The sequence below is a fragment of the Bos indicus x Bos taurus genome, chromosome 7, assembly GCF_003369695.1.
Source record: "Bos indicus x Bos taurus breed Angus x Brahman F1 hybrid chromosome 7, Bos_hybrid_MaternalHap_v2.0, whole genome shotgun sequence".
NCBI classification, from domain to species: Eukaryota; Metazoa; Chordata; class Mammalia; order Artiodactyla; family Bovidae; genus Bos; species Bos indicus x Bos taurus.
The window spans coordinates 72,452,989-72,513,936 of NC_040082.1; the positions used below are offsets into that span (position 1 = coordinate 72,452,989).

The 60,948-nt window shown below is 52.5% G+C and overlaps 3 protein-coding genes across 7 annotated transcripts; 1 reads left to right on the forward strand and 2 right to left on the reverse strand.

Annotated features, from left to right (window-relative positions):
• Nucleotides 1-19,089: 19,089 nt before the first annotated feature.
• TSPAN17 (tetraspanin 17) lies at nucleotides 19,090-29,619 on the reverse strand. 5 transcript variants are annotated; one of them, XR_003511872.1, is made up of 9 exons: nucleotides 29,380-29,613; nucleotides 26,064-26,114; nucleotides 25,826-25,972; nucleotides 24,653-24,823; nucleotides 22,446-22,571; nucleotides 21,828-21,884; nucleotides 21,207-21,323; nucleotides 20,857-21,118; nucleotides 19,090-20,608 (listed from the first exon to the last, which is right to left on the reverse strand). XR_003511872.1 is itself a non-coding variant. In XM_027546905.1 (9 exons), exons 1-9 carry the CDS (start codon nucleotides 29,464-29,466, stop codon nucleotides 20,277-20,279), a joined length of 1,122 nt encoding a protein of 373 aa, XP_027402706.1. In that variant the 5' UTR covers nucleotides 29,467-29,613; the 3' UTR covers nucleotides 19,090-20,276. The 5 variants fall into 5 exon arrangements, 4 of the variants coding, with proteins under 4 accessions (XP_027402706.1, XP_027402703.1, XP_027402704.1 ...); XM_027546905.1 differs by having other exon boundaries at nucleotides 19,090-20,587; nucleotides 21,055-21,118; nucleotides 21,837-21,884; XM_027546902.1 differs by having other exon boundaries at nucleotides 21,057-21,118.
• Nucleotides 29,620-30,790: 1,171 nt separating this feature from the next.
• EIF4E1B (eukaryotic translation initiation factor 4E family member 1B) lies at nucleotides 30,791-34,367 on the reverse strand. Its single transcript, XM_027548842.1, has 7 exons — nucleotides 34,304-34,367; nucleotides 34,079-34,227; nucleotides 33,683-33,778; nucleotides 33,012-33,075; nucleotides 32,195-32,308; nucleotides 31,912-32,051; nucleotides 30,791-31,556 (listed from the first exon to the last, which is right to left on the reverse strand). The coding sequence occupies exons 1-7, from the start codon at nucleotides 34,352-34,354 to the stop codon at nucleotides 31,442-31,444; spliced, it is 729 nt and encodes a 242-aa protein (XP_027404643.1). The 5' UTR covers nucleotides 34,355-34,367; the 3' UTR covers nucleotides 30,791-31,441.
• A 10,849-nt stretch (nucleotides 34,368-45,216) lies between these two features.
• SNCB (synuclein beta) lies at nucleotides 45,217-54,180 on the forward strand. The gene is made up of 6 exons (XM_027546906.1): nucleotides 45,217-45,510; nucleotides 46,146-46,275; nucleotides 49,016-49,057; nucleotides 49,269-49,387; nucleotides 53,113-53,202; nucleotides 53,533-54,180. The coding sequence occupies exons 2-6, from the start codon at nucleotides 46,155-46,157 to the stop codon at nucleotides 53,563-53,565; spliced, it is 405 nt and encodes a 134-aa protein (XP_027402707.1). The 5' UTR covers nucleotides 45,217-45,510; nucleotides 46,146-46,154; the 3' UTR covers nucleotides 53,566-54,180.
• The last annotated feature ends 6,768 nt before the right edge of the window (nucleotides 54,181-60,948 follow it).

The window sequence follows — 60,948 nt, forward strand, 5'->3', positions numbered from 1 at the left end:
GTTTATACTCAGTTGTTCCGGGGTTCTCCCTCCCCCATCTCCCAGTCCCTAGATTCTAGCAAATGTGGGTGGTTTCTCAACCTAGGTGGGAGGTGGCAGATGGGTCATAGGTTAGCGTCTGCCCTGCTGACACCCCCAAGACATATGCGGGGACATCTGGCTCTTGGCTGTCATCTCCCTTCAGTGCTGGCTGCCAATGAGGTGTCTGTGTCCCCATCTGGTCCTTGCTTGTAAAGGCCAAGATGGTTTTGGCAGTGGCCTTTCCTTGTCATGACTAGGAAGCCCCTCCGAGCCCTCCTGGGGGACTTGGCTGCTGCCCGGGTTTCTCCCGGGCTGGGAAGCTCACTGGGCTGTCTCAGGGCCCTCGCTGTGGGCCACCGCTCACCTCCTGTGTACGGTCAGCACACCTTGTCAGGGTGCAGGGGACCTGGGGGTGTCACCCAGCCAGGAAACAAGGCTCAGGTGCCCCTGCAGTCAACTCCGCTAAAAGGCTGATCCTCTGCAGCTGCCCCCACTCAGGGATTCCCTCCTCTCCCCACTCAGCAGAGCCCAGCTCACTCATTTCATTCTATACATCCTCTTTCTTTCCCAGCCAGACAGAATTTTTAACCTCATCTATCTGTGGCGAAGGCCAAAAATGCACCGGGCAGAGACAGTGTTCTGAATTTACTGTTTATGATGGTACCTGGGCCTTTGGGAGCTCAAGAGCTAAGATTTAGCTCCTTCTGTTTCTCTCTCCCTCTCTGCAGAGCCTGTAGCCTGCAGGTGGGGGCTGGCTGCTCTGGGTGGTGGGGAGTGTGACACGGTGACAAGGGAATTGCTGGCATCACCAGCCCACACGGGGGAAAACATCCAGCGTCACCCACCCAGGCTGGCAGGGGTGAAGCCACAACCCTGGGGGAGACAAGGCCGTCTCTGGTGTGACACTCTGCAAAAGTGAGGGCAACTGCAGAGGTGGGGCCTTCCTTGTGGGGCAGGCCTATCAGGGCAGCCAGACACTTGGTGAGGAGCACCTGGCAGGGGCCGGGAAAGCTGCCCTGCCTGCCACCTAGAGGCAAGTGGACCAGAAATGCGAGAGTACCAGCCGCAGTTGGTGACCAAGGCCCAGGGGCTGCTATGGGAGCTGGAGGAACCCATAGGGCTGGGCCTGGCCCACGGCTCGTGACTTCTCTGCGTGTATACCTTTGTTAAATCCCGCTGTAACAAAGCTGTGCACAGGGGATGCAAAGAAAAAGGTTATTCACAGAGGAGCCAGGACATAAAAGGGGGAGCACTTGCCGTGGACCCCTGAGGAGTGAGTGGGAATCAGAGGGAGAGACCCCCAGGGAGAGAGGGAAATTGAAGAAGCAGTGGTGTAGGTTTAAGTCATGGGAGCAGGAGCTCTTTGTAGGACCTCCAACTTCAGTGGAAGGATTGCAGACTCCAGATACTGGGCCCGTTTGTTTGGTCACATCTGGGAACATTTCCTGGCCCTGGAGGGTTCCTGGACTCTGAACCCTTTGAAAGTTCTGATGACCTCAGTTAAGGATGTTTCAGTTCCAAGGCACTAAAGCCCTACTGTGATGGTCAGTTGCAAGAGGAAACACACTGACTCATAATTAAAAGTTAAGAGATGGCGAGCTGGCCACTTGAAGCCTCTGTGAAAGTTAATTTTACACCGACTTGACTGGGCAATCAAACATTACTCTGAATGTCCAGTGTCCATCAACTGATAAATGGGTAAACCAAATATGCTCTATCTATGCAATTAAATATTAATCAGCCATAAAAAGAATGAAGTTCTGACACATGTTATCCCATGGATGAGCCATTATGCTAAGTGAATTAAGTCAGACACAAAAAGCCACATAGTGTATGGTTCCATTCATGTGAAATGTCCAGAATAGGAAGATCTATAGAGACGGATAGTAGATTAGATGTTGCCTAGGGTTGGGGGGACAAGGGGATAATAGCTAATAGCTAGACAGCATATTAAAAAGCAAAGTCATTATTTTGCTCACAAAGGTCCGTACAATCAAAGCTATGGTTTTTCCAGTAGTCATGTATGGATGTGAGAGTTGGACCATAAAGAAGGCTGAGCACCAAAGAAAAGATGGTTTTAAACTGTGGTGTTGGAAAAGACTCTTGAGAGTCCCTTGGACTGCAAGGAGATCCAACCAGTCCATCCTAAAGGAAATCAGTCCTGAATATTCATTGGAAGAACGGATGCTGAAGCTGAAGCTCCGATACTTTGGTCACCTGATGAGAAGAGCCAACTCATTGGAAAAGACCCTGATGCTGGGCACGATTGAAGGAAGGAGGAGAAAGGGAAGACAGAGGATGAGATGGTTGGATGACATCACTGATTCAATGGACGTGAGTTTGAGCACGCTCTGGGAGATGGTGAGGGACAGGGAAGCCTGGCGTGCTGCAGTCCATGAGGCTGCAAAGAGTCAGACACAACTGAGTGACAGAACAACAGCTAATAGCTTTTGGAGATGATGAAAATTGATTGTGATGATAGTCGCATGTATCTGTGAATATACTAAAAACCATGGAATGGTATACTTTTAAATCGGTAAAGTATATGATGTGTGAATTATATGTCAATAAAGCTGTTTTTTGCGGTTGTTGTTTTTTTAAGAAACTCTTTCTTGTGATCTTTGCAATCTGGAATCTGTGTTTTTCTCCCAGGATAGAGAGCCTAGTCTTCATGGGACCATCACTCCCATTACTCTAACTGCCCCTCCCACATCCCTGAGTGTGGGGCCCCAAATGCTGGCCCATGCATGGGACCCGAGTTAAGTCTCCTACACTCCCCTGGACCCTCATGTCCATACAGGGGAGCCAGGGCCTCTGGAGGACCCCCTCCATGTCTGTGCTGCCCCCACCCACCCTGTGTTGGTACCATCCACAAACTCCAGCTTTGCTTTAGCTGTCTTCTTTGGCCCTGCCGGCCAAACAGCACTCTCTGATCCCCACCCTTACACACCCTCCAGCTCTTGCTTGTGGCCCCACTGTCTTGTCCAGGATCATGCCTGATGGCCCTTTGCTTGCCTTCCTGGACTCCCCCTCCCATCTTGTGGGGTCACGCCTGGAGCTCTGGGGTCAGCCTCCCCACTTCCACCCTGATGCCCTGTCCACCCAGCTCTTTGCTGCTCCCCTCTCTGCCACCACCTCCAGCCCAGGATGTGACCCTCTGTGCACTTTCACTCACGGTCACAGGGGCGGTGACTGCCAGCAGTGGGGGCTGCTGGGCGCAGTTGGCTGGAGCCCGCAGTGGGGACCCTTTGGGCAGCGATCCATCGGTGTCTCCTCCACCTGCACGGGCCTCCCCTTCCAGTGAGTTCTCTGCTCACCTGCCTCAGCAAACTGGCCCAGGTGCCAGGAGCCTTGCAGTGTGGTTTCATAATTGTGAAAACCTGGAAACCGCCCAAGTGTTCGTCAAGGGGACGCTGCAGGGCTCAAAGGCAGGCTAGTCATGGAAAGGAGAACCACCTGCCAGTCCAGGAAGGATCCAGACCCACGTGGGTCTACTCACACGGAGCTTGAAAACATATTGAGTGCAAAACACAAGAAGCTGCTTATGCAGTATGATACCACTTAAGAAAGGGAAAAAAAAATCCACAGAGGACTGCTACCTCTTTTAAGGCATCTTGGTATATTTGTAAAATCAAGAGGAGAAAAATCCTTCGTAGATGCCTCTGGGGAAGGGGAGAAAGGGGCGGGGCTGGGACAGTGGATTTTACCAGGGATGTTCTAATTTTTTTCAAAAGGAGAATAGATCCTTGTATGACACATGTAATTTATCATATCTGAAGAGAGACAAAGAATTCCAACAGCTGAGCCACATGCCCCCCTGGGCCAGCCTCGCTCCTGGCTCCCCACCCACCCCTGCCCCTTGGACTTTCCTGTATCCTCACCCTTCTTGCTGGACCCAGAGCTGAAGGCTGTTAGATCTTCCATTTAAAACTCCTCATCCACACCGCCCGCACTGGGGAGTTTCTTATTCCCTTTCAGATGTAACTGTCTGTCACCAATAATAGTCTTTTTCGATTTCATTTCCTTCAGCTCCTGCCAGCCACTCGAGAGCCGCCTTCCCATCCCCACTGTGGCCGCCCCCCCTCACTCAGCCCCAAGTCAGAGGGAAAAAAAATACATTTTTGCCTTTACCATGATGTATGCGATCCCATAAAATAGTGAAACAGATATGAAAGGTTGAGAGAAGGTAGATAAATGGCTCCTATTATTCTACCAATCAAATGAAATACCTCTCCACGTCCTCATTTGAATGATAATAAAACTCGGAGAGGCTGCTGGTTCGCTGTTGTCATCGCTGGCAGCAGCTCGAGCCACAGAGCCACAGGCCAAGGTAACCTTGGGGTGTCCTCTGCAACCAGCAGGGGACTGCAGCCCCCATCCCCTCCCCTCGCCCCTAACCCGGGGTTTCCCCTACTCCCAGCCCCTCCTGCTTCCCATGCCCTGCCCCACCCCCCAGCAGCTCATCCCCCCAGCTCCCAGCTCCCTTCGAAGGCCAGAAGGCAGAACTAGCCCCAGAATAAAACAGTAGGGTCCCCCAGGGCACGCGCTCCCTTGCTGCCACAGCCTTTCACCGCCCCTCAGCCTTCCCACCCAGACCTCCTGGGAGAGGTCCTGACCTCCTGTCTAGTCTGCACACCGGTCCCGAGCAATCCTGTGGCGCTTGCCACATGCCTCAGTGATGATGTCTTGTTCTGTCTCTAGTCTGGGGGACATCTGTCACCACTGCTGGGCTCAATCCTGATGGCAGGGCCACGTGGGACTGGCTTTGCAGTGCCCTCTTGACCTAGACACGTGCACAGAGTTTCATTCATTCCACCTGCATTTACCAAACATGCCTGGAGCCCTCCCGGGTTCAGATGGGAAGCCCTGCCCCAGAGTCTACCTCCCCTTCTGAGCCTAGACACACCAAAGCCTTATGTGCTGATGGGTCAGTTTCCCTGGCTACTTGTGGGGCCTCCTGTGAGTCCTTGCCTGACAACCAGGGACACTGGGGGCTTTTGCCTTCCCTGTGTTTCCCACACTTCTTGTGAGCAGCACATGAGGAACCTCCACCACAGGCTGTCCTGGTGGCTGTCAATCATGAGAACTTGGACGCTGGTGGGTACAAGCCTGTGAGGCTCGGCAGGCCCCTCCCTGTGATGCTGACTCTTCAGCAGAACTTTTCATTCTGAAAGCTTCCCTCGAGCCTGTACTTGAAGGTCTCAGTCCTGAGATCCTGGGTGTTGCTCTGACTCCTGTCCTTTCCTTCCAAATCCCTGTGCCAAGGTCAGTTTCTGGTCCACAGATTCACAGAAGTCTGGACAATGCCCCAAGGTGACCTCCAGGGCACTGAGACTTAGTCCATCACCTCTCCCAAATGTGACATCTCATTGTCTGTCCACTCTTAGGGCAGGGGTCTGTCTGAGTCGTCTCCTCACGTTGTCTCCCCAGCACCATGGACAGCGCCTGTCCATATCAATGACCAAGAATGAACCGATGGCAGGGATGCCCTTTGCAGAGATAAGGACAATGCACCCCAGAGGGAGAGCAACAAGTCAGGACCCAAGTTTGTGTCTTTTCTCCCCAAGCCTGGGACCCCTCCCTCTTCTGGTTTCTCCCAAATACCAGATATTCCCTCTCCTGGGTTTCCTCAAGCCAAGGGGAATCCAACCCCGCACTGAAGCCATGGGCCCACAAAGGGGAGGGAAGAGCAAGCGTGGTATGCAGGGCTAACTGATTGCAAGAATCAGGAAGCTCCAGGGTTGCCCTGGGAGGTTGCCAGACAGCTTCCTGAAGCCACAGCAGCGCGGAGCCCGCTCAGGCCACCTCTCAGTCCCTGTGTCAGGCCTCTCTCTGCTCGGGTTTCAAAGCCCTGGCAGAGACAGGCAGATGATCCTCCTATGGCCAAGGTAAGGCTCTGATGGACAGTCCGCACTGGGCTACTTGTGTTGAAGGAGAAGCCCCAAGAGGAAAAGAGAGCTGTTATTCCCCAACAAGAGGAGTGAACTCAGGCAACCTAAGTCCCACAGCCCATAAGCCAGGCTGCCCTGTAAACGGACAGCATTTACTCCACTTTCTGGGCTTCCTCTCTTCTTTTGGAAAACATGGCTAGTCAGTTTAAACTGAATCTGCAATTCAACATGTTCCAGGCAGCCTCTCTACCACCACCATCTCAATCATCAGAGCTTACCTTAAAAGGTGCCAGTGACGTGCCTGGGGACACGCATGCGACAGGGTCCTGGGCTGCTGCACCCAATGGAAAGTGCGTCAGAGACGGCAGGGGTGGGTGCTTCTCCATCAGCCCCAGAAACAACCCACGTCAGCTTCAGACGATCGTAACTGCCATCTCTCCACGGTGGTAAGTGCACACATTCTAAATGCTACCATTCCCTCTAACAGTGGCAACGGGAAACCAAGGGAAGGAATGTCTCCACAAGGCTATTTTTTTTTTCCTCAAGAACCACGAAAGTGCTAATTTTCCCTTTACAAATGTGACATAGAATCTTGACTACAAAGCTACTCAATGATCTTATCCTACCATCCACACAACTGTACATTCCTTCTCAGCAAGATCAGGAGCCAACGATGCGGTCCCTGTGTACACAGAGATTCTTTACAGGACGGAAGTCCACAGACTGACGTATTATTGCTGCAGTCTCCAAAGAGGAGACAAAACCGGTCAATTCCTGTGAATCCTTGTTGCCCGAAGAAGATCCAAGACTGGCAGGTGACCCCCGGAGGCGGGGCCCAGCCCTCCCGAGACCTGTCAGGACCACCTACTTCATCGGGAAGCCCGGGGGGCCGAGGCCCGGTCAGCAGCAGCTCCGCTTTGGCTCCGAAGGCTGTCTGCGGAGTTTGAAGCCCTTTCCGCCAGAAGGTAGGCTAGCGTCAGTGGATGGAATTCTTCGACTAATTTCTATAAAGAGTTCATTTATGTTTATCGTGTTCTTTGCACTTGTCTCTACAAAGACTGCATGGATGGAGTCGGCGTAGTCCTTGGCATCTCTCTCCAGACTGAATTTCTGGTTTCTGCCTGGCTTAGCCTCCCAAGGGCTGTTTCGGGACCCACCCAGTTGTTCAGAATCCCCACAGGGTTAAGGTCACAGACTTGGAGATCGAGGGCTCCTTGGAGGGGACTGACACTGTACGTTCTGTACCAAGGAACCCAAGACCTGTGGAGAGACAGTGACAGAGCCCAGATCCTTCCCACTCCAGCACGGGGCCAACCCTGACTAAGGACCCTCCACGCTCCACCAGGGATGAGGCAGCATGTATGAGGGCAGGAGAGGTGAGCTGTGTGACCCATGGCAGGCCACTGAGATCTGAGTTCCCATCTCCTCATGTATAAAAGGAGGCTGCTTCTCAGGATTTTTGTCAGGATTAGACAAATATGAAGTTTATGTGCTCCTATGAAAATACTTGGAATGCAAGTAAAAACACAAGTCCACACAAACACTCGTACATGAAAGTTCCTAGCAGATTTATTGATAATTGCCAAAAACTGGACACAATTCAGATGCCCCATCAACTGACAAGTGAGTGTCCGCAGGATGGAATACTACTCAGCAGTAAAAGGGCCCAGCCTCGTATGGGCATGGCAACACTGATGCATCTCAGGAATATTATGTTAAGAGGCAGAGCCAGACTCTGAAGGCAGGCGGCTACCCTGTGATCTCATACACAGAGGATCATCCTCCTATAAAGTCACTGCAGACACTGAATTTGTGAATCTGAACCATCGCTCCTCGGGGAATACGCACAGGGTTAGGTTCCAGCAAGCCTTTGGTCACATCTGTGTCAGCCAATCAATACAGAACTTTGTTGTGTGTGTGTTTCTGTTTAAAGAAAGACACTTTAATATATATGTAGTTGAGTCATTAACATTGAACTCACAGCCAGCGGCGCTAACTCCTGTCTGAGCAAAGCTGTTCTAATTCGAGTATTCTCTGCGCCGGGCACATCACAGCCTTCTCACACTGAGGAATGTTAGACAGCACTTCGGCACTACACTCTGTGTGTGTTAGTCACTCAGTGCTGTCTGACTCTTTGTGACCCCATGGACTGTAGCTGCCAGTCTCCTCTGTCCATGGGATTCTCCAGGCAAGAATATTGGAGCGGGTTGCCAGTTCTTCTCCAGGGGAATCTTCCTGACCCAGGGATCAAACCTGGGTCTCCTACATTGCAGGTAGCTTCTTTACCACCTGAACCACCAGGGAAGCCCTACACTTTGGGTTCATTTTAAACAGCAAAACCACCACTGACCAAAAAAAAAAAGATTAAATGCAAAAAATGCAGCACTAGAAAGACTGCAAAGAGAAAACTTGTTTACAATAGGAACTGAAGCAAAAAGGAGAGCCTTGCCTTGTTCAGTCTCAGCTGGGGAATTAAATTTTTTACTGCTCTTAATGTGTCCACAAAATGACCACAAAAGCACTGTGAGAGTTAATTTCAAGGTTACAAAGAAATTTTAGCAAATAGGTGAGTTCTCAAACATGGGATCTGCAAATACTGAGGACTGATTGCGTAAGAAAAAATCTAAGCTGCAAGGCAGTGATTGGACTGGAGGTGGGGGAGGGTGTGAGCAGAGACTAGCCAGGAAGGACCACGGGGCACCTTCTGGTGATGGCAATGTTCTTTATCTTGATCGTGGTGGAGGTTACACAGGGAAATATATTTGTAAAACTCATTGAAATATACACTAAAAATGGGTACATTCTATTGTTTGTAAATTATACCTCCAGGAAGTTGAGTTTACAAAAATGATTTAGAAAAGGGATATCAGATTGTTTTTCCATGCCTCTTGGGATCTCAGCGGCCAGCCCCCTTGAAAGAGTCAGCACAGAATAAAGAAAGAGGCAGGGAGTGCTGACTCAGGCTCCATTTGGAAGCTGTTTGCACTGCCCTCCCAGCCCTGGCCCTGTATGAGAGAGAGCATGTATGACTCAGAACTTCAGCTTCTCTAACTCAGACACTCTCATTTCCACTAGGTCTATCAGAACTTGTTTGGTCGCAGGTAGACAGAAACTCAACTCAAATCAGCTTAGAAAAAGAAAGTGGGGCGGAGAGGGCGGTGAGTGGGACATAGAAAACAAACTTCAGTTACCAAAGAGGAGAAGGAGGAGGGGGATGGATGATGAATTTGGGTTTAACAGATATGCATATAATATATAAAGTAGATAAGCAACAAGGACAGCACAGGGAGCTATACCCAACATCTTGTAACAACCTATATGGCAAAGAATCTGAAAAAGAAGATATTAATATACATATGTGCTAAGTCGCTTCAGTCATGTCCGACTCTGTGCAACCCCATAGACGGCAGCCCACGAGGCTCCCCCGTCCCTGGGATTCTCCAGGCAAGAACACTGGAGTGGGTTGCCATTGCCTTCTCCAAAATATACATATGTAGGTACATATATATAACTGAATCACTTTGCTGTACACCTAAAACATTATAAAACAACTATACTTCAATAAAAACAGACTTATATACAAATTTTTGTAGCAGCTTTATATGAGGTAGCCCTCAAATAAAAAACTGGAAACTGGTGAATGAACAGCAAATTATAGTATATCCATACTATGAAATATTATTTAGCAATAAAGTGAATAAATTTTTGATACATGTAACAATATGGATAAATTTCAAAATAATTAGTCTAGATGAAAGAAGCCAGACCAAAAAAGTACATAGTGATTTTATTTATATGAAGTTTTCAGTTCAGTTCAGTCTCTCAGTCGTGTCCAACTCTCTGCAACCCCATGAATCGCAGCACGCCAGGCCTCCCTGTCCATCACAAACTCCCGGAGTTCACCCAGACTCACATCCATCGAGTCAGTGATGCCATCCAGCCATCTCATCCTCTGTCATCCCCTTCTCCTCCTGCCCCCAATCCCTCCCAACATCAGAGTCTTTTCCAATGAGTCAACTCTTCTCATGAGGTGGCCAAAGTACTGGAGTTTCAGCTTTAGCATCATTCCTTCCAAAGAAATCCCAGGGCTGATCTCCTTCAGAATGGACTGGTTGGATCTCCTTGCAGTCCAAGGGACTCTCAAGAGTCTTCTCCAACACCACAGTTCAAAAGCATCAATTCTTTGATGCTCAGCCTTCTTCACAGTCCAACTCTCACATCCATACATGACCACTGGAAAAACCATAGCCTTGACTATGAAGTTTTAGAATATGTAAAATCTATAATGAGGAAAGTAGATCAATGAGGTAAAAAGAGTGGCAGAGGAAAATAACTCCAAATAATCCTGAGAAAAGTTTAGGGATGATGATTTTGGGGTATTCATTGATTGATCATGATGATGATTTCATAAGTATATACTTGTTAAAATTGGTCACATTGTACACTTTAAATATGTACTTAATTGCAAGTCAATATTACCACAATAAAACTGTTTTAAAGACTGGAAAATAAAAAAGAGATGTTATTTGCTCATGTCATTGGGAAGAGCAGGAAAGCTTTGCCATCAGACATGACTAGATCTAGGGTTCAAGTTTGGTCACCAGGCTCTCCTGACTTCATTCCTCTGTGTGAGCTTCACTCTGGGACCATTGGCAGGAAGGTGGTCGCCAGTTGCCCCAGAATGCCAAAGAGAGGGAGCTTCTCTGTTATCAAACACCTGGGAGTAGGCGTCCTTTGCCCAGCCCTCCACAGCCAAGGAGGGTAGAGCACATTGATGGGTTAGGCCTGGGTCCTGTTCCTACTCCCCTTAAAGAACGTGGACTAAAGGTGGGGGAGATTTCTCTCTAAAAGATAACTCAGGTGCTGTTCCCAGAATATGGGAGAAGAGAAGGTGACCAGGCAGAGACAGTAGGTACCCAACAACCAAATTGCCTTGAGCCAGAGCTGCCTTTCCTGAACATATGGACACATCAAGAACTGAACCTGGCAGGGAATGAATGGCACGTGGGAATTAAAATCAGTATTCTAGAACCCCACAGAAAACAGTGGATTATTCTGACTATGTGTCTCAAGAAACAGCAGAGAGATTTCCTGGGGCCTATGCCTCTAATCCCACAGTTCTCACAGGCCAGAAGACACAGTCTGACTCTGCTTCCCAGCTGTTTGCCTTAAATGCAGAATCCAGGTGCCATTTACTCCTCTTGCTACAGAGATTCCACTGACTCAAGTATCTTGCCCGTGTTTTGGGGTCGACATGAATCATTTTTGAAATCTCTCTTCCTGGCACAGCAAGAGCTTGCTCGCTCGGTTCTGATCTCAGGGAAATATCATACGTCTATCTTTTTGGCAGGACCATGATGATGGACCGTGGAGAAGAGAATGGCAACCCACTCCAGTATTCTTGCCTGGAGAATCCCAAGGACAGATGAGCCTGGTGGGCTGCAGTCCATGGGGTCGCAAAGAGTCGGACATGGCTGAGTGACTGACACACACGTAACGATGGAACTTCTCGAGCATCGGTGAATTTTCTCAGACTCTTGCTATTCGCAGATCAGTTTTGCCTCCACCTTCTTCAAGAAATTTCTTTGAGGACATACTGAGTTTTCTTCAGTTTAACAAACATGTATTAAGTATCTGTTTAATTGGAAGCAAGATGAATGAGATGGTCTCTGCCCTTGTTTCTTCTTTTTTAATCTTTACACTTATTGATTTTCTTGTGTTATTGCATTGGATAGGACTCCACTATGATGTCAATACTTGGTATCCTTGTCAGATTCCTGTTACTATTGTTTCAACATTAAGTATAACTGGTAGATGCTCTTTAACAAGTTAAAGAAATTCCCTTTTATTTCTAGTTGCTAAGAAGTTGTGATTTTAAAAAACAATGATAAATCAGTGTTTAAATTTATCAGATGCTTTTTCTATATCATATTTTCTGGAATCTGTAATTAAAAAGGTATACTACACTGAGCTCTAGTAGAGGGGAGGCAGGGGATAAAGAAACATTTGAGTAGGTCCTTCAAGGATGTGACAAACTCACCAGCCTCAGTGAGGGGAATGACACTGTGCACTGGGAGGACAATCTGGCAAGGTGATGTGAGTGTGAACACACCTTCAGAGAATGGCTTCTCATCTGAGTGGTTCTTTCAAATGAGAGTCCCTCCTCTGGTTTGCAGATATCTGCCCACAGTAACAGTAACTTGGACATTCTACAGTGAAGTCTGCACATACGGCAAAAATCAAAAGAACAGTCGAGATTTTCCAAGAAAATTACTTAAACTGCCCATAAAAAACATATATGGGTTTTATGTCTAAAACTCTATAAGAATTCTGGAGTGCTCCTGCTTGCCTGCCAGGCTCACTCCAACCTCCTTCTGGGAGCTGTATTAAGCTTTACCCTTCAATGTTTATGCTCATTAATATATTTGGTTCTTTTTAAAATATTTATTTATTTGGCTGTGCTGAGTCTTAGCTGTGGCATTCAAGATCTTTGATCTTTGTTGCAGCATGCGGGATCCTTTAGCTGTGGCATGCAAACTCTCAGCTGCAGCCTGTAGGATTTCCTGGCCAGGGATCAAACCTAGTCCTCCCGCATTGGGAGCAAAGAGTCTTAGCCACTGGACCACTGGGGAAGCCCCAGTATATTTGTTAGTTGCTGGGAGGGTACTTGAAATGCATCTCAGGTCAACCAGAAGCTAGATGATGCAGGATGTCATTGCGCTGTACTCAGAGCAGAGACTGGATACCTTCCCTGAGAATGACTAGCAAGGCCTCTGTGTTTCCTCTCAGCCAGGTTGAGGTTGGCCTGACACCCCGAAAGTCTGCCCCTCCCTAATCTGTAGGCATATGACCAGAGAGTGACAGGGATCTTTCCAAGCCTGACTCTGGCCCAGCTGACCCAGGTCAGACCTTTCTCTTTGACTTTGCATGTGGCTAACACCACCTGGAAAGGGGACCCATCCACCATGACCCCACAAGCCTGGCGACTGGGCTTCTGGCCTTGACCATGATCATCCTTACCTTATTGCCACCAATTTCTCAGCTCATCTCCTCCTCACAGGCCATGCTCCAGCCACACTGGTCCCTTCTTCTTTCTCCAACACCCAAAGCTCATGTCGGCCTCAGGACCTTTGCTCTGCACATTCCCTTTCCCAGAGTACTTTTTCCTTGTCACCATTCAGGTTTCAACTCTCATGTTACCTCCCCCAGTCTCTTCCTAAAGCAGCACTCCATTCAGGCATTCCGACCACGTAACCCCGTTTATTTTCATCTGAGCATTTATCACCATTTATTACCATATTAAGTATGTATTTTCCTAGTTACTGTTCATCCCCCTGACCATAAAGAAGATCTTGACTATTTGGGTCACCTAGCAACTACCCAGTGCCTGGCTCATGGTAACCACTTAATAAATACTTGTTGACTGACTGGGCGATGGAATCCGTGGCTGGCAGATTTGGCTTTGGGGTGTCTTGGTCCCTCCTCCACACAAGACTAATTGGGGACCTGCCTTACTTGGGCCCCAGCATTCATATCCTTCCTGGGATGCCATCCCAGAACTCCAGTCCCTCCTCTGAGACTGGCCTCTGCCTCCACACAAGCAGGCAGCTGAATTCCAGAGCCCCTCTGCCCACCGGTGTGCTCATCCGGACCCAGGGTCAGATTGAGGGCTGGATGGCAGTCCGGAGGAGTAGGCAGAGGCAACCGTAGACTGCCCAGCTGACTCGAAGGCCTCCTCAGTGCATCTCCATCTCCTGCCCGCCTCTGCGCCCCGCCGGGGCCTCCTGGTGAGCGTCCCTCAGAGGCACCTCCTGTGCCATCCATCCCCATTAGCCGCTGTCCATACTGGGCTGGTGGGAGATCAATTACCAGTGCTGGCCACTGAACCGTGTTAATGAGGATGTACGCTCACTCGGCTGGTGGCGGGGATGTGTGGGAGGGGCAGAGAAGGCAGGGGCAGAGAGGGACAAGGGAGGCTACCCACTAAGGTCTTGAGCAGGGGTTCCCCTCTAAGGACCCTGGGAGATGCTTGGGCAGAGACCCCGGGGACCAAGGCTTAGCTCAAGCTGTGTGTGGGAGCATAGCAAACAGCCTGGCTGGAGATTCGGGCCTCGGGGAGTAGAGGTGACACTGATGAGAAGAGGGGCTCCTCGGGCTTGGCCTCCCATTCTTTAGAGCCTTTGCTCAGACCCTCCCCTCTACCAAGAATGCCCTCCCTGTGTCTGCCCCATAGTCCAGGGGCCAGCTCACATGACCCTGGCAATGCTCCTGGAGCACCTCTACCCTCACCGCTGACTGAAAAACCACTCCAGCCTCATGGCCCCCGGTCCCTCTGGACCTCGCTCTGTGTAATTCTGACTCTACCAGAATCTGGGCTTCCCAGGTGGCATTAGTGGTAAAGAACCCGCCAATGCAGGAGACATAAAAGACGCAGGTTTGACCCCTGGCCGGGGAAGATCCCCTGGAGAAGGGCGTGGCAACTCCCCCTCCAGTGTCCTTGCCTGGAGAATCCCACAGACAGAGGAGCCTGGAAGGCTGCAGTCCATGGGGTCTCAAAGAGTCGGACACGACTGAAACTATCGAGCACACACACATCAGATTATTCCGATTTGTGTGAAAAGACATTCAACCTCGGTCCTAAGAGTAACTCGAAGGAAAACCATGAGAGGAAATGGTTCTCTTCTATCAGATTGGCGAAGGTAGCAAAGGCGGATAAAGGCAGCGCAGGCTCTGACTACTGCAGCGGGAGGGGCAGGTCCCACCTTAGCAACCCATGGAGTGTGACCTCTTCAGAGGGTAATTGGACAATAGTTATGTAAATTCCAAATGTACCTGCCCTTTGACCTAGCCTTTCACTTCCAAGCATTCATCCTCTGACACACAAGTGCCCAAAGATAAAAGTGCTCACTGCCCAGAAATGTCCTCCTTGTCCATCAGGAGGGGTGGTGAGAGTCACTCAGGCCATACCACACAATAGGCGTCCCTGGTCTCCTGCCTGCGGAGGGAGATAAGCAGAGCGTCCATCTCCAGTATTCGGGGGAGTCAATCAGTTAATATAAATAAAGTGCTTAGAGGAGCGTCCAGCACAGAGTAAGTATAAGTTCTTGCTATTATTATGGGTTTGCTGTTGTTGAAAAGCATTGGGTGGATCTGTACATACTGCTATGTAATTATCTCCCAGAAATGCTGGTCAGTGAAAAACGCAGACAGAGGCTGCTGGCGGTGCAGGACACAGCTTAAGTTCTGCTTTGTTTCTAGAGGAGATCTGCTTTTGAATGCATAGACCGTCTCCGGAGGAGTGGTCCGGGCTGACAGTGCTGCTCTCCAGGGAGGGGCAGGAGAGCAGGAGACAGGGACAAGAAAGAGATTTGCACAGAGCCTTCCACGCAGTTTGCAGTTTCTAACCACATGCCTGCACCACCTATTCAAACAAATAAACCACCCGTAAAGACTGGTGATTCACCTGTCTGTGTCTCCCACCAGACCATGAGCCCCCTGAGGGCAAAAACTGTGTTGGAGCCGCTGCAGAATTCCTGGCCTGGCTAACATTGGCTGATGGGTGAGCCTGGCCAGTGTTGGCTGGTGGGTGAGCTGGCTGTAATTCCACATAGCCCATCTGCTGGGAACCACTCCCCCACCACCACCACAAGGTATGATTCCCAGGAGACACCAACAGATTGGGGCCTGGGGAGGGTCTGGCCTCAGCAGGAGGCAGGGCTGAAGAGCTAATTCCCAGTAGATCATTTCTGGAAGCAGGATCCAAGTGGGCAGGTGCGTGGCCAGGCCTCCAGGAGCCTAAAGCAGCAGCCTTCATCAAGGACTGCGCTCTTTCTTGGGCCACAGAGCAGGCCCCTTTGTCTGCAGGAGGCTGATATTCCCATCTGTCTGCGTGGCTGCACAGGGGACCAGGAAGGCATTACCGTGGCAACAGCCTTCACAGAGCCAAGGGGCTAGCTGTGGGCCTTTCACACCTCTGATGGGCCGAGTTCCAGGCCCTAGATCTGTGGTAATGCAGCCTGCCCAGCCAGTGCCTGGGCCAACGGGAAGAATGAGGCCCCTGGGCACAGGTAGGGACCTGCTGGGGCCACCTCTGCAATCAGACCTGACTTAGGGCCACCCTCTGCTGTTGCCCTCATCCTCCTGTTTAGCGAATGGCGGCTGCTCCAGCTGGAAACTCAGGAGGAGAGGGCCCAGCAGCCAGAGCCTCGAGGTGCAAAGCACCCCAGAGCAGTAACAGCTTGACTGTCCACTATCCATGGACAGTCAAGGAAAGGGAGGGAGAGGCAATACATGACTTATTCCTGCAGGGGACATCCCCGCAGTTGAGAAAGGTAGCAGCTTTACATGCACAAAATGTGACTCTGTGTTCAAAACACATCACGGTGGGGGTAACCTAGCAAGATGGGTACAGTATCCTGCCACTTACACACACTCACAACCATGCTGAACATTTTCTACAAATACATAATATGAGGACACAATTTTTAAAAGGCAAGTGATCCAGAGAGATCTATAGCTCACAGCTTCAATGTCACTGGAAGAGGAGTGGGGAACAGGATGGGGCACTAAGAAGACCTTAGTGTTATCCACATTTTAAGTAGTTGTTCAGTCACTCAGTCGTGTCCGACTCTTTTTGACCCTGTGGACTGCAGCACGTCAGGTTTCCCTGTGCTTCACCATCTCCCGGAGCTTGCTCAAACTCATGTCCATTGAGTCAGTGATGCCATCCAACCATCTCATTCTCTGTTGTCCCCTCTCCTCCTGCCTTCAATCTTTCCCAGCATCAGGGTCTTTTCTAATGAGTTTTAAGTAGGATGGGTTCCTAATTTACCTGTCCTATCAAAATGATTTAAAAGTAATATAAAAAGTCATTGCTCCAACTTCCTGTCTCATTGAGGCTCCCTCTGACCATCCCATTTATTGCCGAGTCCTGACCCACCCCCACACTCTCAGGGCCCCTTGCTCACTCATATTTCCTTCAACACTTACATCCTCTCCTGGGTGAGGGACTCACCACCAGGCTCATGCTCTGTGGTCTTCTCTCTTCCTGGGTGGGCTCTCCCTTCCTGGGCAGGGTCTCCCTTGGGGCGGGGAGGGGGGACACACCAGCCTGTGCGTGCAGCCAATCCAGTCCACTGCCTGTTTTTACATAGCTCCAGAGTTATATATAAAAGAATAGTTTTATGGTTTTTAATTGTTGAAAATCAAAAGAGGGATAGTATTTTGTGACACATGAAAATTATATGAAATTCAAATTTCAGTGTCCAGAATATGTTATTTGAACATGCCCTTGCTCATTTGTTTGTCTTGGCAAAAGCTGCTTTCTGCTATAAAGGCAGAGTTGAGTTATTGTACGACCTGGAAACCTAAAATATTTACCATTTGGCCCTTTGCAGACAAACACTGTTGATCCCAAGGTGCACCCACCACAGTGTCTGGCACACAGTAGGTGCTCAGTAAATCTGGCTGAATGAATAATGGAGGTATATGTATTGGAGCATGTCACTTCGATGTCCTGGAGAAAGTGACCCTCTTCCCAGCCCTGCCTAGCGGACATCACCGCCTGTGGAGACCGGAAGGTGGGCTAAGGTCTCCCTGAGCGACCACTGCACTGCGAGAGGCATCTGTGGAGAAGGAGGTGTCTCTGGCTCTAAGTCCTTGGAGAAGAAAGGACAGAGGGTGACAAGGTCCGGACTTGGCACCTGCAGGGTGGGCTGCCGGGTGTCTGGAACGGGGCTTGGGTTTGCTTAGACACGCGGACCTCCCTCCAGGGACCCGCAGCAGACTCGGCTGCCTGCGTGGGCTGCACTTTGGCGCCCTCTGGTGGTTGACTGGAGTGTATCCTTCCAAAGCAAGCGCCGGCCGCCCTCTGGAAGGGAACCCTGTTCCCGGACTTCCTAGCCCATCTGACCTCCTTGTCCAGATTCAAGGTTTCATTGGTCCGGGCTCAATCTGTCCCTTCCAGTACTCCCCCTTTCTCCACAGACAAGGTAGCCTGATATCACAGGACGTCCTCCTGCTGAGTTGCTGGATAAGCTGCTGGCAGCCTCTCCTCTGGTTAGACCGGGCAGGCCAAGGGCTCCTGAGGGACTCCCAGGTTGCCAGTCAACGCCCAACCCTGTCACCACAAGTGTCCCTGATAGGGAGAGGGTGACCTTGGTCATGTCTCAGGGACCCATCTAAAGTGATGGGAACTGGGCTGCTTATAAAGCTTCCTTGTGTTTTCTACACACCAAGAGAGGTCCCATCTGGGTAAGGGCTCCTTAGTACAAGGAAAAGAACTGTTCCAAGTTCTATTTTGGGGACAGGAAATTCATCTCTCGTGAGCCTGAAATGCCATGTGGAGTGATCCTCATGTGTTCATCACCACATACATGGTACCCCACTAGCAACTGTTCCATTTGTCCCTGCCAAGAGACCGTGGGCTCCAGGAGGGCAAGGGCAAGATGCTCCAGTGACTCTGGCCTCCAGCCTGAGTGGATGGATGGATGTCCTGTAGCAGAACTGAGCTTTGGGGAACTCTGGGTCCCCAGCCAAGGTCACGCCCACCCCTTCCAGTCACTCCTGTGCATCTCATTGGTCCTATTTCCAAATACATCCTGGTCCCACCATTTCCCTCTGTCTGTGCCCTCTGACCTTCACCCACACTCCCCTCTCTAGCACACCAAGCTCCCTTATGCCAAACCCACCAGCTTCAGGGCCCCTAGGGCAACTGTTCACCTGGAGCTTCCCAGAGATGGGATCCCTTCCACCACCTCATCAGAAGGTCCCTTCTCCCAGGCCCTCTAGCTACTCCTGTCTGACCATCACTCTTAAGAAAATGCTTATTCGTGTCTCCCCCACAAGAATGGAGCCCAAGGGCTAGGGCTTCACCCTTCTTTCTCCTCTGCATCCCCAGCACGTGCACGGAAGCTTAACTCAAGCTTGGGGAATGATGCCTTGCTGCCCCTCCTATGAGCACAGGTGTCACTCGTGTGCATCAGAAAAGCAGGACAGTCTGGTGCAGACCTCCCGTGAGAGGGCTCAGAGCTGGGTGACTCCCCCCCACCCAGCCCCAGTTTCTTCATCAGGAAAAGACTCTCTACCTCACAAGGGGCGCTGTTGAGGTTTAAGGGGAAAATGAAAAGTGAAAGCTTTTGAAATTAAAAAAAAAAAAAACAAAACAAGACACGCACAATACTGTGAGTTGCATTTATTGTGGTACACACTGTCCAGCTGGCATCTGGGAGCCACAATGCTGGCTGCATACCCGATACCCTGCCCTCCCAGCAGCAGCTCTCAGCATCCCTGGATGGCAGAGCAGCCAGGACTCCAGCAGACGACTATCCCAGAGGGATCTGCAGTGTCACAGGCGCCAAAGCTGTACCTTTCATTGGGCTTGCAGCATTTAAATTTTTTTCATTAGTTAACAACTTAAAAATAGGTCTATTTCACATAAAATCCTGAATTCCTGGCTTCTCTGGATTTCTGACATTAGACCTGCATTCCCACTTTATAGCAATTAGCCACAACTAAATGACAGTCACAAAGTTCAGATGGGGATCTATGCTCTGTCAGTCCCCACCATACTCTATTGTATCTCAAGGTACATCATCAACTCAATGGCCCAAATATTTCTCTGGTCACAAAGCAATGTCTCTTTGTGTGGTCTTCAGGGACAGTAGGAAAGTCAGTTGCACTGCAAAGGCCTCACAAGTCAAAGGCCTACTTCATTCATTTATATGACCTATGTGACCTTAAGAGCATCTGAGTTGGAGATCTATGAACTACCCACAAATCCCTTTGATCCACAAAGAGCACCCCCTGGGTGGATGGGTGCACCATTTACTTGCCACACACCCCTTCATGCAGCTAAGAGGCAGAGCTGAGAGCAACAGTCAGACTTCCCAAGTCTGAACTCTTTTCAAAGATCTCAAGTTCCCTGAATCAGAAGCACTGGTAAGCAGGGTGGACACACCAGCCACTTGGCTGTACAAGAGGTTGCAGTGTTAAGTCGCCAGACCCAAGCAAAGCTGTGCTGGAGCGCCCTCTGGTGGTCATGAGGCAGCTCTGCGGGCCACCATTTGATTTCAAGTGAGACCCAGCATCAACCACCATGGGCCCCAAAGCAGGCTCCCCGCCAACCCTATGGGTGCCAAGTTTTTGACTTCCAATATTTCCTTCCCCAAACTTTCCTGATCTCCATTCCACACCTCAGCCACTCTCCTGGGCACCCATCTCAGTCTCCAGTGGGGTTGGACCCCACCCAAGTTGTGTGGCCTCTTCATTTTTCACATCCCTGTGCCTCGCTCCAGGCTTGGCCCATGGCAGCCTCCAGGTGTTTTCAGGGGAAAACCCTACAGCAGAGGGGAGGTCAACCCCAGCCTACAGGGTGAGCAGCACCGGCCAGGTGGGTCTCTCAGAGAACAGGAAGCACGCGGGAGATGATGACGTCCCAAGAGCAGTGGGGGCCGGATGGCCAATCTTCATGAGAAGCTTGGGATCTGGACTTTTACATGAAATATACCACGTTTTAAAGGTTGGTTCAAATGTATATACTACCCAGACCAAGAAAATGCACTGGCGGAGTGGGTCTGGGCCAGGGCCCAAGGTGGAGAGCTCTGCAGCTGACAGAACCTTCAGGACGCTGGGCTGAAGCCACGGGTTTTCAAGGATTTGTTTATTTGAGTAGTTTGTAGCCGTCATCATATTTGATCCTGAGAGGCAAGCAAGGGAGAGAAGATTCTTGGACCCATTTTAGAGTCTGAGACACTGAGGCTGAAGTGGGCTCCTGGAGGGATCACTAGTGAAGAGAATTCTGAGATACGTGAGACCGAGTCCCAGGCAACAGCAGTCCCCAAGCCCACCCCACCTGGCCTGCTCCCTCCTAGCTGGGCCCTTCCTAGTCCCCTGGAGAGCCAACCACCCAACAGCAGCCCAGACGGCGGCTCCCTGTGACACCCACCCTCCGTACACACAGCTCCAGGACAGGCAGCCGGACAGAGCCATGTGGCTCTCCATGGGCGCACAGTGCAGTGGCCCGCGAGCCCCATGTGGGCTTCAGGTCCAAGCAGAAACACCTCCTGCAGCCTTGCCCATTATGGGCAGAGTGGAGGGTCCCTGGGTCAGCCAGGCGAATGGCCATGGCCAGCGTGGCAGCCTCACCAGTTGGCCTTCACTGCCTTGATGTCGCTGACGAGGTTCTGGGCCAGGCAGATGCCAAAGATCTGGAAGACAGAGGGCAGGTGAGGGAGGGGCCACTGGGAGGGCAGACTGCCCGGGACAGAGTGAGGCTGTGCAGGGCCATAGTGGTACCTGGAGAAGGGCGATGCCCACGAAGACCCCTGCCACAACAATCAGGTTGTCCTGCAGCCACTTTTCAAACTGGCCCACGCAGCCTTTGGTGTGGATGAAGCCCTGCTGCTCCAGCTCCTGGGGACAAATGGGCACCAGGCTCAGCTCGGCCCACCCACAGCCACCAGGGGCCCCACCTCAGTCCAGCATACCAAGCCCAGCCAGGCCCAGGGCCTTATACCTTAGCGCCTGCCACCTGGAGCCCCACCAAAGGGCCTTCTCCTCCCTGGGGTCTCAGCACAGACGGCTTCTCCTGTGAGGCCTTCCCTGACTGCCCTGCCCCAACCCCATTACCTCCCTGCTTTTAGCTTCTTCCTAGTACTTAGGTGAAATTGTCACACTGCTGTTCATATTTCATTATCCCTGTCTTCCTGTTTTCTTTCTCTACAGGAGCCCACCACCTTGGGTTCAGCAGTATCAAGACCTCTGCGCCTCCTGGGACTCAGCACTCCCTCCCCACCACCCCACCACCCCCGCCCCAGGAATCCTTGAGGCCTTTTGGCGCCTTCTTATGAGGCGCCTTCTTATGAGGGCCCCCCTTCTTATTCTAGTGCCCCTCGTTGCCCCCAGCCCTGTCCCCACCTCTCTCACCAGTTTGAGCCGGACGTCGTAGCCACACTGAGTGTTGAGGACATCCTCCTGAGGAGAAACACGCCAGGGAGCAACTCGGTAGGGGCACCCATGAGGCCTCAGGGGAATCGGATGGAACCATGGATTCCGCCGCGGCCACCGCTCCTCAAGGGAAGCCGGCTAGGACCCCAGCGCCTCTCCCTGTTGCCAAGGCGCATGGCCCAACGCCAGCTTGAACCGCTTCCTTTTTAGGAGCCCTGCCTGCCCATGTGTTGTAAGAATGGGAAGACACCTGGCCCTCAGTGTCCCTGTGCCCTGTGACTGGAGGGATGTCACTGCAAGAAACTTCTGCTCTTAAAGAAAACCATGAACGTTTCAGAACCCCCACCCCTGCCACCCCAGCCTGGTGGGCCAAGAGAAGCAGGCCCCATCCAGCAGGCCTCAACGCCACCCACCAACACAAACTCCCCAGCCCAGCAGGGCTACTACTATACACAAGAGGGCTTCCCCGACATCAGTGGCCCCCAGAGCAGGGCTGAGGCGAGGTGGTGGGCTGGTTCCAGACTGTGCCTGCGCGCTGAGGCCCTGCCCCTCCTCACGAGGCCTCGCCCCTCACCAAGGCACACTCACCGCTGGGTCCCTGACACAGCAGGAGAAGGGCACCCCGCAGCGCTCCCGGCTGGGGTTCAAGTCAGTGCAGTTGAAGTAGATATTGAGGTTCCAGTCGTTGGGCCCTCGGGCTCCGCAGCAAGACCACTAGGGGGTGGGAGGAGAGCCCGGGTGAGCCAGGCCCACCCCAGGAGCCCCATCCTGTTTGGGGACAGGCCCAGGCTGGCTGGCAGTGGCCTGGAGACAGCCAGTCAGGTGGGAACCTCCCCACAGACAGGTCGAGCCTGGGCCCAGGGCCATCAGAGCAGCTCGAGGCTCCTGACCAGGTTGATGGAGGCTAGGGATAGTGGGAAGGGGCTCCTGAGCTTGTCCCCCTAACCCAAGAGAGGCTGAGCAAAGGGAGTGGGCGAGGATGGTGGCCCAAGGACTGTGGCTTCCTCTAGGCCACCTTGAGGGTTGGGAGTTTCAATAAACCCTGCAGAGAGGCTGAAGGCCCCTATCTGTGCCTGGTCTCCCCATACTTGTCCAACAATTTTTACGAAAGATCATCTCTTTTCCTCTTTCCAGGGCCAGGAGAGCAATCCTGCCGCCCTCATGACCATGCCCCATCCCACTTCATGGATGCTGCCGTGGGCATCTGTATCCTCATGACTGCTACCCAAGACAATGGGCTACTTCCTTAGGTGGGGCTGTGAAGCAAGCAGCTCACAATCCAGTGGGGAGACAGGCAGCCTTAACTCACTGACACAGCACAGGCTGCCAAATAGCTGGCCCTCGAGGGACCAGCTCGGTGGCAGACACAGGTAGGCCCTGTGGACTGAACAGAGGGAGTGAGGCACAGCCACACAGCTCTGCCTCCCTCCTCTCTGCTCAGCACCCCTGCTCCCGCTGGAAACCACTGGCTCCTCTCATCACATGCCTGCTCCTTCTCCTCCCCCAGGGCCAGCCCCTAGAGGCCTTCTCCTTCTCCGTGCTTCCCCATTTCAGCCTTTACCACAATTTATAATGCTACACACACACACACACACACACGTTTCTTTTGCTTGTTTATCATCTGTCTCTTCCCCCAAATCTCCATCTGCACAAAGTCAGGTCCTAGCTCTTTTTTGGAGAAGGCAATGGCAACCCATTCTAGTACTCCTGCCTGGACAACTCCATGGATGGAGAAGCCTGGTAGGCTGCAGTCCATGGGGTCGCGAAGAGTCAGACACAACTGAGTGACTTCACTTTCACTTTTTACTTTCATGCACTGGAGAAGGAAATGGCAACCCACTTCAGTGTTCTTGCCTGGAGAATCCCAGGGACGGCGGAGCCTGGTGGGCTGCCGTCTATGGGGTCGCACAGAGTTGGACACAACTGAAGCGACTTAGCAGCTCTTTTTCACCCCTGAATCCCCAGCACCTAGCTCACGACCCAGCACATAGTTGGTCCATCACGATTCTGCGTTAAATGAACAAATAAATCACATCCTAACCATCTGGCTCTTCGTTTACTTCTGCCCTGGGTTGAGAGCTCCTCAAAACAGGCACCAGCTCTGGTTCACCTCTGGATCCCAGAGCAGTTCTTGGGATGGATGGCATCAAAAGAGCATGACTGTTTAAGTGGGTGCAACTATGAGTGTGTGTGACTAAGTGTGTGAGTGGGTGAGAATGTGCAGGCAGAAGGTGTCTAGGATTTCTTGAACTGTTCACTGACTGCTTCTTCACAGGGGTTAGGTATGCAAGCTTAAAAGCAGAGCTTCTGGGCGGTGGGGCAGGTCTCAAACCTGACTAAGTTCAGAGGCCAAACAAATAATATAAATGAGAGAAGAGGGCCAACAGGTATAATAAAATAGAGTGATGGGGATGGTAGCAGAGAGCCTCTATACCAGCAAAGGGGCAGTGGCAATGTAGCCCCGGCCGATACTGTGGGCCCAGCTTAGTGGGAGAAGAAATCTGTATTTTCATGCCACATTTCTTCCTTTAAGCGTGTCCTAAGCCTGGCCTAGGAGCTGCCAGTTTGAAGCCTCCGGCCTCTGCTCCCCAACCCTGCGTCCATGCAGGGTTAGGCACATGGAGATCACCAAGGGCTGGCTTCCTTTCAGATAGGGGGACACCTGACTCTCTTCCTTGGGGCCTGCCTGGCCTGGTAGGCAAGAGAATGGTCCCAGCACACAGGGAACTTGCTCCTTCGTTCATCTGCCTGGCAGGTGCCTCCTGTATGTAACTGGAGCTGGATGCCGGACTTACGTATTCCTGAGCAAAGTCAATGAGGTTCTGGAGGTCAATGTCGTCCCGATAGGCCTTGACATTGTTGTTGATGAAGAGGTTGAGCTGGTCTCGAATCCAGTCCTTGAAGACGAAGGCCAGGATCCCTGTTGCCAGCTCCAGGAAGAAGATGAGGCCAAGGAACACAGAGAACTGGCATGGGGGGCAGACAGAGGGGGTCAGAGATACAGGGCCTGGGGTTGCCACTGAGTGGGGTTTCAACCTCCCTCATCCTGACTCAAGGCAGCCCAGAGTCTCCACCTTCTACCATATTAGTATTGATTTATGATGAAAAAAGATACCGCTGTTCTTAACTGCTCTATTGTCTTTGAGAAGCCACCGTCTACACACAACTCGTTTCTTTGGTTCAGGAGGAGCCACTTCCATATTGAGGACTAGGCACGCATCAAGAGCCCACCAATCAGAGCACTACCTCCCCTGGGGCCACAGGGATTGGTCCAGAGGCGGCCAATTAGGATTAAGGAGATGCAATTAAAGAACTGCGGCAGAATGGCTGGGAAAGGAGAGACTCACTCAGCCTCCAGCAGAGTTCCTGGGAGGGCGGCTTGAAGCCAATACCTCCGCCCGCCCCCGCGCCCGATTCCTGGACATTTTCCACCCCAAGGGGTCGGAGCCAACTCAGAGGCACAGAGCTGAGAAACAGAGAGGCTAGGCCAAGTGACACTGTGGTGGCCCCTGGATCCAAAGGCACTGGCAGCTAACACATCCCTGGGTTTTCTTAATGCCCATTTTCGCTTAGGGCCCAGGCCACTAGGTTTCGGTCACTTAAAACAGCTGCTGCTGCTGCTTAGTCACTTCAGTCATGTTCGACTCTGCAACCCTTAGGGACTGTAGCCTTCCAGGCTCCTCTGTCCATGGGATTCTCCAGGCAAGAATACTGGAGTGGGTTGCCATGCCCTCCTCCAGGGGATCTTCCCTACCCAGGGATTGAAACCAGGGCTTCTTTACCGCTGAGCCACCAGGGAAGCCCCACTTACAACAGAGGATCCTATAAATGTATTAATAATACAAATCTGGTGACCACTGTTAAAATTACACAATAATAAAACTACCATTATTAAGCATGAACTATATGTAAGAAGTGCATGGGAGGAGGTTGGGGTCCCCAGTGAATCTAGGTGGGTGGGCACTCACAAATTTGAGCAGGAAGGTGTTCTCCCGGAGGGCCCCAATGCAGCCGGCAAAGCCCAGCACGGACATGACGCCTCCAACCACCACAAACAGCCACACAGGGTCAAGGCCTCCCAGATCTGTCAGTGCCGAGATGTTGGAGAGAACGCCCTGTGCAGGGGGAGCAGAGGCAAGTAGAGGGGGACTGGCCCTCCCACCATCTCAGCCCATAGCAGCCCTGCACCATATCCCACTGCCTTACCTTCTCACTCCAGGCCCAGAGACCGATGGCCAGGAACAGGGCCCCCAGCACCTGCAAGAGCAGCAGCAAAGAGCTGAAGGCTGCAGCACCAACATTCTTTCCCATCCCCAGCAGAGCCCCCTCCCTGCTGGTGCTCAGGCTCTTCAGGAAGCCACAGGGAAAGAGAGAAAGAGGGGAAAGCGCTGTAAATGGGATCCAGGGTCTTCTCCATCTTTCTAAGACTGCATCTCAGTGTTTCTTCCCACAGGGCACAGCTTGAACACTGAACCCTCCCCAGCCCTAAGAAGGGATCCCTTCTTGGAACTTCAGAATTGGAGCAGAGGAGGGCCAAAACAGTCCCACCAAGCAGCAGCGACTGGTTCCTGAGCCTCTTCCCTCACCTCAGGCCTATGGTAGGATTCCAGGCTCCTGGCATCCTCTCCAGTATCCTCCCAAGTCTGGTCCTCCTGCTTCCCTGCAATTCTGTGACTGCCACTCTACTCCCGTCCCACCTTTCCAACCTCCATCTGCCAGAGTACATCTTGGCAGCTCATAGCCAAAGATCTCTGAATGACCAGGAATCCCAGTGAAGAGCTAGATCAGCAGAGGGGCCCTGGGCTAGGCCTCCTAACCACCACCCACCATCCCACCTCATCTCCGTGCTAGGATGAGCCCGGGATGTTCAGGGCAGCTGCCTGAACCCGAGCAGGACATCTAGTCTCAGAGGGAGAGCGCCCCTCCTGCCCAAGCGAGGCCATGACCCTACCTCTTCAGACCTCTGTCTCCCACCTGCTTTCTCTACAGGCTCCCTCCCTGCCTCAGCGCAGAGCCTCAGTCAACTCCACCCCTGGCCAGCCACCTTTAGCACCCACCCCTTTCTGACCCCAGGCTCCTCTCACTGCTGTACTCTTTTTCTAGAAATATTTTTCCTTCCCTCCCCTACACTAGATCTGGGATGTGAAACCAAACCTCACTTCTCCTGCCTCATCCCATCTGACCTGCCCATGGCCTTTAGACAGGTGAATGATTACTACTTTCTCTTTTTTAAACCTCCCCATGGTTAACGCAATGCCATTCCTCCTCCAGCCCTTTCTCAGCCTCCCTCCTACAAGTCTTTGCTTCACTGGTGCCATGCACAAGGCCACCCCCTCCTCCACCAGGTTCCAACCTCAACCTCCAACCTACCCTTCTTCTTCTCAAACTCATCTTTCACCTCATCATGACACTGGCAATCTCCCAATCTCCACCCAAACCTCTCACTGGCTCTAGAGCCCTTAGCCCACCTGCCTGCTGCAAAAGCCTCCGCGTTCCAGGCTCCATCTCATGCACCGAAAATACATCAGTGAAAAGGGCACATGAGCTCTCAGCCTTCATGGAGTTTACACTCCAGTGGGGGAAACCCATAGTGAGCAAACAAGGTAGTTTCAGATACCAACAGAGCCTTTACAGAAAATCAAACAGGGTGATGTGATGGGAAGTGATGTGACGGGAAGTGATGGGAGCATGTTTCAGTTAGGGAGCATGGTGACATTTTAGCTGAGGCCTGAATGATGAAACGGGGCATTGAAGAGAAAACAATTCCAGGCAGTACTGAATTCCAGGTAGAAGTACTGAATTCCAGGCGGAAGTACTGAATTCCAGGCGGAAGTACTGAATTCCAGGCGGAAGTACTGGCAAAGGCCTAGTGGTAAGATCATGGTTGGTGGGGCAAGGGACAAACTGAAGACATGAAGCCAGACACCGCAGGGTACTCTGGGCCAGTCCTGTCAATTCAGCCTGATAACTTCCCCTGAAACCTTCCTCACCTTGTCCACCCGCCATCACCCCTCCTTTGCCCTAGCCCACCTCCCTGGTCTCCTTGCCCATGGCAGTCAGGCAGATCTGCCTCTAATACAGAAGCCAAAACAAATCCATCCCCACTGCCCTCAACATGAAACTCAAACTGCCCCACCCTGGGGCCTTTCACACTTGGAGTCCCATCCTGGGGAACCCTGGAACAAGCCTGGGTCTCTCATGCTTCTCCCCCGCTGACATTTGGCAGCTCCCTCTGCTCAGTGCTCTGCCTCACTTCCACCTACTGCCCACTGAGCTGTCACCTTGGCTCTGCACTTACTGGCTGTGTGACTCTGGGTTAAATGACTTAACCTCTCTGTGCCTGTTCCTTCACCTATAAAATGCAGATTATAATTAAAGTAACTGTGAGAATACAGTAAGTTATAATTCATGTCATCTGCCTAACAGCCCTGAGGAGCAGGCTTCATCATCCCCCACTCCCTGTTAGGGAAGCTGAAGCCCAGAGAAAAGTGACTTGCCCACTGTCTCACAGATGGGCTGGAGACAACCAGAGCCCCAGACTGTCCCACCAGACCAGCTCTCTGCACATGGCCCACACTCTTGAGGTTGTGGCACTGCAGGGGCCAAAGGACACCCACACTGCCGGAGCAGCTTGTGGGCAGAGGGCAGTGCCACTGATTCCTGCTAAACAAAACTGAGTGGGCCTGACATTCTGACCAAGGCGTCAGGAGTAGAGACTGAAGAGTCAGCAAGTAGCCTTGGAGAGATAGGATGGGGGAGGGAGAAGGGAAAGATGACTTGGCAACCCCAGGGATAAGGATTCCACCCTGGGAGGGGCACCAGCAGTTCCCTTCTCCACACAGAGACAGCCTGGCCCTGACACCTCGATTTGCTCAGCTGTGGAATGCTGAATTCTGTTCCCCAAGGCCAGCTCTCCCGGCCTTTCATTAGGGAATATCCCCCTGTCCTCGGCCGAGAACTAGGGCGACTGGCCCTCCTTGCCTGCAGGCCTCTTAGTTTGGGGGTGGGAGTTTGACCTATTCCCGCCCCCCGCCTCGCCCCCCACCTCTTTATAGGGGCTTAAGGCGAAGCGGTAGGCCCAGGTACTGGAGCGGTAAAAGGGCTGGAGAGGGAATCCAGCCCTTCGCGGAGGCTTTCCATAGGGACATCGGCAAAACCAGAGGTGGGGCTCCGCGGACCCCTTACACCGCAGAGTAAGGGAGGCAGAGAGGGCGACCCGCACCAAGCAGGGCCGCGGGGTCTTCACCGAAACATCTCCCATTTCTCCGCTGACCCCTGAAAAGACCCCGGAAGACTACCCCTCCCCATCCTACAACCGCAGTGGCTCGGACCCGCCCCCTGGAATCCGGGCCTCTCTAATTCCCTCAGGTGCTCCAGAGGGTGGGCGTGGAGGTGGGAAGGGGAGGAAGAAGTTAGGGGACGGTCCCAAGGCCTTGTGGCAGAGTGTCTCCCCCTAGTAGGAGACTGAGCCTCCTCCTTTCGCCAGCCCCTGCACAGGGCCCAGAACCCACCCCGCGCTCACCCAGAAGACGATGTTGAAGCCAAACAGGAAGTATTTCCCGCAGCAGCCGACCTCGGGTTCCTGGAAGTGCTGGTGCTTGCCGGGCATGGTGAGTGGCCGCACGCCGGCCCGGGAACCGGGCCCGGAGACTGGGCCCAGCCCTCAGCGGGCCGCCCTGGGCTAGAGCCGCCCGGGGCCTAGCCCGGCGGCTGCGGCTTCATGGCCGCGGCCACACAGAGAGCCCGTCGGGCCCCGCCCGCCCCGCAGGGACCGCCCCCGGCTCCGGAACAGCCCCCGCTCCGTCCACTCAGAGCCCCTCCTCTATGCCTGATTCCGCCCCGCCCGAGGCTCTGCCCCTAGCCCCCGCTCAGTCCCCTTTGGAGCCCCGCCTCTGGGTCTGTCTCCGCCCCCTCCCGACTGTTCCCCTCTGGGCCTCGCCCCCATAGAGGCACACCACCCCAAGTCCAGGCCCCTCCCCACTGCCCGACTCAGTCCCCTCGGAGCCCCGCCTCTAGGCCTGACTCCGCCCCTTACACTTGCTGCTGCAGCGTCCCTCGGACCCACCTCAGATGCTTGCGGAAAGCTCCACAAGTCGCAGGCACGGGAGACCCCTAGTACCCCCCACACCACAAGGATCAGTACCAGCGCCACCCCAACCCCCGGCCTTGCAGTCGGTGCCCATCCCTGAAGAGGAGTAACGACCGTGTTGGTGAGCGAACAGAGAATAGTTATATGGATGGTGCATATACACGTGCAGGACGTTTTATTACAGGGGAGTCGAATCAGAAGTGCTTCTCACTCGGAAATTCAGTTCTGTCTCTACTGGTTCAAACTCTGACTGGATGACACCTGGGTCTTGTGAGGGCTGCGCCTGCTGCTCCCTGCCCCTTCAGTTTTGCCGGGAGGCCATATATCGCAGCCCCCAGTTCAAACCCCTTTGGTGGTTGAAACACCGCCCCGCACCGTCTAACCCCTCTTCCCCATACCAGCGTCTGCCTTGATCAGGCTCCTTGTTACAGAAGGGGTCTCACATGAGCCCTCTCAAGGCAAGACTGGAGCAGACCAAGGTTTAGGGGGTCGAGTTTTAGAGTCCTCTTTAAAAATAATTCCAATTTTGGGCTTCCTTGCTGGCTCAGTGATAAAGAATCCTCCTGCCAATTCAGGAGACCCAGGTTCGATCCCTGATCTGGGAAGATCCTACATGCCACGGAGCAACTAAGTTCACGCACCACAACTATTGAGCCTGTGCTCTAGAGCCCCAGAGCTGCAACTGCTGAGGCTGGCGCGCCTGGAGCCCATACTCCACAAGGAAGCCACCACAGTGAGAAGCCTGTACCCTGCAACCAGAGAGTAGCCCCCTCTACTCTCAGAGAAAAACCCACACAGCAACAAAGATCCAGCACAGCCAAAATAAATTACTTTAAACAAAAACTGAATTTTAAAAAAATCTTGTTTAAAGTATTTGTTTAGAACAGGAAGAGAAAAGGGCTTAAGCTTCACCTTCTGGTTAATCCACCTCTGGCAGAGCCACAGTAAGGCCTGATCACCTCTCCTGGGCCAGGCCCTCATCAACCCCACCCCTCTACTCTAGGGACCCACACACAGCTGACTGATAAACATAGGCTCCACGGCTACAAATCTAGTGAGAGGCAACCCATAAAAGTTTTTAAAGCAGAGTGATCACTCAGAGCCCCCACTCCTGTCCCTGAGCTCCAGCTCTGTCAGCAGCCTTGAACCCACCCCCCCAAATGGAAGAGACTGGCCTTCAGAACACCTAACTTCTTTCCCCAAGGTGGGGGGCGTGGAGTTAGTCCTGAATCCTAGGATTCTCTCCTGTTCTCTTTTCACTTGCCATCCCACCTCCTCTACCAATGACTCACCTCACCACACTGTACCCAACCCAGCCCCCCAGGGTTAAAAAGCCCAGGTTTTCTCCACCTTTCCACTGCCCTGGGCCCTCAAGTTGGTTACTCACCCCTAGGCCTGAGCCCCAGGATAGGGGAGAAACATGCCACCTGCCCTCAGCCCAGCCCAGCCCCCTTGAGAAATAAATACACACAGCAATGGGAGGCTCAGGGTCCTCTCACACCACAAATTTGTTCTTGGCTAAGGAGTTGCTCTTGGTGGCTGTGTCTGCGTGGGCCTGGTACCCAATGATGGTCTTTGTGGAGAGGCCCAGGCGCTCTTTGTAGACACGCCTGGGAGGTAAGTGGGAGAGGAAAGGAGACAGGCAGTCAGCAGCGGGTCCTGCAGTTAACATGGGACCATGGGTCCTGTGCCCAGAGCCCCTACCCTGGTTCCAGCCACAGTAACTCCTGTTGTATGTGTCTTACCTGAGTGGAAACACGAAATGTGACTAATGCAAAAGAAAAGATATCTGCAAGAAATAGTTGGAAATCTAGACTCCACACCCTTTGCACAAGTTGTGGAAGAAAGAAGGGAGAGACAGCATGGAGTTTTCTAGAGGTCTCCCTTGCAGGCCAAGCCATTCCCCTTCCACCTTCTCCCCTAGAAGAGGCTCAGCCCCCACCCTGTGCCAGAGATACCCCTCACCCAATGTGTAGCACGCCTTCCTGGTTCTCTGCCTCCCGTGTCCACACAGCAATCTTGTCCCCCTTGGCTCGGATGTTGATGACGGCCCCACATACTTCCTGGCTGTGCTCCCCAAAGCTCTCCCCGATGAGACACAGCAGCTGGACCCAAGAAGGAGGGGGATGAGGCCTCCTGGTGGGCACAGACTGCCCCCACCATCCTTGAGACCACTGCTACCACACCAGCCCAGCCTCTTCCCTTGGGAACCCTCCCCACCCAGCCTCCCGCCCAACCCCCCACTCACTGTCTCCAGCCACAGGTGGTCCAGCTCAATGTGGCGCTGCTGCTTTGTGAGGCTGACCAGCCAGCGGCCACCCCGCTTATTCCTGCTGTCTTCCCACATGGGCTTAATGCCATCCTGGGAGGCAGGTTGGTGAATCAACAACCTCCCTTTGTTCGAAGGGAAGGGAGTGCCTGGCCACCTCCCCAGGCCCTGCTCCAGCCCCTCCACAGACTAGATCTTCTGTCTTCACCCTTCAGTACAAGCAGGGTCAGCCCTGCAGACCCTCCTGTGAGCTCCCATGGGCCCCTAAGCCTCAATATAGGTCACCTCACATAGCCTTGCATAGATGTGTGTTTGTCTCCTTTGCTGAACCAAGATCCTTGAGATGAGAGTTCAGATGGGGGTGATTAAAGGGAGTGTCTGGGGCAACCCCAGTGTGGCCAGGGACAGACATCCCAGGCTCGCTGGGCATGAGTCACCTAGGAAAATCTGCAAACGTGGATGTCAGGGCCCCACTGCCCAGCCCCTCCAAGGACAGGCCTGGACATTGACGAGTGTCCTCAGGCAATCCTGATGCAGTCCCCAAGTTAAAGAGCCAGGCCAGAAACCTAGACCCTCTTCGTTGCTCCCCCTTGTTCCTCCCTCCCCTGTTCTTCAAGATGGGACTCAGGTCTGACACTCTGCCCCAGCTTTTGGACAACAGTCCTCCAACTGGAAGTTATATTTGGCTCCAAGGAAGGCTGTCCTCAGTACCGCACTGTCAAACCCTCTGTGAGGGAGGAAGCTTGGAAGAAATCAGCCCCACTGTGTCCCAGGGAGTGGGGGAAGCCGAGCTTACCTTGAACAGGGCGTAGTCACAGCCGGAAGAGAGCTTACTGGCCAGCTGGATATTATTATATATCCTGGAGAGAGATCCCCACCCCAGGCTGAAAGGCCAAGCTTTTTAGGGCCTGGTTTCAACTGGCCTCAGATCCCTCAACTTCTTACCCCACTGCTTTCCACCCACCTTCCAGCCTCCAAGCCTTAGTTCATACTGGTGCCCCTTGCCAAAAACTTCCATCCCCATCTACCCAGACACTCAAATCCCACCTTCTCACCCACCCCTAGGGTTTGTGAAGCACCTTGCAGACCCCCTCACTGCATCACCACAGATGAAACAGTCTGAAACTCATTCAGTAGCTGAGACAAGCTCAGAGAGGGGAAGGAACTCGCCTAGGGTCATAAGGCATAAGGCAGCAGAGTCATGGTCAACTTCTTGCTTCTCCCACTTCCCAGGTTTTCTCCCTGAGTCCCAGGAAGGCTTGGGGGCAGGGGCTGTGACCCAGCCCAAACTCCCCGCCACTTCCCTGCAGAGCCCACCAAGCTCCAGCCCTCAGGAGATGCTGCAAGACCCCAGGAAGGGCTGGGAAAGTGATGTAGGCAGCAGCTCCCTGGAGGGGTGGGGTCTGGGAAGGATCCGCAGCTAAGGCCCCCTGACCTCAGCCTCCTCCATGAGGGACAAACACTCACGCCCAGAAGTCCTCCACGGTGTTGAACTTGGTGACCCGATGCAGGTTGTTCTGCCAGGCTCGGCTGCGGTCATTCTTGAAGAACCACAGAGCCCACCTGGAGAGTTGGGGAGGGGGCAGGAGGAAGCAAGAGTGCATCCATCTGTCCGCCCCACCCTACCTCCACAGCAGTAGGTTGGCCCGGAAGTCCTGCTCCTTCCCGAGCCAACAGGGAGGTAGGGTTTGTAGCACCTGCCCCACAAGGTGATGGGGACAGTGATCCTGCTGGTGGAGCCTTTAACTCGGAATCTCAGCTGGATTAAGGCTGAAAGGGCCCGCAGGGCCCAAGTCTTAGGGCAGCTCTGGCCTTTCCCAGACGAGGAAGTGAGGTCAAAGCCAAAGGTAGGGCCTGCCCTACCTGTTGAGCAGCGGGTGTAAGTCCGGCTTGCCCTCCTCCGGGGTCTTCCTCAGAGCCTCCTCTCCCATGCACGGCCCCGCGCCTGCCTCCTCCTCCTCTTTCTCATCCTCTTTCTTCCACTTTTGGATCCCATCCTCAGCCTCTTCAGCCTGACCAAGGAGAGGAGTCAAGCTGGGCGGTGAGCCCCGGCCCTCGCTGCCCAAGGGGGCAGATGGGTGGACTTACAGGGCGGGCGGCAGCCATGCTGTAGCCTGGGCTCCACGGGCACCCAGCCATCCGAGGGGGCCTCCAGCTGCCAGCCTTAAACCCACCATCGCCCTGCCCCGCTCACCCAGGGCAGGCGACTGGGAGGAGCCAGCGTGGGGGTGGGGCGTGGGGTGTTCCGAGGAGGAAGGGCTTATACTATTATTTCCATCAGCAAGCATTTAGTGAGCACCTTTTGCATGCAGGCTGGGGTCTGGGGACACAGCTGTGACCAGGCAGACCTAGCCTCAGCCCATATGGCACTGGTCATTTGGGGGCTGAGACAGGATGGCAAGGGTCAGTATTAGGGGTTTGCCCTTAGTGAAACCACATCCCACCAAGGGTAGACCCTGAATTTAAAGCAGATTGACCCAGAAATGGCAGAAGGTGGAGGGGAGCAGGGCTGGGCCAGGTCAGAGACAATACAGACATTGTGGTCTCCCTTTGGGCTCTGCTGTCATTCACCCCTCAATTTTTGCCAGCAATGTCATTTGACACAGGCATGTATCTAGTCTCTGGAAACATCTGTGGGTTTTCTTTTTTATGTGATTATTTAGAAACAAGAAGCTTGTATATTAGAAATCCACATTTAGGTTTGGCAACACCGGGGCCTCCTTCTCCCAATCTGTTGCAGCCAGTGCTGCCTTTTGGAAGAGCAAATGCAGATCCACATGGCCCCTGTACCCACTGCACTCATGTTCCTTCCCTCCCGTCCACCTGAGCATTCTCCACCTGGCCATGGTTGGCAAGGGCCAGTGCACCTGTCCACAGCTGGAGTCAAGTCCTCCTTGCCCCCACCTCAGCCAAGTACACGAACCTCATTGAGTCTCAGTCTTCCTCTCTGTAAAATTGGAACATTAATGAAACACAACTCAGAAGCTTACTGTATTAAGTGATATAAAACAAGTCCACAAAACAAGGCCTGCTCAGTGGTCAATAGCAGTCAGCTGAGGGCCTCCCCAGGGTGGAGGAGGGACCGGGGAAGTGAAGGAGGGAAAGCTGGATATCGTTTCCCCGCCTTCTGAACAGCAGCCTTTTCTGCAGGGGCTGAAACCTCCCCAAGTTTCTCAAGGTTTCTCACACTCCCCTTGGCCCAGCTCTGTAAGAGACCAGTGTCTTCCCCTCTGCCACACACAGGAGAGCCATGGGTGACAGTTAATATCTGTTCAACCCACATCTCTAAGCTCCAGCTGGTTCTGCCAGGCCTGTGAGGGGCTGGGTGCTGGGAGGCACTGAGGAGCAGAAGATGAGTGGCCCTTGTGCTCTGGTCTATCGGGGGGCAGACACCAGGTCATCTCACAAAGACCTGTGTCACAGCAAACGCAAGCCTCTGAAGGAAACGGATTCACAGATGGGAGAAGACCAAGTCCATGACCTGAACTGGGGGCTTAGAGCAGCACTTCTCAAGAGCATGGATCAGAATCACCTGCAAGGCTTGCTAAATAGTGACCGCTGCACTCTGCCTCTGAGGTGGCGCTAGTGGTAAAGAACCTGCCTGCCAATGCAGGATATGTAAGAGATGTGAGTTCGATCCCTGGGTCAGGAAGATCTGGAGGAGGGCATGGCAACTCCAGCATTCTTGCGTGGAGAATCCCATGGACAGAGGAGCCTGATGGGCTACAGTCCATGGGGTCGCAAAGAGTCAGACAGGACTGAAGTGACTTAGCACAAACAAATGAATACCTGGCTTGGCTTGAGAACTGGCATTTCTAACAAGTTCCTGGATGAGCTGGTCAGGAACCTCATTTTGAGAACTACCAACTCAGAGGCAGTTCACAGAAGAGGTGATGTTTGAGCAAGAGTTAATGAGCCTGGTGGAGAAGGGTATCTCTGGGAGTGGAAGTGGCATGTGCAGAGGCTCTGGGGCAAAGGGAACATGAGGTACTGGAGGAAGAGAATAAAGACCACTGCAGCTGACCCCTAAAGGGGAAAAGATGGTGAGTCTTGATGTTAGGAGAGTGGAGAGCCATCAGGTGCTTCAAGGTCTGGGGAGGTAATCAGATGGGCTTTCGAGCAAGTTCTCTGGCTGCTGTGTAGGAAACAGACCTTGCTCAATTAAGAGTGAATGGAAGGAGATCTATCTGGATGCAAACACGGTTGTCCAGGTGACAAATGAGGCAGCTGGGAAGATGAGGGAATATGGATTTCAGAGGTATTTAGAAGGAAGACTCAGTGGTGTTTGGTGGTTGATAGGCTCAGGAGGGCCTTCCCTGGTGGCTCAGATGGTAAAGAATATGCCTGCAGTGCAGGAGATCCAGGTTTGATCCCTGGGTAGGGAAGATCCCCTGAAGGAGGGCATGGCAACCCACTCCAGTTTTCTTGTCTGGAGAGCTCCATGGATAGAGGGGCCCGGCAGGCTACAGTCCATGTGTCACAAAGAGTCAGACATGACTGAGCAACTAACACACACAAACACACAGGCTCTGGAGAGGTGGGCATGGAGCCTGGCTTCCTGTTGCTGTATAATAAACTACCCCAAATCCAGTGACTTAAAACCACAATAATCACTTATTTTGCTCACAGATCTGCAATTTGGGTGGCACTTGATAGGGATGGTCCATCTCTACTCCAAAGCCCTGTCAACTGGAGTGGCTCACAGGTGGGACTGGGGCTGTCTGCTCACTCTAGCGGGGCAGTCTTCGCTGGCTCTCGGATGGAACCTCAGCTGGGGTGTCAACCGGGATAGCTCTCTGTGGCCTCTCCACGTGACCACTTGGCTTCCTCGTGGCACAATGGCTGGGTTCCCAGGATGAGTGTCCCAAGAGATGAGAGGCAGAAGCTGCCTGTTTCTTAAGGCACCAGCCTGAAACCTGGCACAGCTTCACCACCACTGTAATCTGTTAGCGTCCCAGGGTCCATGTCCAAGGCACTGTTTTAGGCACTGAAGAACACAGGTGTGAACAAAATTTCTCTTTGCCTTGGAAGTTCCCAGGACTGAGCCCTTGGACCTCAGCTCTGCTCTGTCAACGCTTGCCATTTCATGATCCCATTCAGTCATGGGCATGAATGTCACATGTACAGAACACCTGTGGCCTGGCATGAAATCCTGAAGAGCGCATCCAACTGCCTGCTCACAGCTCCACCTGGATATCTTACATGCACCTGTCTCACACCTATGGCATTCAAAGCTGAATTCCTGGCTTTCCCCTGTCCCCCAAACTTCTCCTCCCATAATCTTCATCCTTCCACATGCTCAGCCAAAAATCCTGGATTGGTCCTGACTCGTCTCTTTCTAACCCATCAGCACATTCCATATTCAGCTCTACCTACAAAATATCCAGGATCCAGCCACTTCTCTCCATCTCCATTGCCACACCCTAGTCCAAATGGACTGTCATCTTCCCTGTACTATGGCAATGGTATGCATACTGGCCCCAGCTTCCACCGTGGCCCAAGAACAATCTACTGTCTACACAGTTCAGTTCAGTTCAGTCACTCAGTTGTGTCCGACTCTGCGACACCATGGACTATAGCACACCAGGCCTCCCTGACCATCACCGGAGTTTACTCAAACTCATGTCCATTGAGTCAGTGATGCCATCCAACCACCTCATCCTCTATCATCCCCTTCTTCTCCTGCCTTCAATTTTTCCCAGCATCAGGTTCTTTTCCAATGAGTCAGTTCTTCGCATCAGGTGGCCAAAGTATTGGAGTTTCAGTTTCAGCATCAGTCCTTCCAATGAATATTCAGGACTGATTTCCTTTAGGATTGACTGGTTGGATCTCTCTGCTGTCCAAGGGACTCTCAAGAGTCTTCTCCAACTCCACAGTTCAAAAGTATCAATTCTTCGGCGCTCAGCTTTCTTTATAGTCCAACTCTCACATCCATACATGACTACTGGAAATACCATAGCTTTGACTAGATGGACCTTTGTTGGCAATGTCTCTGCTTTTTAATATGCTGTCTAGGTTGGTCATAGCTTTTCTTCCAAGGAGCAAGCGTCTTTTAATTTCATGGCTGCAGTCACCATCTGCAGTGATTTTGGAGCCCAGAAAAATAAAGTCTCTCACTGTTTCACTGTTTCCCCATCTATTTGCCATGAAGTGATGGGACCAGATGCCATGATCTTAGTTTTATGAATGTTGAATTTTAAGCCAGCTTCTTCACTCTCCTCTTTTACTTTCATCAAGAGGCTCTTTAGTTCTTCTTCGCTTTCTGCCATAAGGGTGGTGTCATCTGCATACCTGGGGTTATTGATATTTCTCCCAGCTTCCCTGATAGTTCAGTTGGTAAAGAATCCACCTGCAATACAGGAGACCCTGGTTCAAGTCCTGGGTTGGGAAGATCCGCTGGAGAAGGGATAGGCTACCCACTCCAGTATTCCTGGGCTTCCCCTGTGGTTCAGCTGGTAAAGAATCTGCCTGCAATGCAGGAGACCTGAGTTCGATCCCTGGGTTGGGAAGATCCCCTGGAGAAGGAAAAGACTGCCCACTTCAGTATTCTGGCCTGGAGATGTCCATGGGGTTGCAAAGAGTCAGACATGACTGAGCGACTGTCTACACAGCGAACCTTAAAAAGGAAAGTGAAATTACATCACTCCTGTGCTCACAGTCCAAAGGTCTGTAAGGCCCCACCAGCTCTCAGCACCCCCTCCCCATGACTCTCCACCCCTACAGCCACACTGGCTGCCTTGCAGGTCTTCAAACATGCCAGACCCACACCTGCCCTAGGACTTTACACTGGCTGCTTTCTCAATTCCTACCTCAAGCCAGTCCTTCCCTGCCCAATGCATATAACTGGTCAAGCGCTCATCCCCCACTGCAGCACTCCCATGCTCTTTATCTTCTTTGCTTTCTCTCCAAGCACTTCCACCTCCTGACACACCCTATATTTTACTTATTTATTTTACTCATCATCTGCCTTCTGGTGCTAGAACATCAGGTCCCCAGGGCCTCTTTTACTCACGACTCTGTTCTGCAGTTCCTAGGGCAGGGCCTGGCTCATGGCAAGTACTCAGAAGTCAGAGCAACAAGGGAGAACTAACACTAGACTTAGCGAGGTAAGTGTCACTGATTTTGACAAAAGTAACACAGTCTAACTAAGCGACTTCACTTTCACTTTTCACTTTCATGCATTGGAGAAGGAAATGGCAACCCACTCCAGTGTTCTTGCCTGGAGAATCCCAGGGACGGGGGAGCCTGGTGGGCTGCCGTCTATGGGGTCACACAGAGTCGGACACGACTGAAGTGACTTAGCAGCAGCAGCAGCAGCAACAACACAGTCTAAGGGATCTCATTTGGTCACTAGTCATTTGTTAATTATCTGCCTTCTCCTTCTTGAATGGTAAGCTCTAGGAGAGCAAGAACTTCATGTGTCTTGTTTTCTGCTGAGTCTCCAGTACCTAGAACAGTACCTCACACACAGTAGACACTCAGGAAAGACCGGCTGAAAAGACTAGATGCCAAGAACCAGTTACTTTCCCTCTCTGGGTATTGGGTCTTTCATCTGTAAAGTGGGAATGTAAATGCCTGCTTTAAAGGATTGACCTCAGGACTTAGTGATATAACAGATATAGTGCCTGGCACACAGGTGTTCAATCAGTATTACCCACCTCCCCCGCCTGATCTTAGGCCCCCCATCCTGCCTGCCTGCCTTCCTCCCCATCCTGAGGCCTGGACAGCAGGAATGTTGCTAAATGTCCAGTCACATAGTTAGGCCCCACATGCAGAGTTATAAAAGCACATCTGGATTTTTATAGAAACCCAAACGGAAACTAGGATCCTGGGACTCTCTTACGAGAACCCCTGCTGCTCCAGTTGGGATTTTTCTCCCATCCCCTTACCCACACTCTCCCAGGCTTCCCTCTCCAGAAGCTTCTTAGTACATTCTTAAGAAGGGGAGAGAAAAGAGGAATAGCGGAGCCTATTTTCCAGGTGAGAAAGAGAACAGAAACAAAGAGAGGGCCCTGAGAACTCTCAGGTTTAGGGTCTGGCCAGAAAGAAACCCAGGGGTCTGGACTCTGCCATCCTATGCCCTAAAGGAAGGCCAGCCATGTGACATGGGGTAAAGAGTCCAGCGTGCTGGGAAGTTGTGACCCAGTAACCATGCCACCTTCTTCTGGAGACAGCCCATATGCAGATAGAGAAGGAAAGATGTAGCAAATGTTAACTGGCGAACCTAGGTGAGGATATCTGGGTATTCATTGTGCTAATATTATGACTTTTCTAAAGGTTTTGTTCATTGTATTATGTTTGGGTTCCCTGGTGGCTCAGACAGTAAAGCGTCTGCCTGCAGTGCAGGAGACCTGGGTTTGATCCCTGGTTCGGGAAGATCCCCCTGTGAAGGAAATGGCAACCCACTCCAGTGTTCTTGCCTAGGAAACCCCATGGACAGAGGAGCCTGACAGGCTACAGTCCATGGGGTCACAAAGAGTTGGACATGACTGAGCAACTTCACATTATGTTTGGAACTTTTTTCTAGGCTTGAGGTTTTTAAAAATAAAAAAAATTGGAGGCAAAAACCTTTTGCAGGGCAGAGGGCCTAGTGGCTCACTCAATAACTATTCTTCCCTTTTCATACTTTGATTCAAGGAAGTCATAAGCCCAGAGAGATCGCCAAACTTTTCTAACGTCCCTGCAGTTAGGTGTAGCCAATGACAAGTAGGCAGGAATTGTTGACTTCCAGGAAAATTCCTTAAGAAAAAGAAAACTGGCAGGTGTTCTTTTTACCCTACTTCCCTTTCTCCTGCTTTCTGCATGGACATGATGGATGGAGCTGCAGCAGCCATCTTAGGCCATGAAGTAGCCTTGAAAGCGGAATCCAGGTACTAAGAATAATTGAATAGGAAGATAGGATTCTGGGTCTCTGATGATTATGAAGTCATCACACCAACTATGGACTGCCTACTGCATGACCTCTTTAAGTGAAAGAATAAATACCTGCTTTGCTAAGCTTCTGATGAGCAGCCAAATGAACTTCCTACCTGATTCAGAATTTAATCCATTTTCTATTCCCTCTACACCCTAGATTTTTCCACCTGCTGGATCCCCTGCTGGGAAAGTTCACCATTACATTGTAAGGTCCTTCTCATTTTTCAAAACCCAGCTTTAATGTCACTTTCTCCTGGAGGTTTTCCCTGGATGCTTCCTCTCTCCTGGACTCACGATGCCTCCTGCTGTTGTTCAGTCACTTAGTCGTGTCTGACTCTTTGTGACCTCATGGACTGCAGCACGCCAGGCTTCCCTGTCCTTCACTATCTCCTGGAGTTTGCTCAAACACATGTCCACTGAGTCGGTGATACCATCCAACCATCTCATCCTCAGTCATTCCCTTCTCCTGCCTTCAGTCTTTCCCAGCATCAGGGTCTTTTCCAATGAGTCTTTTCCTGATGCTCCTGTTAAACTCCTCCACAGCCCACTTGCTGCCTATCTGAGGATTCTTTATTACTTGTTGTTTTGGCTTCTCTTTAACATTCGTCCACTTGTCCTCTAATCCCCTTGGTTTCCCTGCCACCGCACTCTCCAGCTTCTCCTCCTCTCTGTGCTGCTTCTTCTCAGCCTTTCCCTGGGCTCCTCTGCCCCTGGCCACTCAGGAAGTTTGCAGTGACTCAGCATTCTGCTCCGACCCTCCATTCTTTTCACTCTCCCTGTTCCTCTGGGCAGCTGCATCCTCCCCATGACTCCAGCCACCACCTCCATGCAAATAACTCCAAATCCAACAGTGTCCTGGGCTGGCTTGGATCAGCTTGTGAGAACAAAGTTTTAGGAATTTTGTGAGACAGACATTAAAGCCATTATTAAAAATTAAATAAACTTATGGTTATATAAATGTTAAAAACAAAGATAATAAGCACTTAAAACATAACTTCCTAATTATTTTACTATTATCTATGCTTTTCAGATTATTTTATATCTATTTTACCTGAATGGTGGAAATGCTGTATAAGGGAGTGCTTCCACATGTCTCTTCCCAACTCTCTGCTCAGAGACATCACAGTGACAGCTTGAAACAAACCAGAGGGGTAGAATTTACACCACGGGTATGGGCAAACTCTATAAGGTGCTTCTCTGCTTGGAAAGCCATGTATTAAAGACTTCCCAGTATACCGTGGCCCAAATAAATACCTGAAGTCAGCATGGAGTAGCTTCCTGAGTTCCAGGCTCAGATAACTCTTGGCTGCACACCTTGTCCAGCTAGTCTATCAGGCACAGCACATTCAGTGTGCCCTAAACAAGCTCACCCTCCAAGGCTGCCCCAACCCCTCAATGCCTATTTCCGTTTTTTGCAGCAGCATCACTCACCCCATTGTCCAAGCCAGAAACCTGGGGATCTTCCTGGATTCATTCCACTTTCTTTTCCCCAACATCCAATAAGTTACATCTGAAATGATGCTCAGGTCTCCCCTCCAGTCCTGTTCCAGACTCACTGAGGCTTTCCTGGTCCAGGCTTTATCATTCTTCCTGTGGATTCTGCCTCAGGTCCCTCATTGCTCTTGCTGCATCTAGCAATGTCCCCCTCCAACCCACCTCCATCTGGACCCCATAAAATGCAGATCTCATTTAGTTTCTCTAGGGCTTAAAATCCTTCAGTGACGTACCAATTCCTACAATAGGAAGATGACACCCTTCATATGGTCTTCTTTGTCTCTTCTTCCTCTCTCCTTCCTACTGCTTGGTCCTTCCTCATCTGACATTCAGGGAATCTTAGTCAAGAGTCACAAACATCACTTCTTGGCTTATTAACCATACTAAGTGAAGTAAGTCAAAAAGAGAAAGACAAATACTATATGATATCACTTAAAATATAACACAAATGAACTTATCTATGAAAGTGAAAGTCACTCAGTTATGTCTGACTCTTTGTGACCCCATGGACTTTACAGTCCATGGAATTCTCCAGGCCAGAATACTGGAGTGGGTAGCCTTTCCCTTTTCCAAGGATCTTCCCAACCCAGGGATCAAACCCATGTCTCTTACATCTCCTGCATTGGCAGGCAGATTCTTTACCAGCTGAGCCACACAGGAAGCCCAAGAATACTGGAGTGGGTAGCCTATCCCTTCTCTAGTGTATCTTCCTGACCCAGGAATCGAACCAGGGTCTCCTGCATTGCAGGTGGATTCTTTACCAACTGAGGTATTAGAGAAGCCAATAAATAAAGTCACAGTCATAGAGAACAGACTTGTGGTTTCCAAGGGGGCAGGGAGTGAGGGGGGGGGGATGGATTGGGAGTTTGGGATTAGCAGATGCAAACTATTACATATATATAATGGATAAACAATAATGTCCTACTGTATAGAACAGGGAACTATATTCAATATCTTGTGATTAAACCATAGTGGAAAAGAATATGAAAAAAGAATATATATATATGTATAACTGATCACTTTGCTCTACAGTAGAAGTTAACACATTGTAAATCAACCATATTTCAACAAAATAATTCTTAAAAAATCAGTTAGCTGCACACATTACAGTTTAGTACTTTGGCTTCTCTCACCTCACACCATGTCTTATACTCCTATATCAATGCACATGGGTCTAACCCATCCTTTCTAATGACAGCATTGCACTGAGTGGATGAACCATAATTAACTAGCCAGTCCTCTACAGACAGACATTTAGATTATTTTCAGTTTTGTGCTACAATAAACTATGCTGCAGCGAAGAGCCTTGCACACATGTCTTTGTGTGCTTGTGAGAGTAGAGATCCAAAGGATGAATTCCTGGAAGGGGAACTAACTGTTGGCTCTAAAGGAGCATGCATTTATGTCTTTGGTAAACATTGCCAAATTGTCTTCCAAAAAGCATGTGCCAGTTTGCAGCTCTATCAGCAATCTGTGAACAATTTTTTCCAGGCCCTGCATAGTCTGGCTCCTGGCTGCCCTCTCACCTCATCATCTGACACTTACACCCTACATTTCCAACCATGGTGCCTTTGCGGATGCTATGTCCACAACCCAAAATGTCCTTCCTCCTTTGTTTGCTAGATGAAATTCCACAAGGCCCAGCTCAGATGTCACCTCCTCTGTACAGCTTTACCTGACTCTGTTGAGCTGTCAGAGACCCCTTCCTCTGGTATTCCACAGCTTCCTGGGCATAATTCAGTCATATACCAACTAAGGACCTATGTGTGACTGGCATTCTAGGGTCATTTTGACAATCCAGACCATAATCACAGAAAAAAGGATCATGTCCACCTCCTTCTCCTTCCCTGTTGCTTCTTCCGCTACGTTGTGTTTTATCTGTTCCCAAGCACAGTCCTGCCTCAGGGCCTTTGCACATACAGTTCCCTCTCTATGGATCTTGCCCTCAAGCATCCTGATCTTGGTGCTTCTCTGGGATCTCTGCTTCCATTCACCTCCTCATAGAGGCCTTCCCTGACCACCAGATCTCAAGCACCCCTACTCTAGTAACTCTTGTCCATCTCCATTTTATCATCTCCATGACTCTAATCACAAGCTGAAATAACCTTTGGCTTAAGCATTGATGTTTATTTTCTGTCCTGTGTCCCATCTCTGCACACACACAAATTCACCACTGCAAACTCCCCAAAAAGGAGGGGTCTAGTTTTCCTTTGGTGCTGTCTCCAGCCTCAAATCTGCCTGGTACCTAAGAGCTCAGTAAACGTTCGCTGAATGAACCATCCATATTTTACAGAAGAGGAAATTGACATTCAGAAAGGAGAGCTGAGTAGCCCAAGGTCCCACAGTTAATAAAGACCTCCAAACCCATCTGAACACTAAAACCAACTGCAGTATTTCTCCCGTACTCTAAGCACGCCGCATTGTGTCTCCCACCAGACTAGGTTCCTGGGGCACAGGACTTGAGTCCGATGACGCTCCGGGGTCCCCAGCGGCGTGTCCCGGGCCCGCCCCGTGAGGCTAGCTGGCTCCGCGGAGATGTCACCCTCCCCGCCTCCTGTCAGTCAGGCCGAGGGGGTGGCGCGGCCGCCAGGGGGTGGCGCTGAGCTCAGAGCTGCCGCAGCGCCCCAGCCGGAGCAGGAGCGCGCGAGACAGCAGGGCGCTAGAAGCGAGCGGCGGCTGGCGAAGCACTCCAGGCCCGGACACTACTGCACCTAGGCTCAGGGCTCGTGCCTCGTCTGCTGCAGACCAGCCTGAACGCCTGGACACGGCCCGATCCCTCATCGGCCCGAGCCCACCCAGGCCCAGCCCAGCCGAGCCTGTGCGTCCACCTGCCGCAGCCTCTGCCGCAGCCGCCACTCCATCCCCAACCCGGGCCCCGCATCTAGGTGAGGCGGCCGCGCTCCTGGCGCCCCGGGCTTAGCCGAAGGGGAAATGTCTGGCAATGGAGTGGAGGGGGGACGGGATGGGATGGGGAAGGGGCCGGAGAACGTAAACAGAACGCCGCGGGGTGCGTGTCCGTGTGCGACCCGGGGTATGTGTCTCTCTTGCTTCGTGTCTGCAGCTGCCTGGATGGCCGTGTGGCCGTGCGCCCGCGCCCGTATGCCCCGTGGTGTGTCCGCGTGTCTGTGCGCGTTCGAATGTCTGAGGGTCCTGTGTGTGCACGTGAGCGTGTCCAAGGAGTATGTTTGTTTGCGTGGCCGTGTGTCTGTCGCGTGTGTACAGGCAGGCCCCCGGGCTTCGCGCCATGCCCAGCACTCCGATTCCGCGGGGCTGCAGGTTGCAGGGCCCCGGATAACCGAGGCGGGGGGCCCCTCCTGCGTTCACGGGCTTCAAGGACGCTAGGACTCGCCGCGGCCCTGTGGCCTGGCGCTGGGGAAGGGAGTAAGGTGGGAGGAGGTTCCGGGCCAGAAGGGCGCCTTCGGTCTCAGGGGGAGGGAATGGGACACCTGCGGTCTCTTCACAAGGGCTGGGGTGAGGATGTGGGCGAGCGCACCGGTGCCCGTGTGTTCGTCCTCCCCAGGCCGCCAGGATGGACGTGTTCATGAAGGGCCTGTCCATGGCCAAGGAGGGCGTCGTGGCCGCCGCGGAGAAAACCAAGCAGGGGGTCACCGAGGCCGCGGAGAAGACCAAGGAGGGTGTCCTCTACGTCGGTGGGCGAGGGGCGGGGCTTCCGGGGCTGCGAGGTTTGGGTGTCTTCCGAGAGGACAGAGCCGAGGTCCTCAGAGGGAGGAAGTGGGGGGTCTGGGCCGGAGAATATGAGTCAGCAGATGGGGCCGGGTTAGCAGGGTCACTGAGGACATAGCCAGCCTGGGTCAGTGATGACACGGACGGTAGGGGGGAATGGAGGAAGGGTTGATGAGCGTGGAGTTCAGCTGAAAGTCCAGAGAAGCAAGGCAGGGATCAAAGAAGATAGCCTTCTTCTGCTTCTTCTTCCCTTAGTTATCTGGTGTTGAACCCTTACTGTCTGCCAAGTACAGTGTGAAATACATCTGCAACATCTATTACTTCACTTAATGCTCCCTGCCCATCCACCGACCAGGGAAACTCCGGCTTCCCAGCGCTTTGATTATGTTGCTCAAGGTCACAGCTGATAAGACCTGAAGCTGAAGTTTTAGCCAAGCTTTATGGATTCCAAAGTGCCCCCCTCCCCTTACCACTCTCCTTCTTGTATTGTTGGGGCTCCCTCCCAGCCCTGCTCTCCACCTCTGAAAGCTCTCCTCTCAGTGGTTCCACCATTGGCATCTCTCCTAGGGGTCCACCGTCCTTGCAACTAACAGCTGTCATCAGGAGAAAGGCCAAGTGGTTAAAATATCTCACTCTAAGGGGGGGGGGGGGGGGAGAGCGATGCTTCAGGGTCATTTGCATAAAGGGAGGCAAGAAACTCTGCATTCAGTCTGCTGATTCAGGGCTTACTTTTGTGTGATAGAATTATCTTCTATTCAGGCTGCAGAGGATTGGTTAACCTGCCCAGGGCTGTGGCAGATTTGGAATGGTGGTAATTGGAAAAATACTTTTTGATCACCTACTCTGTGCTGGTAGGTGCCGGCTCTGCTGATGGTGAGGTCAAGTATTCCAGTCTCGGGCTTTGACATCCAGTGGCTGGGGTGGGGAGCCACTTTGGTAATCAAAGAGGGTAGCATTTGAGCTGAGCCCAGAGAATAAGGAGCGTTGGGGAGGGAGGTGCAGAAAAGGCAGGTGCCAAGGGCCCTGGGATGGGGCGAAAGATACTGGGTTTGAGAGCAGAGGGCAGAAAGCAAGGATAAGAAATGAGATCAGAAATAGCCAGTTCATGAGGGGCCCTTGCAGGCAAAGCATTAGACTGACTGCCATGGCAGACTGTGAGCCAGGGACCGACATGATCTGGCTTCAGTATAGAGAAATCCCCTAGGACTCTGGGAACAGAACAAATTACAGGGAGGCCCGCTGGGAGGTAACATAGCCATGAGATGAGGGTGGTTAGAGCTAGGGCAGAGGTGATGGAGACTGGGAGAAGGCTTGAGCTCACACCTTCTGGACCCTAGCTCTGGCCTCCCTCTTCCCTCAGCCCTTTCACTCCTGTGGACCCCTGACATCCCTGATGCTGTCTCCCTGCTAACAGACTCAACAACCACCTCCTTTTCCCCCAGGTTGGCACCTCCTGCTCCTCTCCCTGAGCAGGAACTCCTGATGGTCCCCGGCTCCTATTCATCAAAGACTCAGCTCCCTGTAGCCTAGCATTCAACCTGCCTCATGGTTCCATCTCAGTCTCCATCACTCTGAGCACACAGACCGTATCAACGTGCCCCATGCAGACCCTGAAATCACACCTCTCTAGGCCTCGCCTACATGCTTCCTGTCCCTAAAACACCCTCCTCAGTCCCCTTTCTGTGTATCCACTGCTCCCCATTTGTCAAGACCTGGGAAACAACGCCCCCCCAATCCTGCAACCCCCCGGAGGCCCAGACTTCCTCTCCCCACTACTTTGAGGCCCAAGGCACCAACTTTCTTCTTCTCTGTCCCTCATCTGACAGTGAGCCATCAGCCTAGGACTTGAATCAGAGAAGGTGCCAACAAGTGTTTATGCGAGGAATAAATGGAAGTGCTTGCACAACCCTCCATCCCCAGTCCCCAGCCACAGGTGTCTGGATGTGGCTGGCCTTAGCCCTGAGAAGCCCGTCTGCCTGCACCCTCCTCTCGCCAGCCTCAGCTGGCCCACACTCCCGTTTATGGCTCTATCTGCTGCTGTCTGGGTTGCCAGATCCTCAGGATTGGAGACATCCCTCTCTCCCGAAGGTTTCCACCCCCACCTCAGGACAGGCTCTCTTGCCTTTCCCAGTTACTACCCTCCTGGAAAGACCCAGCCAATGCCGTAGCTGTCAGTCACCATCTTCACGTCACCCTTAGACCCATCCTGCATCTAAGACACTCGCTACTTTGGCCAAAAGGAGAGATTTGCACCCTATTTAAAAGAGTCTTAAGAAATGGAGCAGGGGATGTGGGGATGTGAGTGTACTGGGGCAGGATGTGGGCAGTTGTGCACCAGGGGCACCTTTCCAAAGACAGAATCTTTTCGCCCCACCCCAAGGTCCACCCCCACCCCCACCTGCTCCCATCCAGGGCAGAGGATTAAATGAACTGGCAGGCAGAGTGCTTTCCCAGTGCTCGATCGTCGGCAACATCCAAGGGAGGGTGGGTGGGTCAGGGCATGGGACCGGGACAGACAGTGGGGAGAACTGGACGTCCAGATGATGCAGGCATGGAAGGGGGCACTTGTGGGATTTGGGGGCCCAAGAAGGCAGGGAGGGACCAGGATGCCCATGCTGCCTGGGCCCCTCTGCCCACTCTGTAACCACTGTGCTTGCTGGTTTCTGTTCCCTCAGCCCTTAAGTGTGCTCCGTTTTGTCCCCACAGGAAGCAAAACCCGAGAAGGGGTGGTGCAAGGAGTGGCCTCAGGTACTAGCCCAGCCCTGCCCACTTGTTCCCTTACCTTGGCCTAGGGTCTGCAGACATCCAGAGAGTGAGGGCAGAGGGCGGCGGGAGAGGGCACCCCCAGAGCTTTCTGCGGGGTGTAGTGCTCTGTGGGAAGTCAGGCCCTGGGACACTATGGAGGAGGAGGGCATCTATGTCTGCTTGACCTTTGCCCCCAACCCTCTCCCTGACACAGTGGCTGAGAAAACCAAGGAGCAGGCATCACACCTGGGAGGAGCCGTGTTCTCTGGGGCTGGGAACATTGCAGCAGCCACAGGTCTGGTGAAGAAGGAGGAGTTCCCCACTGATCTGAAGGTGAGCTATCCTTCCAACACACACACACACACACACACACATACCAGCTACACCCATAAATCTGCCGCCAGGCTCCCTGCTCCCCCAGCCAGCCTGGGGCACAAGCCACCTCGCCTAACATTCTGCACGGCTCAGATAGACACAGCTCGGCATGAGTCTGCATGTGGCTTTGTGCGGGCATGGCACTCCCCGTGACTGTGACCCAAATCTGGATTGGGTACATGTATCCTGCTCGTGAGTGTGATCTGGCCTGCTTTTGGCCTCATCTGCATATGTCACTGATTGTTCCCTCACGTCTTTTCAGTCAACAAGTATTCATGCCAGGGAGGGATCGTTCTAGGGGTTACCACAGCAAATAGGTTCCTACATTCACGGAGCTGACTCTGTAGTGGGAAAAGATACAGTAAACAGCTAACCAGTGCACAAGATGATTTCAGACAGGGATATGTGCTATGAAGAAAACAAGAGCGATGGGATAGAGAGTCAAGGGGTGAGGGGGCTACTTTAGTTGGGAGGGCTTCTCTGAGAAGGTGACATTAGAGCTGACACCCAAGTGATGAGGCACACCGTGTGGGAAGTCTATTTCAGGCAGGAGGAACAGCACGTGCAAAGGCCCTGAGGCAGGCGTGAGCAGAAGTGGGCCATGGGGAGGGATGAACTGTGTCTCACACATTTGTGCAGACATGTTACCCCAGGCAAGTGGTGGCAGCAACCCATGTGTGCACAAAGTCAGATACCTTCCTTAGGACATGCTGCAGGGTAAGGGCTGTGAGCTCTGGAGCCCCACAGAGCTGGATCTGAATCTCAGCTCCATTACTTCTTGACTGTCTGGCCCTGGGCAGGTCCTGTCACGTCTCTGAGCCTGATTCTTTGCCTCTAAGACAGGAGATGAATACAAGAGGACTTTTGTGTAGATTAGAGATAATGTAGCTTAGAGGTGTTTAAAAACGTAAGTGTGCATCAGATCGGTCTGAGGTAGGGCTAGAATGTACATTTCTAAAAGGTATCTGGGTGATGTTGATGCTGCAGGTCCAGGGATCACATCTTGAGAACCACTGACGTAAAGAGCCTGGATGACATACAGTGAATGCTCAGTAAGAGATGATGGCCCACGATCACAGGATCAGCCTGTGTGTGCCCCCAGGGGCTTGTGTCACAGGTGTGCTAGGACGTTGAACTCTGTGGATCTATACACCATCTGCACAGTTGCCTCCTGTGCGGTGCTCCATGTTTTCCACGTACAAATGCTGAATCTGCCTCCATGGGGGTGGGGCTTCCTTCCGTGTGATCTCGGTGTGAGCGGATCCATCCACTGGGCTGGGGGAGGAGACCACACAGCACCCTCCACTCTAGACATTCTGCTCAGTTGGTTCCTTCCCTCTGCTCAGAAGTTCTGGTTCAAGTCCTGTCTCTGCATTTTACCAGCTGTGTGACTTCCCATTTCTTATCCTTGTTTCCAGTGATCACTCCCATTCATTGATCTCTTGTGTGGGCAGGTGCTGTTCTAAATATTGTACATGGAGTCACTCAATGAATCTTCATAATGTCCCTGTAAAAAAAGGTATCACAATTAGCACATCTTATAGGTAAAAGAACTGAGGCTCAGAGAGGTGAAGTGACCTACTCAAGATCCCAAATCCTGCCTGCCCCCAAGAAGGTAGTTGGGAGGTGCTAAGCTCAGGTTCATGTCACTGTAGTCCCTTGATGCCAACATGGGACGAGGCCCAGTACTGAGAGCTAGGGCGCAGAGAAAGCAGAGCTGTCAGCTTGAGGCTTGGTGAGGGGGCTTTTGCACACAATCATTTTTCTCAGGCTGCCTTCCTCTTACCAGCACTTGTTGACATTTCAAACCTCCTTTCTCAAGAGAACTCAAGATCATAGACTTACAATCTAAAGCCAGGTGTTTGGGGCCACTGGCCCCATGGAGAAGTCATGCAAGCTAAGAGTGTGAGTTTCTGTCTCTACCTCTCAATCTGCCCACATACAGTATCGTGGAAGCCTCCCCACACGCATACAAAGCAAAGACACCATCCCGCTTCCCATCCGAGGCAGCTGAGATCAGAGGTGAAGCAACTGACCTGATGCCAAAGAGGTGTGAATAGCAAGGCTGGGGTGGTTTTTAAGTGAACTTCTTACTGAAGTATATTATGCAGAAAACATTCATGCAGAAAACACACAGATCCATGGAATTTTCACAAACTCAACTCTCCCCAGGTAATCAAGCACCCAGATCAAGACATAAAACAGAAGACATAGCTCGTTAGAAGCCCCCCTTACCCTCCCTCCCACCCTACTCCCAGGGCTAAGACTAGGGTGAGGGAAGTGGAGTGCCTGGGGCACAAAATTTAAGGGGGCACTTATTCCAGGGTCTCGTTTATCCCCGGCACCTGACTCTCCTCACCTTTATCCTGTCCCCCTCCACAGTTAATTGCTTCTATCACCACAGATTATCTGGGTGTCTTTCAGCTTTATGTAAACGTTATCCTAAAGCACATGTTCTTTTGTACCCGGGTTCTTTCACTCATCACTCAGAAGGGGAGTCAAGCACGCCTTGGTGTGCACTGGGTTTTCCCATCGTAGACGTGCGGTACCCTCTGTGTGACAGGACCACAGTGCACACATTATTCTCCTGCTGTTGGACATTTGTTTCCAAACAATGTACAGAGCTGGGATTCTTCACATTCTGTTTCTTTCCTGGGTTCTGGTCATAGCCGGGTGACTTTGGGCAAGCTAACATTTCCCCACCTCCTGGGCTGTGGTGGACTCCCTGTAACTAGGGGAAGTGAGCTAAGCCAGGAGTGTAAACTCATGTGGTCACAGGGCCCACCTAGACAGGTAATGTGAAGGAGCTGAAGCTGCCTGGACGGAGCTGGAGCAACTAGGCCAAGGTGCCAGCCCTCATGGGTCCCAAGATTCTTACATCTGCCCAGTAGGGAGGGACTGTGGTTACATGTGCAACTGGGGGATGTGGTGGGGCCCCTTGCCTACAGAGCATGAACCTCAGGTTACTGTGTGTGCCCACGTGTGCAATCAGCTCAGTCTCGTGTTTGTGCACATATATGTGCTCGGTCACAGGGGACTGGCCATATGTCTGGCAGCCCCCTATTTGCATATATGCTGGCCTGCACAGGTCTGGGCAGCAGATGCTATGGGGAGGGGAGAGTCTTAGCTCACACATCCAAGCAACACCATGAGCTGTTGCTTCCAGCTTATCTTAAAATAGCAACAGCTGAAGAAACCAGGCCACACAGGGCCCTGGGGGAGGGATGGGTGGAAAGTGGCAGGGGAATGGCTCAGAGCCCCTGCTCAGCTCTGTCCCTGAGCCTCCATCTCCCTCCAGCCCAGAGGAGCCTCCAGGGTTATCTTGGGGTCCTCCTAAGCACCCCCCACCTACAGAGCTGACACAAAGAGGGACAAATGGATGATTATGTGTGCTATCTCCCCATCCCATCCAGTCCCATCAAGGGGAGCACAGGAGGCTGTCAGCTGCTGGGAGAGGGGTATGGGTACCTGCAACCCCTGAACATCCCCAGCTTCAAGCCATGATTGGAGGGATTTCACTGCTCCATCCCATTTCCAAGGCACTCCAAATAAACAATTAAAAATTCTGGTTGCACTGCCAACAAAGCCCAGCCTTCCCCAGATCAGCCAAAAACTTCCCAGGGTAGGAATCTGGGGGGCATGCGCAGCTGGCCTCAAAGGCCCTGTCTCTTCTCTTCCTGCAGCCAGAGGAAGTGGCCCAGGAAGCTGCCGAGGAGCCGCTGATCGAGCCCCTGATGGAGCCTGAAGGAGAGAGTTATGAGGAACAGCCCCAGGTGAGGGGTGGGGCTTTGGGCGTCCCCGGCTGGGGTGGGAGGTTCCTGGGAGGATAAGTTTGGGACAGTGAGTTTTCAAGCTCCCAGACCCCAGACCCCAGAGATGCAGCAGGGAGGGAGGGCAGATGGAGCCTGTCGCTGGGTCTCAGGCACCCCTGCCCAGGAACATCCCAGCCGTCCCCAAATTCTAGGTCTCTCCCCTGCCCAGGGGGAGGGGCGTTCACTATTCCTCCTGGTGGGCGAAGGGTCTCGGGGCGCGGCCTGGCCACTTGGTCTCCAACCCCTTCCTCTTTTGCTCTTCTCCACTCTACCCCCATCCCTCTGATGCAGGAGGAGTATCAGGAGTATGAGCCAGAGGCGTAAGGCCCCAGGACGGCCCCCCACCAGCAGCACAATCCCTTCCCGGTCCCCTGCCCCGCCCCCCAGAGCCAGGGCTGTCCTTCTACCCCTTCCCCTCAAAACACGAGATCTTCCTTCGCTCCGAGGTGCCCCCTGGGAGCCCGTGTTTGAGTCTCTCTGTCTGTCCTTCCCGCCCGCGTCCAACCCTGGGGCGTGGACAGGGCTGGGGCTGCGGCCAAGGCTGGGAACCTCGCAGCACGTATGTTGCCCCTTCCGCGCCCCGTCCGGTCTGGTATCTGCGCGGTTGTAGCATGTTCTATGTGTTTTTAAACGAACAGGAAAGCGACGGCTCCCCTCCACCCCCCGATAGAGGCTCTCTGAAGGGCCTCCGGGCACCCCTGCCAAAGCCCTCCAGCGCACTCCCACATCGACCCCAAGAACCTTTTTTTTCTTTTAAACCAAAACCAGGAGCCAGGCTGTGCCATGACCCCTCCCCTAGCCGACCAGGTCCGAGCGCGGGCGTCGTGTATCGTGATTGTAGCATGGAGAGTCCCCCACCCTCGTGTGAGCGTGTTCCGGGAGGGCGGGTCCGGCCGCCCCCCTCTTTGCGTGTCCATGAATAAAGCCAATCTGTCTGTAGCAGGCGCCGCACGGGCAGGGCAGGGCAGGGCTGGGCTGGGCGCTGGATGGGGGCCGACAGACTTTCAGGTTACAGCCTGCCTCACTCCACTCTTTGGGGCCCGGCACACCCAGACCACGTGTAAGACTGACCACCTCGGGCCTCAGCTCCTACCCTCCCGCATGGACGACCTGGATGGACGCGGCACCCCCCACGCCTCGCTCCCAGGCTGGGACATGCTGCTGGCAGGGAGGCGGCCTCGGGCGCCACCTACTGGACCATAAAGCACCTACTGGGGGTGCTGGGCGGAAGGAAGCCCAGTACAGCCCAGGCGCAGGGCCCACAGGCTCACACCTCAAGGCACAGGCAGCGCAGGAGCATCGATGGCTACGCGCCGCGGACTTGTGTGCACTTATGCTGGTCCTTGCGCGCCAACTCGAGTGTACCCACCGGACAGGCACGCACCTGCACTCACGCGCGCAGCACGCTGGCCGACTAGTGCAGAACCGGGCGCGCACTCAGAGTTGCACGCGCACCGCGAAGCTCTGGGAAAACAGCAGCGTGATCACTGGAAGAAGCTGCTGACCCTAAACTCCCCGCCCCCACACACCCCAAGAACACTGACATGCACATACCCCTGCGCACACCGGCCCGCTGCAGAAAAACTCATCCTGGAGGAGAGGAAATGGACAGTTGTCCCCCCAAAAAAGGCAGAGTTCGGGCAACCAGTGCTCCACCCTTCCCAGAAAAGCCTCGGAAAGTTTGCGACCTCGGCTGAGGTGAGCTAGGGTCTGCAGAAATCTGGGAAGCCGGCCCGGAACCTTGCGCAGATCGGTATCTGCACTGCTGCTGCTGCTACTGCTAAGTCGCTTCAGTCGTGTCCGACTCTGTGCGACCCCATAGACGGCTGCCCACCAGGCTCCTCTGTCCCTGGGATTCTCCAGGCAAGAATACTGGAGTGGGTTGCCATTTCCTTCTCCAGGTACTGCACTAGAGGGCCCCCAACACCGCCTCAGCACTGGGGAGTAGGGGCGGAGAAGCCGCGGTGCTGCACAGAGGCCCCGCCCCCATCAGGGCGAAAGCACTGCTCTGATTGGCATAGAACACACCGCGCCCGCGTCGAGGCCCCGCCCCAGCCAGGGGTAGGCCCCGCCCCCGCCGTTGCGGCGCTCTTGCTCTCTTTCGCCGCAGCAGTAGCTTAACCTGGCTCAGACCCAGGCCACCACCCTTGCCCATGCGGAAGCCCAGCACCTCCTTGTCACGATAGCCCCTAAACCTCGCCTGATCAAGACGCCATCCTTTCTCTGCCAAGTCCGACCTCCCTTCCGACTCAAACCTTTCTTCGCCCTTGGAAACCTAAGGGCCAGAAGAAGCTTGCTCTATTTATTCAACCCCCAAGTGTTTAGCGTCCCCTCCTTCCCTGAGTTGTTGGGGGCGGTAGGGTGCAGAAGGCCTTGAACGCTGGGGGACACCAGGGTCACTTGAGTCACTTTGGCCTGCAGTGAAGGAGCCTTTACTTCCGGAAGTACGAAGCTGCTGGCAGACGTGTGTGTAGGGAGAACAAACGGGGGTGGGGGGTGGGGCCGTGGGGGGTCTCTAATTCTCTGACTCAACGTGCGAGTACTAGGATGTCCAGATCATCTTTGTCTGAATTAAGACATTATTTGCAACCCACAGTCCGCAAGGACTGCAGACTCGTGGTCCTTAGGTTGAATTTGGCCTGTAGAGATGTTTAATTTGCTAGCACAAGGTTTAAATATTTCTCATTTGATTCCAGTTGGCGACAGTCCCTTTCCCTCCCTGTTGTGTTCCTTCCATCCACTTCACTCATTTTCATGAACTGCTTCGTCTCTGAGGAATTTGAGTTTGTCACCTCCTTGCCAGCTACCAGCACCTGATCCCCATTTTTAGATGCCAAAACCAGGTTCACCATCTGCTTGTGAAGAGCTTTATTCCTCCTTCCTGGGTGCCAAGCCACGCACCTGGTTTCCTGAGCTCGATTTTCTGCTCAGAGACCAATGTTCTCATCTGCAGGGGTCACTTTAAATGCATTCCAGGCACAAGCCCAGAAGCGTCAGCAGAAGATGCCAGCCCTGTGTCAGACCCAAGTCCTGACTGTGAGTGCTTCTGTGGGAACACACAGCTAGCTCCTGGGTGCCTCCTTCATGACAGGGACAGAGCCATTTCCCCAGTGCCCAGCATTTCCCAGGCATCCAGCACTTGCCTCCATTCATTTCACTTGAAACCATCCTCAAAGATTCCTTGTTATTTGCCCTAATTTACAGTTGAGAAAATGGAGGCCAGAGAGGCAAAGTTTCCCGCCCTAGGTCACATCGCTGGGAAGTGGCAAAGGCCACATTCAGCCCCAAGCCTGACTCCGAAGCCCTCTTTCTTTGGAATTTTCCAAAAGGGACTTGCTCTGAGGGGAGACAAACAAAACCCATCAACAACAGGAAAATGTGAAGCAGCAGACTGGAGATAACAGATCTCATGCAGTTTCAGGGAGGCTGCAAGTGAGTGTGTGTGTGGTGGGGTTGAGCCGTGTATCACACTTACATATAGATGCAGGTATATTTCTGTTCACACATGAAAAAGGAGGTTGTCTACGTGTTGGGTGCCTTTAGTCATTCAACAGTGTGTGATGCTCACCTACTCTGGTCCTAGAAGTAAGGGGCTACAGGGAACAGCCCTGGGGTCATTGCCCCAGAAGAACTCATGTCCATGGATCAGTGAACACACAGATCGAGACAATTTGGGGTTTTATGAAGAACATAAAATAAAGCCATGTAATAGAATGTGACACAGCAAGGGTAGTGACCAACGTTCAACTGGGTGGATCAGCTCAGGTGTCTGAGAGGCTGAAACCTGAATGAAAAGGAGGGGCCTGGAAAATCTGGGGAGGGCGAGCATTGCAGCACAGGAAGAACCCACCCGTATTTGCATGGACATGAGGTGTGAGGTCGGCGAGACTGAGCTCAGCCAGGCCTTCGAGATCTGGGAGTCCGGCCCCAGCCTGGCTGATCCACACCTTCCAGTCCTTTGCCGGCTTCTTTCCTTCACCTGGACATCTGCCTGTCACTCTGCCTGTTGAAATCCCTGCCTCTGAGCTTCCCCTATTTCTCCAGCCATAGTAGACTTCTCCTTTTCACCCCTATCTGGCTCAGCTATGCACACGAAAACCCCCTCCTCACCTGTGTGAGCACTCTGCGGACCACTGCCAGCTGGCTAACCTGAGACTACCGGCTCCTCTGATGAAGGGACAGCTGCTGTTTCCCTGTGCCCCACCCTTCACCCATTTCCCTCCCCATCTCCCCGCCCCCACCTCTAGTAATACAGCTCCACTGCTTTCTCTGGAACTTTATTTTTGTTTTCTCCCTTCCCTATTTATAGCTCTCTCCCCTCCGAACCATCCCTGCATCCATCCTGTTGCCTAGAAACCGGCTCTGGGCTGAGGGTGGGGGAAGGCCAGGCTGAGACCAAGCTGGGGGAAGGAAGAGCTGTCACCCACTCCCCCTCTCAGCACCGCACACAGGTTCCCAGAAGCCCACCCACCCCTCTGCCCAGCACTCACAGACGTTTTTAAAAAAATAAAACAAAATGTGAAAAACATCAGCCTTTGTGAAGTCCTTCATGGCTTCTAAAGGGCATGATGCACACGACTGCATGCATGCCTCTCAACACCCTACCACACCGGAGGCCCGGACCCATCATTTCAGATGAGCAAACTAAGGCTTTGGAAAACAAAGGTCCTATAGGTCAAGTCTTCTCAGTAGAAATTCTATGGTCTGCGCTTGTCATTGTTCAGTTGCTCAGTCGTGTCTGACTGTTTGCGACCCCATGAACTACACCACGCCAGGCTTCCCTGTCCTTCACTATCTTCCAGAGTTTGTTCAAACTCGTGTCCATTGAGTTGGTGATGGACCTGTTAAGCTTAGGATATTGGCCTGAAACATGGAAAAGAAGATTTTAAAGCATAAATGATTCCATAATCTATTAATTGCAGAAGGGTGAAGAGAATAATTTTGTCATGATCCTCACACACCAAGCCACCAGGCATGCCTCCTCCATACATTCCGCATACCCCCTATCTTGCCACGCCCCTGTGCTACTTTTGATGCCCCAGCCATGGCCCCACCATGGCCCTGCCATGCCCCATATACTCATGCCACGCCGCCCCCCCACGCCCAACTGCAGCTCAACTCCAGCCTTAATGCTTACCTTTCACAGGTTGGACCAAGAAGCCTAAAATTTGGTTCCTGGCTCTGTCACTTTACCCACTGTGTGACCTTAAACAGTTCACATAAGCTCAAACCTAAGGATACTAATTTCCACTCCTAAGGATGCTATTAGTCCACTCTAGAACTAATAAGAAAATTAAATGCAATACTGATGAGAAAGTGCTTTGAAAACTGTGGAATACTGTAACATGTGAGTAATCCATTAGAATAGTAAATATTGTTATCGTTGTTATGAAAGCCAAAAAGTGGGACAAGGGCGCCAACGTGGGTCCTGGAATCAGAGAGGGAGACCCATGCTCATGTCCAGGCAAAAGGGTTCTCTTTCTGGGAGAACGAGGGGCATGGGCAGGGGCTGCCTGTGTGCCTGCAGACCACTGAGGAGTAGAAGTGGGCACAGAGGCCTTCTTGTGCCTGATTCCTCCTTCTCAAGTGCCCATGCTTCCTGCCCTCCACACAAGGCCCATCTCTGCCTTCAAAATAGGCTCTCTGGGCAGAGTAGGGGAGAGGGCTGCCAAGGAGCAGCTGGGCCATGATTCAGCCTGAGTCACCCAGCCAAATCCCAGGGCCGCCCCCAGCTGGGCCGGGGCCTACAGCTGCTGGGGGGAGGGGACCTTTGTGGGCAGCAAGCTGTGCTCATAGGTGTCTGAGCCAGGGGCGCTCCTAAAAAGCAGGGCAGTGCTGTGAGGGGCTGGGAGTGATGCCAATGAGGAGGTCAGAGAGAGGAAGAGGAAGATGACCTCACGGGCATCAGTTCCCTGCACTAACTAAGGAGGCAGGGTTTGCGTATGTATGTGTGTGTGTGCGCGCATACACACACACACACCTGTGCACACATGCGTGTTGCATGTCTATCTGACTAAATGAAGAAAGTCTCATAGTGTGGGCAGGATTCTTCTCCTGACTTTGTCACTTTCTAACTTTGTGACCCTGGCAAGTTACCTAACCTCTCTGAACTTCTGTACCCTCAGCTATGAGATGGGAATAGCAATAATATCAATCTCAGATGGCTTTTCTTAAGGCTTAAATGTAATGAGATGATGACTGTAAAACACTTAGGCAGTCAGTAAATTGTACACCACCGCCATCATCACCTGTAGGATTCTGGGTTAACCCCCTGCATGTATGAGGACCGATACATATGTGAATGTTTGTACCCAGTGTCGTGTGCATACACGCCTGGAAGAGGGTGGCTAGGCGAGTGTTTCTTGAAGGAGCAGGTGCATGTCTGTTGAGTGTGCATCTTTGAAGCAAAGAGAAGAACTTTCTAGGAAGTTGGGTTTATATAGTATTGCCTGCTGTGTGATCCTGTCCCCCTCCCCCACCTCTCTCCTCTTCCATCTTTCTCTCTGTTTCCATCTCCCCCGGCAACCCCCACCACACACACACTTCCCTAGAGGCTATGATTTGCTAAAATTTGGCCTACATCAGGACCAGTGTCCAGAAAGGGGTGAGGAACTATGGATGCTATTATATTAGAAATCTCAGACCTTCTCAAAAGCCTTTAGCCTCTAGCAAAACTGAAATGGGGGCAGATCCCAAGGGTGGTGTGCCTGGGTGTGGAAGCAGGACTGTGTGTGATGGAGTGGATACAAATACGATCTGAACATGAGAAGTGCTTGTGTATGTGCATGTGTATGTGTGCACAGGAGTGGTATCAGGGGGGTGGCTGCTGCCCGTGCTGTGGTACAGTCTGCTTGTCTCCATGGCGCCTGTTGCCACACACGCTTGCTTTTCAGAAAGTCACTGGGATTGTTTATTCCACCCCCGGCCTGGGCGCCAGCCAAAGAACTGCAGGCACTTGTTTATCTTCTGGTGTGCACGAGTGTGTGTGGCTTCCCAGAGGCAGACCAACCCAAGATTCACATACACACACACTCACTTGGGTGTGGGTGACCATGTTGGTTCTCACAGGATGAACCTGAACCCCAAGACAAGCCACAATCCCGGCCCAGGCAGACTCTCCACGTGGGGACAAAGATGACCCTCAGTAACTCCAGGCAGACACACCATCAATTTAGCAACCCCTAAAGCTCCAGGGAAGTGGGAGACTGGTTGCCCTGGCTATGATCCTGTGCTCTGCCTCCAGCCATGAAACTAATCACCACACACTGATTGACCAGAACAGGGTCACTGCCCACCCCTAAAGATGGCAGTGGGGCCCATTCCACTCCACCACATATACTGGAGTGAGGAGGTGGATCCCCAAGGAAAACAGAGGTGCTGTGGTCAGATAAGGGTACAGAGTTCTGAGCTTGCCATACCCTGGCACCCACCAGGAGTGTTACACTATGCTTGGTGCTTGAGGACTTTTTCCTCCCTTCATCCTCCTCAGAGCTCTGAGAAGTAAGAATTACAAATGATGAAGCTGAGGCCTAGAGAGATCTCAGTCAAGGCCACACACACTAGTAACTGGCAAAGTCGGGATCCAAATCTACACTGCTTACATCCATGTCCTTCTTGATCTTCCACTCTACTTTGGCAAGTGTTTTGTTCTGTTGTCTGGAAATTTTCATTTTTAAACATGTGTTTATCAACAAGTCCTCATGGAAC

What these genes read in the sequence shown, in the direction of transcription:
- EIF4E1B (XM_027548842.1), bottom strand. Translation starts at nt 34,354, where the DNA reads ATGGCTGGGTGCCCGTGGAGCCCAGGCTACAGCATGGCTGCCGCCCGC. An exon ending in ACCACCTGTGGCTGGAGACA is followed by an intron (nt 32,052 to 32,194) that starts GTGAGTGGGGGG and finishes TCTTGGGTCCAG; the next exon opens with CTGCTGTGTCTCATCGGGGA. An exon ending in GAAGGCGTGCTACACATTGG is followed by an intron (nt 31,557 to 31,911) that starts GTGAGGGGTATC and finishes CTTACCTCCCAG; the next exon opens with GCGTGTCTACAAAGAGCGCC.
- TSPAN17 (XM_027546905.1), bottom strand. Translation starts at nt 29,466, where the DNA reads ATGCCCGGCAAGCACCAGCACTTCCAGGAACCCGAGGTCGGCTGCTGC. An exon ending in TCTGGGCCTGGAGTGAGAAG is followed by an intron (nt 25,973 to 26,063) that starts GTAAGGCAGTGG and finishes CCCCCTGCACAG; the next exon opens with GGCGTTCTCTCCAACATCTC. An exon ending in TTGACTTTGCTCAGGAATAC is followed by an intron (nt 22,572 to 24,652) that starts GTAAGTCCGGCA and finishes CCCACCCCCTAG; the next exon opens with TGGTCTTGCTGCGGAGCCCG.
- SNCB (XM_027546906.1), top strand. Translation starts at nt 46,155, where the DNA reads ATGGACGTGTTCATGAAGGGCCTGTCCATGGCCAAGGAGGGCGTCGTG. An exon ending in GGTGCAAGGAGTGGCCTCAG is followed by an intron (nt 49,058 to 49,268) that starts GTACTAGCCCAG and finishes TCCCTGACACAG; the next exon opens with TGGCTGAGAAAACCAAGGAG. An exon ending in GTTATGAGGAACAGCCCCAG is followed by an intron (nt 53,203 to 53,532) that starts GTGAGGGGTGGG and finishes CCTCTGATGCAG; the next exon opens with GAGGAGTATCAGGAGTATGA.